Source organism: Pinus tabuliformis, chromosome 4_1 (assembly GCF_031772625.1).
Source record: "Pinus tabuliformis cultivar Carrire ecotype Pingquan chromosome 4_1, CPIR1, whole genome shotgun sequence".
In the NCBI taxonomy this organism is placed as follows: Eukaryota; Viridiplantae; Streptophyta; class Pinopsida; order Pinales; family Pinaceae; genus Pinus; species Pinus tabuliformis.
In genome coordinates this window covers 835,839,040-835,911,128 of record NC_142303.1, presented here as the reverse complement: position 1 = coordinate 835,911,128, position 72,089 = coordinate 835,839,040, and positions in this window count along the sequence as shown.

The following is a 72,089-nucleotide window of genomic DNA, read 5'->3' as shown; positions in this document are numbered from 1 at the left end:
TAGTTCGGAATGAAGCATCTTAAAAAATTTGCTTTGCCCTGCAAGCTCTGCAATTGCTGCAAAGAAGCAAGGGGAGTAAGATTCAGAATAGCCTCGACTTTAAGGGGATCCAAACGGATGCCCTCTCGAGAGACAATAAACCCGAGCAGTCTTCCTGACTCAACGCAGAAGACACACTTATGAGGATTAAGCCTAATGCGGTAGTGTCGACAGCAGAGAAAGATTTCGCGAAGATGAGCGGGATGGTCCTGACGTTTTGCTGAATGAGCTGGTAGATCATCCAGGTACGGTTGTACAATGTGACGAATGTCATGGAATGCATAGGACATTGCATGTTGGAAGGTAGCACCGGCGTTCTTCAAACCGAAAGGGAGCTTTTTGTAGGCGAAAGTGCCCCACGGATAGATAAAGGCAGTCTTGTGCTGATCTGCGGGCGCAATATTGATCTGGTTATACCCAGAAAAACCGTCCATAAATGAATACATTTCACTCCCAGCACACTCATCAATGAGCTGATCAATGAAGGGTGTGGGGAAGTTATCTTTGGGACAGGCCTGGTTGATATCATGGTAATCAACACAGACTTGAATGGTACCCTATTTTTATTCACAGGGACAATATTGGAGACCCAATCTGTCAGTGGGATGGGGTAAATAAAACCAGCCTTAAGAAGCTTTTCAACTTCCGCTTTAATGGCCGCAACCTTTCAGGGGTGCATGGGGCGTAGACGCTGGCGAACAAGCTTAGCACCCATATACGTAGGTATCTCATGCACCACTATGTTAGGATCAATGTCGGGCATTTCTTCGTAGGACCAAGCAAAGACATCACGAAATTCGCAAAAAAGATCAGTATAGACCTGAATTTCCTCTGGAGTACAAGTGACTCCGACATGGATATGCTCGACAATCCCTGGTTTTTCATAGATGTCGATGGGCTAGGTCTGCGTGATGTTTCCCATATTTCCTTCAGAAGACACCTGATAAACTTGGATGGGTGTCTGAAGGGGTTGGGATGGGAGACAAGGAGCAAACCGCTCGAGACAGGTTAGCATTTCTCAGTGGGCAGGGAGAAACAAGGAACGATGGTGATGATCAGACCAAGGAGGTTCCTCAAGAGACATGGTCTCGATAATGGCTTCATCAGAAGGAAATATTTCCTTTAAAGGATCCGAAGAATCGTCATCTCCAAGCCAAGGGGAATGAGCGTACGAGTCGGGAGCCCTGCTCGAAGGAGTAGGTTCAGAAGGTGGAGCCGATGCAGAAACAATTTCGACGTAGTTGAGCTCGGCAGGACTCAATGGCATCTCATCGCCCCAAGATTCTACCTAATCAGTAGGGGGAAGAACCAACGGATCAGAGCGAATGGAAATCATATTAATAGGAGCGACGTTAGGAGGTAGGAGTGAAAACGCACCCATCAGGGCAGGATCTTTAAAAATTCCAGCTCCCACACTCTCATATGGGGTGGAGGTATGCTCCACAAAAGGCACGTTTCCTTCGGAGGAGGAGGCGAAGAAGGACAACTGGTCTACGATGACAATATTCCCCTGATGAGGGAAATGAATAACACAAAATAGAGATGAAACCACAGCTCGCATGGTGTATGTCGAGCTACTTCCCAAAAGGAGGTTGTAGGTAAGATTAGCATCAATAACTTCAACTTCCACTTCAACCGTCTTTCCTTCCAAAGTAATGGGCAAACGTTGGAGTATACCATAAGGGCGAGACTCTCTCCCATCAAAGGCTTCCAAGGTCATAGGAGACTGGCTTAGAGTCGAAGAACCAATAGCCTTCCAACAGGCAACAGACATGACGCAAGTTGAAGCGCCTTCATCAATGATTGTACGATGAATCATTTTGGAATTGATGATGACCTGTATGAGGAAGGAAATTTGGTGAGGCAGTCTCAGTATATGGCTTTCCAGGTCAAAAGTAATCAGATCCAAGTCAACCGGGTCTATGCCACTGATGGCCGATAGCAAGGACTTCCTCTGAGAGGGGCAGCTCTGGAGTACTTCTAAAGCGTACATAGATGATGGAGCCTGGGCTAGGTCCTCAACGATGTTGTAGTGCTGAGTAGCACGAGCATTAGGGTTGTAAGAAGATTTCCGGAGTACACCTTTCGGAGGGGGTCAGACGGGCATCTTAGTGCTAGGTCTCTCAATATGGAGCAGACCAGAACTGGACGGAGGAGCGCTTGAGGGGACCTCAGGCTCTTTCCCGATAGGCGACGGATATTCTTTTGCCCAAGTACTGATGTGGACGGGAATCGTCCCAGCCATAATACTTGAGAACCAAAGGAAGAAGAGGGTTGAGATGGATCAGCCACCATTTGCGTTTTCTGTGAGGGAAAAGGTTCTTTGAGCACAGCAGGAGTCCCAGGAGCACCTTTCAACAAACGACTAACTTCGGACCACCTTGGGCAGTCTTTGGTATAGTGATCCTCGTCATAGATAATACAAGGGTACTTGGGTTTGCATTTGGCGCCTTCCTCGAGTGGAGGTTTAGGGGAATCCTACTTGGGTTGATCCACTTTATTCTTTCCTTTTCCCTTCTTATTTCCTTTAAAGGCTTTGTCTGCCGTGGTGGATTGGACGGCGTTAACCTCCGAAGTATTACCAGAATTGGATACAGCCTAAGAAGTATTTTTGTTCGGAGCATTCGACTTTTGCTTCCTAGGGTTTGCGGAAGTTTTCTTTGAAGGCGGATTAACGGAACCAATGATACCATCAATAGATGGTGTTGGCGGGGCTTTGGAAGTTCTTGGTCTCGGGGCATCAGGAAAATAATCAAATAGTGTACCAGACTGGGAGTACACCAAGTCAAGGTACTAAGCTCGTGCAATAGCTTGCTCTTCAGTTACACATGCCCCCATAGCAATGTCCTGTGCTATCGGACCAACGAATGAAGTCGTGAACCAGTCGATGAGAAGCTGATCGAGAATCCAAAACTTAATCAAGCGACGACGTTGTCTCCATTCATCGATATGATCAGAGATATGTGTATCCGTTGTCTATTTTAAGGATGTCAAGAGGTGTGTGCCAGTTTCATATCGAATCGGCAACTGAAAATGAGTTAAAAATGCCATAGCCAACGAGTTAAAATCCTGAAAAGATCCGAGAGATAACTCAATATACCATTTAGCAGCAGAGCCAGTGAGAGTCCTTTGGAAAAGGTGGAGCCGGATTGAATCATCAAGCCACGAATTCGATGAACACCATAGATGATAAGTCATGACGTGAGCTTGGGGATCTTCTCCAGCTTTACCATCGAATTTGGGACAACCACCGGGAATCTTAGTTGGAACCGGTGGCCAATACAGATTATGAAGAATGGGATCATTGGTCAGTTTAGACACAACCGTAATTCCAACGTCGTTAAAAATGGTAATTGAGGGTTAAAGGACATCTGGGGCTGTGGATAGGAAGGGGTACCAGAGTTCCAGCCAGCTGGCGGTTGCCCCCATCAATTTTGTCCGGACGGATTTGGCCCCGGAGGGTTTTGTCCGTAGGGATTTTTTCCATAGGGGTTATAGGATGGCTGACCTTGGATTTGCCCCCCAGCATTCCATTGATTACCAAATTGGCCTGTAGGAGCAACATAAGGTTGTTGGTAATTCTGATAAGGACTCACCTGCAGTTGTTGATAATTTTGATACGGGGCAAACTGAGTTTGCCCTTGGGATTGCTGGAAACCATAAGGCAGCTGGGCTCCAAAATGAGCCTGAGAGGCAGGTTGCGTTTGATAGGTCGGTTGGGGTTGAGATCCAACCTACATTTGAAGACTAGATTGGGTCTGGGGCCCAACCTGGGGCTGAAAATCGGGTTGAGCTTGAGAAGCAACAATCATTTGAGTGCCCAGTTCAGCAGGCCCAGAAGGATGTCCTTGAGAGAACTGAGGTTGAGCCATCTGGCCAGAAGGTTGACCCAGTTGGGATTGAGATTGACCCATTTGCCCAGAAGATTGAGCTTGCTGGGTGTTGGGTTGTCCTTGAAAAACTGAGGGTTTTCCTAATAGACCAAATGGCTGAGTAGACTGGACAGTTGGTTGACATGATTAGATTTGAGGTTGAACGACGTTTCCAGACATTTGACCATACTGGACAGTGGGTTGGCCTTGCTGAACATAAGGTTGACCAACTTGTCCAAAAGGGTAGCCTTGCTGGACACCAGGTTGACCTTGTTGCATGTAAGGTTGTCCCGGATTACCAAAAGGTTGCGCAAAATAGGTAAAAGACAGACCACCAGAGGCCGAAGGTTGTCCCTGAAAGGGTTGTCCTTGTGGACCCCCAGGTTGCCCTGGATAAGACTGCTCGTAATACTGCTACCCCTGAGAGGTTTGCATGTAAGACGGTTGGCCTTAATTAGGTGGTCCTTGAAGATGTGTAGGCGATACTTGGCCACCGCCATAAAGAGTGGGGGTCCAAGCAACGGATAATGGGACCGTGACCTCAACCGCAGGCTGACGTGGCAGGGGTCCGCGGTAATATGTATGAGCTCTTCCAGAATCATAGTAATGAAATGGATTTTGAGGGTCCGCATTCTGAAGAGCATGCAAATATTCATCATATGCCCCCCTGCTGGGATAGAACCAGAAGAAGGTGGGGCACCTAGTGTAACGTCAACAACTTCGGGTATGGATACCGATGGGCCACTATAAGCTGACCCTGAAGAAGGTCCAATGTCAGTGGTCACAACTGAGGATGCAGTAATGGAACCGACAACGGGGGTTGAAGAAGCCACACAAACAGTTGGAATAGTTGGGACGGAAGTGACAGGCACATTGTGAATTTGAGGAATAAAGGATTCCGAGGTCGGAGTGATGGTGTGTGACCACATAGAACTCGTAGGGGGAGTCCTAGAAGACATAACATCCCTTAACACCTTATAGCGTAAAGGCAGCGTAACACCAAGAGGGGTGATACGAAAAGGTGTAGTTTCCGTTGAGGTGGGAATTTCACCGCTCGTCGCAACAGATTCTTCACTTGTGACAGGGGATGTGTCCTCCATATCAGAAGAAGACATTGGGACCGAAACACCAAGAGGAGTAGGAGGGATATCTTCTTCAGAAGGTTCCCAAACAGGGTTCCAGTGAAGCTCATAAGTCTCGTCCTCTGGAGCGCGAGAGTTAATCGGTTGGATACTCGGAATAACAGGGAGAGTATCACTCACAATCGGTACCTCGGGAGCAACAGAAGAAGGAGACCCTTGGTCACTCGGAATGGGAGACGGGATCGGTGATTCCACCAGGATGATGACTTCAAAAGATCCTAGGCAAACTAATGAGAAAGGACCCTACTCAAGCTAACGCAAACAAGATCTAACCGAGTAAATGTGAATCATGGCCAAATAAATTTTAAGACATAGGAACAAAACTTGACCTTTTCATTTTTAAAGAGTCGAGAAAAGGACAAAATATGACTCTAGTCACCTTCGAATATTTAATGAGCCTGAAGTGACAAGTGCTCAAATGGACCTTTTCTTTTAGGGAGTCCGAAAAGGAACAAAAGTGACTACTCTGGAGAACTAGGCAAAAGGTTTACCAGACAAATCCGTAAAACTGCATGTACACCTTGGCAGTCATATGAAAACCAAGGACTTTACGTACGTCAGTTAATCTTCTCGAATGTTGTGTTCGGTGCATTACGGCTTGTAAGGTGGTAGACACGGCTTCCTATGGATAAAGGATGATAACCTAGTGGGGTCTCCCCATATACTCAACGGTACGTGGGAGCACAATTCTGTACTAGACCACTATTGAGTCACAGAAGGAGGAATCACCCAACCTTGAGTGGAAACAAAAGTGACTAGGTTTAATGACGCCGGAGCACATTTCTAGCCTAGACCTCTAAATGTGTGCGTTATGTTCCAATGCATTGTTAGATTTATTCAGTTCATTTTAAAGTTGATCTTGGATTATGTTTCAGTTTTTAGGCCTTACCGTATGTATATAACAAAACCTAGGATGCAGCTAGAATGAATGAAATATCCTTTTTCTTTTCGATGAACACCTACCTATGGGAGGGTAGAGAGATCATTCCCAAACCAAGAAAACCAAGGCAACAAATAGTCACTCAATGCAAACAGACATCAAACACTAAAGTGCACGGATACTACTAATGAGAGATTTAATCATTCTCTTTTCAATATGCAACTTGAAAAGCAAATTCACTTTCACTTTCGCATGCTAAATGAAATGAAATATTTTTGATTTTGATGCCTCTAATCTAAAGAAACCAATAAGCAACAAACAAATGTGGAAAAACGGTTGATCCAAACAATTGTAATCTATGTCCGGGTAGTGAAGAGAAATCAAATCAATGCCGAGATTGGTCCAATAACAATCACTAAACAATCAACCAAAAGTAAGCAAAGGGGAAGGCTCAATCAAACCAACAACAAGCAGCAAATGAATCTTTGCAAACAGGCAACCAAGAAAAATTGATCCAAAAGGCTTGAAACAATGAAACTAGGTCACAAAGCAAGAAAAACAAGATTCATTCACCAAAGCTCACAAGAGAGCACCTCAACCTCTAGACAGTGGAAAACAAGTCATCAAACAAGTGAGAACAACAAGGGACTAGCAAGACTGATGGATTTAGGAGGCAGAATTGAAAAATTCAATTCTACAGTAATCAGCGTGGGCAATACACTGGCAATAAAGCACTGATAAAGAACAATACGCAGCAACAAAGCGATGTCAGCGCAGAAGTACACGACTTTTCCGCGATGGTCCGCTTTACATGACCGTCGTGACTGTTAAGTGTAATTACACGATGAACAGGATACTACAAAAGGTGTAACACGATGACAGCGCGACTGTTAAATTAAAAGCCGCGATGATGTTCAAAACAGTAACAGTTGAACCAAAAACTCCCAAACCAAAGACAATCAATCTTTAATCAAGTAAGGGCATTTCCCAGATCAGACCAAGAAACTCAAAAGATAGATAACTAATCCCCAAAACTTCAAAAGAGACCAAAAGAGAAATCAAGGCAAGAGTAAACAAGAAAAGAACAAAGGCCAGCTCCCCAATGGGGTCTCCAATTTGTGATGCAGGAAAGTGTTCCCTCTGCGGACAGAGGCAACCCCTCTAGCCCTAGAGTGGGTCTAGTCACAAACAAGGACAGATCAACAATAGCTTTCCTTAAATAGTTCAAGTTGGAGGCCTACCTCAACCAATGGTCGATGGAGTTCCGTTGCGCTGCTCCAGCCTCCACTTCCTTCTCCTAATGAGTAATCAACCTGAAACAATGCAAAAGAAATACAACAAAGCACGTAACCGGAACTACAATGATCTATTTACTCATAAAGTCAAGAAGTCATGAGCTATCTAGTACATTACATACAAGGCATAGGAAAACATCATTGGTTGCATTAATTATGAAATAAGAGTAAGCTTACAACCAAGGTCTTGACATCACAAGCCTTCTCAGAGGGATCCAACCAGCATGTTCTTTAAGCATTCACTCTATGAAGATGGATCTCCCAACATACAAGTCTCTCTCACTCACAAGTTTTACACAAGATCAAAGGCACTTCACAACCTTCCTCAAGCTCCCAACAATCCCACACTTGTCACACTCACACCAGCTATCTAACAAGCTCACAAGTACTAACAGCAACACTCCAAAGACTAAGAATTCCAAACTAGCCGCACATAGCAATGGTGAGAGCTTAAATAGGAGAAGGAGTCTCCATGAAAGGTGGGAGGATGAGCTTATCTCCAAGGAAGGTAGCACAAATGACGGAATAGCCATGCCAGAGAAAGGAGGGCAACATAAACAAGGCCAACAACCAGGTCTGGAGTCATCTGGAAGGTCAACTGTTGGAACAAATTCGCCCAAACTGGATCATCGCGGGAACATAACTGGTCTACCGCGCTGACATCGCTATTGAATAACAGAGATAGTCAGGTCATCACGGGAAACTACAAGCGACAATGGCGTTGGCACATGAAATTCGACCATCGCGAGAATCACGTGTAATTCCGCGATGGCAGCGCTTCTAGACTGTTTTGGGGCGCCATTTAGCGCGTTTATTTGGCCAACAGACGCGATGAGGCAGAAAACTTTGGAAAAGTGGGTCATTTGGCAACATCAAAGAGCATGAGCATGAATGATTTTGGACTCATGACACAGTAGGAAGACTAGGATGAAGGCAGTGACAAATTACTGTGTAACATTATGTTTCATATATCTCTCTGAAAACACCTGGATATGGTTGTTTCTGCCTTGGTACAAAAGCCATAAGTGTGACCATTCTAAAGAAAAATATTATTGCAACTTGTTGGACCAGACTCTGCTGAGCAATAAGCCATATCCTTCTAAGATGTCCACGATCATAATGTTAATGCACTGGTGAACTCGTCCGTCAACTGATAATTGGATGATCACGTCTCGGAGTTCACCAATGGTCGGTACACATGTTCGGTTAAGTTGGATGATTTGTGTATTTGTGCCATATGCTTCTAAGATGTCCACGATCATAATGTTAATGCACTGGTGAACTCGTCCGTCAACTGATAATTGGATGATCACGTCTCGGAGTTCACCAATGGTCAGTACACATGTTCGATTAAGTTGGATGATTTGTGTATTTGTGCTACTCCATTGCACATTGGTCTATTTAGCGATGGAGAGTGGCAAGACATTGACTAATGCGTCGGAATCAACCAAGTTGAATATCTCGAATGATAACAAAAATGGTGTGCAGAGTGATTTTTCTTCTTCCATGTGAAGCACGTTGAGTACATATATGAGTGATCTAGGAGACTTGATTGGTCCCTTGTTGGAAGAGGAAACATTGTCAATGGAGGTTTGTCCCAATGCCTGCAAAAGAATATCCCGTTGACCCGTGGGCTTGGTTATCTTCTATAGAGAAATTTTTGCACAAGACTTCTTCATATCTTCAACAATATTGTAATCCAAAGTGGGAAGACTCACCGAGTTGTCTGGGAGAAGACTTGTGTTTCTACTGTCTGGTGGAGTGTTTTGGAGTTTGTTTCTCATGGATGTATCCTTCGATGGAGTTGTCTTTCCTCACTTGCTTTGTGTTTTATGTGTCGAGGAGGCATGTGGATCAACTGTTCTAAGCAGATGTTTAAATTTTTATTTCGGTATCTCAATCACAGCGGGATCCCCTTGACTTCTCAAGTTGTATCAATTGTTCTGCTTTGGGGGATCCTTCTCGATGGTTGTTTTCTTCTGGGCAGCATTAAGACATTGATACATGTTAATTACATGCCCAAAACTTGGAGCTTCATCAGATGCAGCATCCTCTTCTTCATCTTCATCCTCCGACTGAACCTGCTCACTGGCTTTAAAATGATCATTCCACCTTGAAGCCATAATTCTCATAACCCGGTTCCATACTAGACAATACTTCTTTGAATGTCGTTCTTCGCGGATCACGCATAAGTTATCCTTTGCAATTTGGTCCACTTGGAACACAACATTGGAGCTTTGACATATTTAGTCGAGTGGCTACTACTGCTCCCTGATGTCACATTCTTCTTCTGCACAAATCTTGGAGGTTTGCTTCTCACTGTTGTTTCAGTCGTTCGTTGCTTGAATTCCGCTACTTCGGTTGTCAAGGACTTGAGAAGATGAGTAAGGGTCTCAATTTCACTTACTTCCTTTTCCTTTACCTTACTCATAGAATTCTAAAACCTCATGCTCGTGCCTTTGAAGTCCTTAGCTGGTTCATCATCTACAATGACTCCAATTGCACACAAGTCTTTCTCCACATCAATTGCTTCTTGGCAATTTCTAAAAGTGTTGGTTTCACAGCTCACTTGACGAACTACACAATGTTGGTCGGCAGTGCAAAAGTGTAGTAGCAAACTGTGATGGAGTCATGAGGTTTAGTGTCTGGAGTGTTATAGACATTTTTGTGCCTTACAACTTTGAGCATGAAATGTCCATAATCCAAGGGATCCAAAGTCCCTAAAGATGTTGTTACAGCTCCTAAAGGAACAAGGTCAACCAATGACAGCTTCTCCCAAAAGTTCTCCACCAAAAACCACTCAGAACTAGTCAAATCAGGATCAATTCGGAAGCTCCACTAGCTGCCTGCATTGCAAAGCACCCAAATACACTGGCTAGGTGCATTGCAACGCACTTGAATGCACTACCCAGGTGCGTTGAGCGAGAAATGACAAGTGGCAGAGTCATTCAACGAGGTGGAAAGACCATGGAAGCTTCCAGAATCTTCTCCAATGACACTTGCCTCACTGAATTCGACCAAGTGATGAGTAAGAGGCTATCAGTCTCCAAGTGGAAGCAAGAACTGACAAAGAGAAGCCACAAGTCAAAACATAAGCTGATTCATCCTCTCTGCTTACATCTATATATGGATCCCTCATCCCAGAGATCCAGAGGCTGGAATTTTGTACTTTGCAGAGAATTGTTGTTGGTTTGAGATTGAGATTAGTACATTGGGTGATTTATGCTTTGTTGGAGGAGAGGAAGGGATTCCTTTGCTGGGAGGTAGATGCTGGATCGGAACTCACTTGGTTGTACCTCCTCTTGGACTTTCTTATCATATCAATAAAATTATTTGAGTTTCTCCTACATGCTGTGTATCAATGATGTTTTGTTATATTTGTATGTTTAGCTTAATCTGATCCTGAGCTTTTTATGAATGTATATCTATATCTTCGTGTAGTTTCTCTCTCTTGTGATCTTGCAGGAATTCGGTGAAGCTGGGCCGGTAAGGGAGCAGGGAGCTGGGAGCTATTGAAGAGAGGAGCGATTGGATCAACAAACTAGCGAAAGACACAGGTTAGTTACATCCTTTCTCCTCATTTACATTTCATAAAGAAGAATACTCAAGTAGTTTTCCTTGTTTGTTGCTAAGGCACTATCACACCTTAGAGTGGGATAGGGGCGTTCTGAATAGATACTTTTCCCAACAACAAATTGGCGACTCCACTGGGGAACGTATCTAGTTAGTTTTTTTTCCACTGGAAAAATCAGTAATTTCCATTAAGATTTGAAAATTACATATGGTAGATGCCATTGGCATTGTTGTATTGTTCATACAAAAATCACCTCACAGGGTGTTGTATCAGAGAGTATTCAAAATTGAGCTGTGTATATGCCTATGTATGGTTGTTCAGCCTATTCGAGTTCACAAATATCCATTTACAAACAACATAATAATCATAGTTAAGTACAGTTCCATCATGTCAAAATGTATTATCCATAACTGTCAGCGATCGGGACTGTTGTCCCTCTGTTCTCTCTGGTCTATGTATGGCCTGTGGTAGAATCTGTGTTCTTCAGCTCCATTCTGCTCCATAATTAACCATTCGCCTCTCGGAAGTAACGTGGCCTCTTTGGATAATTTGTCAGCCTCGCTGTTATGTTCTCTGTAAATGTGTAAACAAGAGAAATGATTAAATGCTGCTTTGAGAGTGAGAGTATCATGTAATAGATTGCTGAGTGTGTGTGAATGACATGTAGTGACATTATTGATCCAGTTAACGACCATCATTGAGTCCCCAAATATGTTGAGATTTGAGTGCTGATGTTTCAGTGCAAAATGCAAAAGGTTCCGGATGGTAGAAAGCTCAGCAAATTTATTAGATCCTCTGCCAAATCCCATTTTAACGAGGTATCTGTGATGTTGATTAATGTGCAGCACGAAACCACCTCCACATCCCGTTTGGCTTGCAGCCCCGTCGAAGAAGGCCCACGGGGTCGATATGTCAATATTGGGCATGGCCTGTATCGACCTGGCTCGAGGTGGAGGAGGGTCGGGCAATTCTTGGTACGCGGCGATAATGGTAGCTTCTACCCGGGTCCAAGATACAGTATGATCCTCGAAGATAGCACGATTCCGCGCAAGCCAGGTATACCATGTTGCCACGAGGGGGAGATATAAAAGTTTGGAGCCCGGGTGACTGTGGGTCCATGCAGTCCAAGCACCCGTAAGATCATCCCCACTCCAATTCCCTGATATGCCCAAATGTGTGCGAATGTTGGTCCATAGGATGTGAACAGCAGGACAGTTAAGAAATATGTGATCCGAGGTTTCTGAAGCAGCCTTGCAAAAGATACACCAGGATGGTCCATATATGGATCTGTACAGGAATCCCGGCTAGCCTTTCAGGTATTTCCCTACAATATTCTCCCTCTGGATAGAGGCCTCAAATACCTGGGATTCAATCTGAAGCCTACTTGTCAAAGGATTGCAGATTGGGTCTGGTTGGTTGCCAAATTGGAAAAAAGACTCACAGGCTGGAGCTTCAGATATCTCTCTAGGGCAGGCAGATTGGTGCTCATTAAATCTGTGTTAGAAGCTACCCCAGTATTCTGGCTGGCACTTGCATGGATACCGAGGAATATTCTAGGGCGACTACAGTAGCTGTGCAATCGATACCTCTGGAAAGGGAGTCAAGACAAAAGAATCTTTGCTTGGATTAGCTGGAAGAAAATATCTTTACCCAAAAAATGGGGAGGATGGGGCCTCAAAGATCTAACTGACTTCGCTAAGGCACTTGCTGCCAATATGGGTTGGACCTTATTAACCAGCCAAAACCTATGGGCACATGTATCCTATCATAAATATATATGGCCCCAGAACATTATGGATTGGGCTAGATTACCAACTTGGTCATCAAAGGGATGCTCTTCAACCTGGAAGGCCTTGATCCACTCCCTCCCCCTCATTCGTGACCACCTAGTATGGAGAATTAATGATGGCTTGTCCGGCAGGATTGGCCTGGATCCGTGGATCAACAGTGGGGGCAGACACATCCTCAACCAAGAGCTCATTACACATCTACATAACCGCGGCATTCGGAATTTTGCTCATATTGCCGACCAGCTTCGCACAGACATTTTTTCCCAAGCATGGAAATCGGCCCAGCAAATGGATCTCCCCCTGCATTGGCATCAGGAATGGAATAACTATATCTCTACATTATCTAAATCTCATATTCGCATAAAACAAGGTCCCGACGAACTCATTTGGAGTATAGCGGATCATGGTCTATACGCTCCAAAATTTGGATACAGAGCACTCATATCTCATAGAATTCCTGATCCAATTCATTCGTGGTGGCATCTCATTTGGAAGCTAAAGGCTCCACGGTGCCCTCAAAGGTATCATCCCCACGGGCGAATATCTTATCTAGTTAGTTTATTTGTGTTTCTATTGTTGTTCTTCTCATAAACTTAGGAGTGGCGAATTGAACTACATTTTCCATTTACAAATGCAAAGTAGAGATCAGCCACTCTATTCCACTCACTGGGCCTATTTATGATGTGAACAAGCTGATCCACAAATGCTCTAACTGCCCTTTGTGATAGCTCTTAGTCCTCCTTTAAATCATCTTTCTAATTGTACCTTATTGATAGCTTTTATCCGGCCAAAAACCTTAGATTAAACTGCAAACCATGACCCAGAACCCAGAGACAATTCTCGTTTCTGTTTCAGCGCAGGCTCTGTGAAGAGACTCTGCATTTCAACGCAGGTCCCGAGAGGGCTACCTGCACTGCAATTTAGTTTCTCTGTGCAACAGGTGCACTGATCAACCTTTGCCCTGTGCAGCTATGGTTCTTTGCATCATTGTGTTCAGTTTTATCTCTGTTTTTTGCAGCCTGTTATCAGTGTGTGTACCTATCTGAAAACCCCTTTTCTCTACCTTAATTCCGCCTCAGTTGTATAAAAGAAACTGTATTTGTTTTTGTGTATTTGTTACATCATTTTCAGTTTCCCATTACAAAAGTAAACTAGTCATACTGTCGCCCTTAGATCCAGACCTGTCATAAGTGTCGTTTTGATCTTAGGAGTAAATTTGTTTGCTGTTGATAGTTGATTGCGCTTTTACTTTTGTATTTTGGTTTGAATTTGTGAATTTCTAGTGTTAAACAAGTGTTTACTTCAGAATCATAAAGTGTCGTAATCATCTTTTTGATTTCAAAAAGAAGCTTGTTTGTGTTTTTCACTTGAAATCGAATTCAAATTTGTACAACAACTTTCTTTTTAGGCATCAATATTAAGAAAGTGAAAACAAATACATGCATTTGTGCATCTGCATATTGATAGTTTGTATGGTTTGATTTAGGAAAAGTGCATTTACAGTGTGCTCTATGCTCTTTGAGAAAAGATGGTGTCTTTCTTTTCCCCTTGTAGCTAGGATTTTCATTGTTGAAAAGAGATAAAAGCTTGCTTATCATCTTTAGACTGCATTTAGGAATTGTATCTACATCTCGTGGTGATCCAAAAAGGCAAACTTCTAAGAAAGATCAACCTAAAATAAATTGAATGAACTTAACAACGCTTTGTAACTTAACGCACAACATAGAGGTTTAGGCTAGAGACGTGTTCCGGCGTCGTAAAACCTGGTGACTGTCGGCCTCACTGATGGTTGGGTGATTCCTCCTGAGAGACGATAAGTGCCAGTACGGATTGTGCTCCCACATACCGTCGAGTATATATTGGGAGACCCCTATAGGCATAAAACCTTTATCCATAGGAAGCCGTGTCGGCCACCCTACTGACCGCAATGCACTGAACACAGCATTCGGGAAGATTGACCGCCCGTACCTTAAAAAGTATTCTGCGGTTTTGCGATTGGTTTGGCACACCCTCTACCTAGAACTCCAGAGCAGTCCCTTTCGTTCCTTTTCAGACTCCTTAACGGAAAAGGTCCATCTAGGCACTTGTCACTTCAGGCTCATTAAAAATCGAAGGAGACTAGAGTCATCTTTTGCTTTTTCTCGACTCTTTAAAATTGAAAAAAGAAAGTTGTGTCCAAAGCGTCTAAAATTCATTTAATGCGGAAACATATTTCCCCTTTTGTATTTTAGTTGATCGAGTAATCTGCAATCGTGGAAGAAAGTCAATTGAAACCCCGTCGTTCGCGGAGGCTTACGAGTCAACCGTCTTTGTCTCCGGAATCGAAAACAGTACGGACAAAGCGAACTCGTTTAACGGTTCGAAATCTCCTATTAAAGTTAGAACAAGTGTTCCAACAACATCCGAGATTCCGGTTACTCCAAACATTTCTGGAAACCCTGCCTCTACAGAAGAAGTTCAACAGCCACAAAGGGACAGTGATACTGATCCTAGTATGAGAGCAAACACTTGTGTTACTGAACCAGTTCCATCTGCAACCGGTTCGGAGAGTCTTGCTCCTCAAACATCTGTCGCTGTCGATTCAACCCCTTCTTCGGCACCAGAAATATTTTACGGACCTAACGGTCTTCCCCTTCCACCTGGTTTGATTGCGATAGAGGAAATTGTAGAAGATCCGCAAGCAAGTACTCCAACACATTTTGGAGTCGGGGTCACTCTATTTCCTTCGACATCAGAAGTTAGTCTACCACCAGTGGAAGTTCCTGTAGAATCGCTAGGTAATCTTTTGGATAGACTCAAAATGTCTGAACAACCGTCAACGTCTAGGACTGTGTCGACATACACAGCGACAGCAGAACTCCCTGCCGTCACTCCGACAATGTTTGCCAGCGTACCATCTGTCTTGACTAGCTCACAACTGCTAGAAGGAGTCCATCCAGGGGTTATTTTGACAGTATGGTTCGTTCCTGTTTGTTCCTCCGGAATAATATCTGGCAACTCTTATGTTGAGACTCAACAAATTGATCCATTTGGAGGTCAATTTGGGCAATCCAGTCCCCAAGGGCAGACAATCCCCTTGAGTTCCGGGTTACCACCGTATGGGGGGCAGTATGCCCTTTCATTATCCCCTCCGGGAGGATATCCATACGGGAGTTCACAACAGTATTCAGGATATACTGGAATTACATCAAGTGGTTGGGTACCTATACTACCCCAACAACCAAGAGTTGTGTATTCTATGCAACAATGTGTACCTATGTCGAACATCCCGACTACACCAGCTATTGTGACAGTGTCACAAGTTCAAACGCTGCCTGTTGTATGTCAACCTCAGATTTCTCAGGTTGTAATGCAACAGCCCCCTGACCCTGTGACTCAACCACAATCGCCGACTGGTGGGGTGACACAGGTCCAAATGGGTACAATTACCCCACACCTTGGTCCAACAGTTAGTATAGCGCAACAGAACATGGCTTCACAACTGTGGCTGGTGCAATACCAACAACCACAATTCCAATAAGTATACCAAGGTTCTGAGTAGCAGATCTTTGCCAACAGTGGACAGCCGTACATTCAAAACGGTAAAAATCAACCACTTTACAATGGTCATGTCCACCAATCGTATCAGTCGTACCAGCATCAACTACATTATGCCGGTATGCAAAGGCCAACTGCTCAGGCAATTCCATCATATCCTGGGTATGCTTCACCTAACCTGAATCAATAGTTACCATTCGTGGCAACTTTAGAGTTACATGATTTACACCGGTTAACAAACGATCCAATTGCTTACGCCCCTTGGTGGCCAGCGATCCCTCATAAACTTCCATCAGATATTCATAAATTTAATGGAAATCCAGGTGAAGATCCATCGAATCACGTGATGACATTTCATCTATGGTGTTCGTCAAACACCCTAAACGATGATTCGATAAGGCTTCGCCTTTTCAGAGGACGTTAACGGGTCCAACGGCAAAATGGTATATTGAATTGCCTAGAGCTTCGTTCGACAACTTCAGTACCTTAGCCACGACTTTTTTAACACATTTTCAATTACCGATAAGGTATGAAACGGGAACGGAAATCCTAACCAACTTCAAACAGACAACGGCCACTCACATATCTGATCATATACATGAGTGGCGATGTCGTCGTAGGATGGTAAAAACGTACGTTCCCGATCAGCTATTAGCTGAATGGTTTATCAAGTCATTACTTCCTGCCATCACGGAAGATGTGGCAAAGGGGGGAGTCGTAACGGAAGAGCAAGTTATCGCTTGTGCGCAATATCTAGACTTGGTATATACTCAGTCTGGCACACTCTACGACAAAATACCTGACGCCCCTAGACCGGAATTCTCAGTTCCTCCTCCTCCTAAATCAAACAATGACTCTCATGCCATCGATGGCGTGATTGGCGCGACAGACACGAAATCGACAAAGGCTACATCTAAAAAGGCCTATAAGATTTATAGTCAAAATGCAAATGGGGAACTTCTTGCCTCGGAAGTAAATGCCGTGTCGACTGACAAGGGCAAACAACTGACACAACCAGGGGGCAATAAGAAAAAGAAAGGGAGAAAAAGGAAGCACGATGAGTCATCTCCTGAAAAGCCTTCTACAAACCCTTCTGGGCAAAGGAAACCCCCTGCGGGGTGTCATATATGCGACGAGGATCATCGGATGAGAGATTGCCCACATAAAGCTGAAGTTAAGAAACTCTTTAAGAGTTCAAAAACCTCAGCAATATTGACTGATCCATTTCCAAGCCCGGGAACCAAACTGGTTGCTAATAAAAATGCTTCCTGATCCCAAGTGCTTATGTTGTCTATCTCAAAGCAACAAAATGATGCTTTGGCAAGGAATAAAGATTACGGGAATCCACAGGTGTCGAATAACAAGGCTAATGAACAACCTAGTAGTTCGACAACAACTTTGACCAAAGTTGTGCAACCCATCATTCCTGAACAAATGATAAAGTCGCCAAAGGGAGTAGTGCACAAATTGACATTTAATCCTCGTGCAAAAATAGCACAGAATTATAATATAATAGAGGACCTGGCCCAATCACCATCCGCTATGTCGACTCTTGAGGTGCTACAAAATTGCCCATCCCAAAGGCAGGCTTTGTTATCAGCCATTGGTGGGGTTGATCCTAAGGATTCCAATCTTGTATCCTTCGACCACAAAGGATACGATCCTCAGTTACCAGCTCAACTAGCTTTCCTTATTCAAGTGAAAGCCCTCAACAAAACTGTTCATCGAACAATTATTGATGAGGGGGCATCTACATGTATTATGTTGATGAGTTGCTGGAAAACTTTAGGATCTCCAACCTTGTCGCGATCTTCGACGACATTAAAAGCATTCGACGGAAGGTCATATACCCCATATGGTATCCTAAATAACTTGAAGGTTGAACTAGGGGGAAAAACAGTAGAAATAGATGTTGAAGTCATCGATGGAAATCTTGATTACAACATCCTACTAGGAATACTGTGGATATATGCCATGGCAGCTGTTGTGTCGACCTATTTTAGAAAGATTGCATTCCCCTTCCAAGGAGGGATTACAATCGTCGATCAACAAAACTTCCTCCCTAATAGCTCACAAGTTACAGGAAGTGTTGCCATGATCCATGGAAGCCCCGATTCGCTTCAGAATATCGGAGTAGGCCTACTGAAAGATCCTATACTAATGGGAACTTTCGCTCTTCCACCTCCAATCAATCTGGCGGAAGTAGCATTGATAGGAAACTGCAATATGATATCTTCCACAAAGATCTCAGAAAACGATATCAACATGGATCATGCAATGGTTTTGCCCCCAAGCCCAATAGAAGTATTATAGCAATCAATGTTTCTAGCATGGGAGGCAAACCCGAATCAATGCTCGTCAAGCGTTTGGGTAGATAAGTCTAGAGAATATGGTACCCCTTCAGATCCTTGGTCGTGAGTGCATGGAACCGACGAAGGAATCGTACAATCAATGTTGATTGAAGGGGAACCATGGAATGATTGCCACCATCGTTCCCTTCTTCCGGATTATGAAGAAGATACTCAAGACGACCTTTATCATCCTTCAGTTTTTTAATTCCTTTCAAATACTGTAAATACGGTGGATTCCGAGCGAAACTTATCTAACATTGAAGAGACTATAGCCATAAATATCTCGACTAAAATAGATGTTGTAGAGAATATTTATGTTGGCAAATGTTTTTCTCCTTAAGAACTGAAAATATATAACGCTCTTTTTCGCGAATTCAGAGATGTCTTTGCTTGGTCATACAGTGAAATGCCAGGCATCGACTCCAGTATCATTGAACACGAAATTAAGATGTATCCAGATGTCAAACCGGTAAGACAACGGCTCAGGCAGGTGCACCCCAAGAAAGCCGCTGCCATTAAGGCAAAAGTTGAAAAACTTCTCCATGCTAGTTTCATCTACCCGGTTCCTCTAACCGATTGGGTATCAAATATTGTCCCTGTTATGAAGAAACAAGGGACAATTAGAGTGTGTGTCGATTATAGGGATGTAAATCAAGCTTGTCCAAAAGACAACTACCCTACACCCTTCATCGACCAGATAATTGATGAATGCGCTAGATGCGAAATCTTTTCATTCATGGATGGATTTTCCGGGTATAATCAAATAAATATCCGCCCACAGGACCAGTCAAAGACTGCATTCATTTGTCCGTGGGGCACATTCGCATATCGAAAATTACCCTTTGGTTTAAAGAACGCAGGGGCGACGTTTCAGAGGGCAATGAATTATGCCTTCCATGACATCAAGAACATCGTTCAACCATACCTTGACGACCTTCTGGCTCATTCTCGAAAGCGGACTGATCATCCGCAGCATTTAACAGCGATTTTTCTACGTTGCCGACACTACAAGATACGACTCAATCCACACAAATGTGTATTTTGCATCAGTTCTGGTCGTTTACTTGGCTTTGTAGTCTCCAAGGATGGGATTCATCTCGACCCGTGCAAGGTACAGGCAATCATAAATTTTCCTCCACCTTCAAATTTGCTTCAGATTCAGAAACTCCAAAGGAAAGCAAACTTTCTGAGGAGGTTCATTCCAAATTACGCCGAACTTGCTAAAGGTTATACACGTCTTTTGAAAAAGGAGGTACCCTTCGTCTGGGATCAGGTTGCACAAGCTTCCTTTGATGCTTTAAAAGATTCCTTAATGAAAGCATCATTAATGTACGCCCCCGATTATCAAAGAGATTTTAACCTGTATCTGGCTGCAGCAGATACAACCATCACACTGGTATTAGTTCAAGAATTCAATGGAATTGAACACCCTATATATTATTTAAGTAAAAACTTAAATGATACAGAAAGTAAATATTCTTATGTTGAAAAACTAGCGCTTGCAGTTGTTCAAGTGATACAAAGATTTCGACACTATGTCCTCTTTCGGAAAACTACCATTCTGTCTGATTGCAACCCCATGACTTATATATTGTCGCGACAGTTGCTGGGGGGAAAATATTCAAAATGGATAGCAATCCTTCAAGAGTTTGATCTGGAATTTGTAAAATCCAAATCAAAGAAAGCTCTAGTTTTTGCAGAATTATTATGCGATCTCCCATCATCGTCCAACGATGAAACATCCGAAGAATCAATCGTGGACGAGAATTTGTTTCTGATATCCACAAGCAATAAGTGGTATGGAGATATAATAATTTATCTCCAAACCCAAAAGTTTAGGCCTAACACCTCTCACTCTGAAAGGAAACGTATACGATACCAAGCAAAAGACTACATGATCGTCGGTGATACACTTTACCGTCGTGGTATCGATACAGTTCTGAGAAGGTGCCTCACCCATGAGGAGGCCGAAAAAGCCCTGAATGAGTGTCATTCAGGAGCTTGTGGGGGGCATCAATCTGGTTATGCTACAGCACAAAAAATCTTACGAGCAGGATACTTCTGGCCAACAATGTTCAAAGATTGCATAACCGCAGTCAGAAGTTGCCATGCTTGTCAAATTTTTGATAGCAAAACCAGAAGACCACCCGCTCCTCTACAGCCAATAGTTGATGTTGGGTCGTTCGCCAAATGGGGCATCAATTTCATGACATGTAACCCCACCTCGACCGGGGGGCATGGGTATATCATAGTCGCAGCTGACTATTTTACCAAATGGGCCGAGGCGATGCCTACATTAGATAACACTGGTGAAATAGCTGCCCTTTTCTTTTTCAATCATGTAGTCGCCAGATTCGGCATACCACAGGCTATAGTCACAGATCATGGATCGCATTTTCGCAATCACATGATGCTTGAATTAGCTGCCAAGCTAGGATTGTCTCACGACAGCTCTACTCCGTATTATCCGCAAGCCAACGGACAAGTTGAAGCGATTGTTGGTCGCTCTAATTGCTTTCACAATTCGAGCTCCACATAAATTGTCAACCCGAGAAGGTCTTTTTATTTCAAAGGTAATGGCGCACTGGATATGCTCAATTTCAAAAGCGGGATCAATGTTGTAGTGAAAGAAAGACACACATCTGTTAGATTCATCAATTTATCAATTCACACTCTACTTAATTAAAGTTGTAGTTAATTAAATTATAGCAGAAACGAATTCTCTGTTACAGCAAAGGAAAATCAATCTACAAGAAGAGAAATCATTCAACCATAGCAGGAACAGGACCCTATTCCTTGGTGAGGAACTTCAGCACCTGCTGCCTGGCACTAATCACACTGTAAGAAAGGTACTTCAAGAGATCAAGACCCTATTCCCAGGAACAGGAACCTTCAGCACTTGTCCTCTTGTTTCTAATCACACTGCAGGCAAAGGAAAGCAATCAATGGGAGCAAGACCCTATCCCTTTATGCAGGGATCTTCAGCACATGCTCTCAACATCATTCACTCGTGCATTCAATACGTGTAGCGCTAAGAAACAGAGTATTGCAAACCATGTAACTAGTGTTTCAACAACAGAATTAAGAGAAGTGCAAACACATAAATAAATAAACAAACTACAGGAACCAAAGGGGTGAATCTTGTGAGGAAGGCGGGCCCTTTCCTTCTCACAAGATTCCCCAAGAGAAAGAATTAAGTTGAAACGCTCAAAAGAAGTTTTTATTCATCTATCAAGAAACTGATACATTACAGAAGGAGACTAGCTCCTGTTCTCACACAATATTGTTCTGTGACTTACAATTCAATCCCCTTCTAATGATGATGTCTCCTCTTTTTAAAGAGGAGACATCATTTACAATTTACATGAGAGCGAATATCTCGATTCTGTTCAAAACAGGACTATTCTGTTCTTTTAAAAGGAGATACTGTTACAACCGAGACAACAGAAGTGCTATCTTCAAGATAATCCAGGTAACCGTATCTTCGGGCTGCTGCTATTATCCTCAAAAAGTTCTTCCAGAATCGCAAATTACGCATAACGGGATTTGCGTGCTTGATGGCTGTTTCAGCAACTGAGTTAGCTGTTTCAGCAACGGGGCCAGCTGTTTCAGCAACGGAGTCAGCTGTTTCAACAACGGAGTCAGCTGTTTCAGCAACGGTCGCTTGTTCCCAACAAGGCATATAACTTATCTGCGATCTTTGACTTGTGTTAGCAATAATGCACTTCAATAAATGATAAAATATAAGAGTATTGTGGAATTAAATGTAAGACAGATTAACCATATAATAAAGAAGAGGTTTCTATATACCTTGGGATAAAGTGAATGAAAAAGACATTGAGGTTCATGGTTTTAAGAGTAAAGTGATGTCAAAATATATAGCAAAAATGGTACATAGTGGAGTCCTAACATCCCCCCCAGCTAAAAATGTTGCATGTCCTCAGGCAACCCCTTCGTCTGAATCAGAGTCTGAGTACTGGGACTGGCAATGCAAATTACTCAAGCAGTAGCTGGAGAAGGTGGTGTCTGTAGGAGCTCAGAATCCGCTGTTGGTCTGCAACTGTTGCCATGCCGAGGCTTCCTCTCGGTCAGTAAACTGATAATGACATTGATATTTTTCTGAAGGCAGCCATAAGATTGGAAAACGGAAATGATACCCAATCCAGTTTACTCCACAATGTTGAATGCAATCAATATACTTAGGAACCCTGGACAATGCAGCTTAAAGATTGAGAGGGTTAAAAGGATGATAATCCTGTCTTTCCTTACATGACTGCTGCCAAAAGGTATCATTGGCCTTCAATGTAGCAGGACCCTTCATTCTAATGTGCTCTTGACACTTAAAAAGGATTGAAGCCTGTAATTGCTGTATGTGCTCGTTCATTCCTGGCTTCTGCAAGAATTCATAATACTGTGCTATAAACATGGCCGGGCCTACAGGCTCTGGTCTAATCCACAGGAGTTTATTCTCCTCATTATGACTGCTAGCAGTGAACGCAGTCTGCCAAGTGAGCTGATTAGACAAAAATGAAGCAAATGCCCTAATTTGTATATCGCCTGCAATTGGAATAAGATTAACTCTCCTCTCTTCAGGAATGGCCTCATTATGAAGGTAGAGTTCGCACAGCAGATGCTGGTCACTTTCAGGGGCCTCTTTAAAGGTCTCAACAAATTTCTCTGAAGTCATTAATTCATGTGGTCTGCCATTTGCTATTGATTTTAACTGAAAATAAACTAGTCGTTCAGTAAGAAAGAGAGAGTAATTTACAGAGGGTTTACGTGTAACCATCAACTTCCGCACCAATGAAAACATCAAGGCTATCCGTTCCTTAGACTGTCTGGCTTCCTTCTTATATTCCTTGTGCTCTTGCAGTATTTGTTCCCAGCTATCCCAGTTAGTATATACATAGCTCTGCCATTGCAACTTATGCTGTCGTAATATTATATCTTGTTCTTCAGCATATTGCTTCTTCCATCTGTTCAGTTGTTCCAATGGGTCCCATGGCAGAGTCTGTGTCTTTTTAGCAGAAGTAGTGGGTTGGGACACTATTTCCTCTGTCTGTATGGCTGCCTCAGAGGTAATGCGTTGGGGCATTGTTTCTTCTGTCGGAATAGCTGCATCAGAAGTAGTGTGCTGGGGCAGTGTTTCTTCTGTCGGAATGGCTACATCAGAAGTAGTGTGCTGGGGCAGTGTTTCTTCTGTCGGGATGGCTGCATCAGTCCACAAAGGATGAGATATCTCTGGTTTGATTTCTTCTTCTTCTTGCATCATAGGGGGTCCTACTGGTTCTTGTGGAGCAGTAGGGCATTCCTCTTGTATTCCATCTGTCATCAATGTTTCAGGGAGTGGAATTTCAACTACTTCATAGCCTGCATTCTGATAAATGGTGCCACACTCCTTGCACATATATTCCCTACATGGCTCCCTGTTTTGCATTGAGGCTACATGTGCTAATGTATGGAGATTGAGTTCTTTTTCAAAAGCCTCTCGAGCCATGGCTAATTCAGCTCTGTAAGCTTCTAATTCAGACTTCAGGAACTCATTTTCCTGCAGTAGAGATGTCATAGTATGTGGACCTTGTATGCTGACTGTTTCTGTTGGAATATTTTGTTGATGCACAGTGGTAGCTGGTTGTTGCGCCACAGTGGGTGGTTCTTGTGTTTCATCCACCGGGCCAGGAATGGATTCTTGTTCTCCAGTGACTAGTTCTGATACCATAGTGGGTAGTCCTTGTGTTTCATCCACCGGGCTAGACATGGATTCTTGTTCTCCAGTGACTAGTTCTGATACCATAGTGGGTAGTCCTTGTGTTTCATCCACCGGGCTAGACATGGATTCTTGTTTTCCAGTGACTAGTTCTGATACCATAGTGGGTAGTCCTTGTGTTTCATCCACTGGGCTAGACATGGATTCTTGTTCTCCAGTGACTGGTTCTTGTGTTTCAGTCGCTGGGCATTTCCCACTATCATCCTGCTTGGTAAATTCCTGTGTTTCAGTGACTGGTTCTTGTGGAGCAGTCACTGGGCATTTCTCACTATCGTCTTGCTTGGTAAATTCCTGTGCCTCAGTGACTGGTTCTTGTGGAGCAGTCACTGGGCATTTCCCACTATTGTCCTGCTTGGTGTATTCTTGTGCTTCAGTGACTGGTTCTTGTGTTTCAGTCACTGGGCAAGTGACTGGTTCTTGTGGAGCAGTCACTACTTGACCCATAAACAATGTCATATTATCCCGAGGCACTGGTTCTTGTGTGACAGTGCCTTCGGACGAGACAGGTTGGGAAGTTTGGGATGGGAATAAAGATTTTAGTAGAATAGTGGCAGGGTTAGGGAAAATGGAAGTGGATTTTGTCTCAACAGTCTTTGTCCTCTTTCTTTTTGATAGGAAGGCAGCAAAATCGCTGCCCTTCCTTTTCTTTAAAAGGGAGGGCTTTTTCCTGGGGACAGGGTTTTCCGGAGGGGTAAGAATTTGGGATGTGGACCTTGTCCGTGGTCTGGAGCCTGTGACTGCTGAGGTTTTCCTCTTTTTCTTAACGGGTGAAGAAGGGGGTGTTAGAGAATCGTCACTAGGGACAGGAATAGTAGAGGCCATTGGCTCTGCTAACCGAGGCGAGCTCGGGGTTGGGTTGACTGGGGAATGCGGGGTTTCCTCCTGTTGTTCTTCATGAGGAATCTCTAGAATGTCATGAGGACTTTCAGATGGTTGGGGCGTTTGGTCCTGCTGAGGAATTTCCGGAATATCCTGGGGATTTTCGGGTGGTTGCAGAGGAATTTCGGCCGGCTGGGGAATTTCCGGTGTTTGCAGAGGGATTTCCGGTGATTGGGGAATTTCTGGTGGGGCTTGCAGAGGGACTTCGGGTAGTTGGGGAATTTCTGGTGGGGCTTGCAGAGGGGCATTTTGCTGCGCAAAACCCCTCTGTATCAACAACTGGCATAAACGGTGATGGGTAAGGGATGACATTGGAGATTTGGCTCGTTTACAATAATAAGACATGTTTTTAATACAACCAAGCAGAAAATAAGGTATATTAATCAGTCGTCCATTCCTCAAGTGATTCAGCAAAACAAAATCATGATTGTACACTACCTGATAACGCCCCTCACAGGTTAAGTAGTGTTTGATGAACTCTGCCACTGATGGCCATGGTTGAGGAAGTGAGTGCAGACTAACCCCGCGGCCTCTGGGTTCCACTTGCTCATCCGGACGCAGAAATTCTTGCTGTGCGTTGAGAACGACCTGCTTCCTGCTAAACCAGCGAATGCCCTCAGCTGGCAACCCTGATACCTGAACTATGTCATCCTCTGTCACTGAAATGCGAACCCCTTGGACCACTGAGAAATTGTCTTCAAGGTTTTGTGCAAACTCTAATACTTGTTCCGGGTTGAATTCCCCCAACCTTTCAAAATATACTGTCCATCCCGCTTGTTGGAAGATCTGATAAACTTCAGGAAACAGCTGAAGAAGACTTATGGAGCCGGGCTCATTTCTAATGGCCGACCCTCCCATGGCTATAGCTTTGAGTTCTCCGCAGAGGCACCAATACAGTAAACTCAGACCCTGATCGCACTAGTTGTTGCAACAGAGGCTGCGTAGTCTAAATGACGGCAGAAATGGATATGACGACGGGCGGCTGCTTGGTTCATGCGAAATAATTACTCAATTTTCGGAATTCCCCCCCCTACGTATGGTGTAATAATGATTGGACGTGTAAAGATATGCAATCATTATGAAATGAAATCCTCTCTTTAATATGATTTAACCGAATTACATTAAAACCTTATACCTTACATTTTACCTTTGATTTAATAATTCGAAGTGTCGGTTGCTTCAAAATAGCTCTAATATACATGGAAGAATTTGTTGATTTTTAGAACCGAGTATAATTGAATCTGGTACATGCTGAATAGTTTTCACCAAAAGGATCTGAAGTAATATCGTGAAGAACCAGAAAGCTTATGTGAGAGCAAAGAGGGATACTGTTTTGATGATAACCAGTTGCTGAGACTGGTGTTTAAGCAACTGAAAAATGAACGATACGTTGCTGAAACAGGTGTTTCAGCAACGGGAGAAATCAATGATACGTTGCTGAAACAGGTGTTTCAGCAACGGGAAAAGTTAATGATACGTTGCTGAAACAGGTGTTTCAGCAACGGGAAAAATCAAAGAAATGGGATAAGTGAGTTAGGTCCGTGAATGATAAGGGATTATTTCAGCAGTAAGGGGTGGGAAATACTGACTGAAGGAGGATATTTCAGGAGTGGTGGGAATGATAGAAGTAATGTGGGTATGGAGGGATATTGCTTTAGGAAAGAGGGTAAAATGATGGGAAGAAGCTTCTTGATTTAAAGCCTCAGATCTTCTCATGATGAATCTGTCCTCCTTATTGCTTTTCCAGAATCTGCAAAATTCAATTGTAATATGCCAATCCTTGACAGGGATTATTAGTGCTAAATCTAATCTAGTACTAAAAATATAGTGCAGAAAATTAAGTGCTGTGAGGAGCAGAAGACTCCCCTAGAAAAAGATAATGAATATCAGTCATGCAAGCAGTCTTGAAATCCTCTTTAGAAACAGGGCGCTTATATAAACGGAGCCTATGGCCATTGACTAGTAGAGGTGTTTTAGCATCATCAATTGTTACAAGCCTTACCGTTCCGTTTGGAAAGACATCATCTACTTCATATGGTCCAAGCCATCGTGTACGTAGCTTTCCCTGAAAATTTTCAAACCGAGAGTCATACAACAAGGCCCAATTACCTTTTTGGAACTGCTTGTGTTTGATAATTTTGTCATGCCACTTCATCCTTTGTTGCTGAATCATGTTTGTTTGATGAATGGCATCTAATCTCTTTTCATCCAACTCCAAAAGCTGCTGCAATCTAGCTGTCTGCACATCATTCAAATCAAGATTAACAGCTAAAGCAGTCTTTAAAGTTTTAATTTCAAATTCCACAGGAAAAATAGCATTTTTACCATAAACCAATTCATAGGGAGAAAAACCTGTAGTGTTTCTCCAAGTAGTCCTGTAAGCCCATAATGCCTCAGGGAGCCTTTGGGACCAATCCTTTCGGTTGTCCTTCACTGTTTTAGTTAGAATGGCCTCTAAAACTTTGTTTGTGCTTTCCACCTGCCCATTGGCCTGGGGGTGGTATGGTGTAGTCATTCTATGTTGAATATGATATTTGTGAAGGGTAGATTTAAAACCATGAGAATTGAATGGAGGTCCTCCATCAGTAACTAGCTCTCTGGGAATTCCAAATCTAGTGAAAATGTCTTCAAACAAGAAGGCTAGTACAGCCTCTTCATTGGCTCTAATAAGTGCTTTGGCCTCCACCCACTTAGTCATATAGTCTGTACAGACTAATATATAGGTTCTTTGATTGGATGGAGGGTTAATGGGTCCTATGAAATCCAAGGCCCATCTTTCAAATGGTTCAGAAACTACCTGGGGGTTTAATGGCATTTGGTCTCTATGATTGGGTTGACCCATTCTCTGGCAGCTGTCACAAGCCCTTACATACTTCTTTGCATCCTTAAATAATGAGGGCCAATAGTAACCCATCCTCAGAATTTTATGTGCTGTTCTTTTATCAGCAAAATGGCCTCCACAGGGGCCATCATGACAAGCTTTCAATATGTCATACACTTCATCTTCTCTAATGCATCTTCGGATCTCCTGATCAAGCCCAGTATAGAAGAGACATCCGCTTATCCAGCTGTACCTGGCACTTTGTTGAACAATTCTTCTCTTTTCTCTATATGACAGGTGTGCTGGTAGTTTTCCTGCAACCAAGTAATTAGCAATATCTGCATACCATGGAGAATGAGCAGAAACTGCAAACAAATATTCGTCAGGAAAACTATCATCTACTGGAATATCATTGTCATTTTTTAACCATGAAAGAAAATCAGCCACCACATTTTCTTTACCAGGCCGATCTACAATTGTAATATCAAATTCCTGCAATAGTAATAGCCATCTGGTAACTCTAGCATTTGTGACAGATTTGTTCATTAAGTATTTAATAGCTGAATGATCAGTGTGCACAAAAGTAGGATAACCAGTAATATAGTGTCGGAATTTATTAATGGCATAGATTACTGCAAGGAACTCTTTCTCGGTAACTGTATAGTTAAGCTCAGCAGAGGTCATATTCTTACTGATAAAGTATATAGCATAAGGAAGATGATTTTCCTCTTGTCCCAAAACTGCTCCAATAGCAATGTCTGAAGCATCAGAAGATATGTGAAACGGAAGATTCCAGTCAGGCCCCCTCAAAATAGGAGCAGTAGACAGCTGATGCTTCAGCTCTTCAAAAGCTTTCTGACAAGAATTAGTCCACTTGAATTCAGCATTTTTCATAAGCAATACAAATAATGGAGAAGCTATTTTAGAGAAATCTTTAATAAATCTCCTATAATAACCAGCATGTCCTAGAAAACTTCTCACATCAGTTTGAGTTTTAGGAACAGTAAGATTCTGAATGACTAATATTTTAGATGGATCTACCTGAATACCTTGAGATGAAATGAAATGTCCAAGCACTATTCCCTCACTCATCATCATATGGCATTTTTCGGTACTTAAGGAGAGGTGAGCTTGAATACATCTTTTAAGTACTTTCTCAAGGTTTTGTAATGCCTCTTCAAAAGACACACCATAGGGGGTAAAATCATCCATAAATATTTCCATACAATCATTCAGCATATCGGAAAATATTCCTATAACAGCTCTTTGAAAAGTTGCTGGTGCATTGCACAATCCAAATGGAAGAACTCTATAGGCGAAAGTTCCCCAGGGGCTGGTGAAAGTGGTCTTGTCTTGATCCTGGGGTGCAATTTTTATCTGATTATACCCACTGAATCCATCTAGAAAAGAAAAGAATTTCTTCCCTGCAAGACTGTCCAATACCTGATCAATGAAAGGTAAGGGAAAGTGATCCTTTTGAGTAGCTTTGTTTAAAGCTCTATAGTCAACACATACCCTCCATTTCCCGTTTTTCTTAGGAACAATTACTAACGGGGAAACCCATTCACTGTCAGATATGGGGTATATAAATCCTGCGTTAAGCAGTTTTTGAAGTTCTTCTTTAACAATTTCTCGTAAATTAGGATTCATTCGTCTTTGGGGTTGACAAACAGGTCGGCATCCCTCTTTAATGTAAATTCTGTGAGTACATAATTCAGAAGAAATACCTTTCATGTTCGTGTAATCCCAGGCAAATGCCTCCTTATATTCGTGTAATAACTTCATTAGCTGCTGTGTTTCAGCATCTGTTAGATCAGGATTTATGTTTAATGTCTTACCGGGTTCAATTTCAACTGTTATGCTTTTAGATGAGGTCGTGCTTAAAGTTTGAGATGAATCTTCAGGTTCAATCTTTTCTTGCACATCAGTTTCAAAAATTGCAGTTAATTGATTGTGTGTTTCAGCAATGACAGAAGAAGGTTCACAAATAAAATTATTGATTATCTCATCCTCTGTATTGTCTTTAAGAGTTAAAGCTTGTCCTATAGTTAGAATCGGCTGAACAGCATTATCATCATAATCCATCCATATAGAATCTTCATTATTGACTACTGGCGTAGCGTGAGGATAAAGAGTTAATTGTTTTGTTTCATAACCATTAGAAATTGTCATTGAACCAGATCTGCAACTAATAAATGCATCAGCTGTGGCCAACCATGGCCTTCCTAGAATTAAGGGATGTCCCCCCAGCTTTGTTTTAGTTTGCAATACAACAAAATCAGCTGGATATTTCCAGGATTCAACTGAAATGAGCAGGTCTTCAACAATCCCTTCTGGCTTAATTGTGGAACGGTCAGCTAACTCTAAGATGGTGGGTGTATCTCTGATTGTGTTATTCAGCTGTAACAATTGTGAAGTTTCCAGAGTCATTATATTAATTGCTGCACCTAAGTCTACCAAAACTCGGGGAATCATTGCTTTACCAATCTGAACTGTGACAGTAGGATGGCCAGGATCACCATATTTTACAGGAGGGGCTTTTCCGGACATTAATGCAGACAAGTCTCCCATCACATGTACTGTAAGGGGATCCTTGGTTTTCCTACCAGGTTTCTTAACACAAATATCCCTTAATGTTTTGGCATAAATTGGTACATCTCTTAATGCTTGTAAAAGTGGAATTTTAATATACAAATTTTGCAATTCCCCCATAAAATTGAAAGCAGGTGTTTCAGCTGTTTTGGTTAGACCCAAACGCTCGGGGAATGGTGGTTCTGTTAATTCAACATTTTTGTTAGGAAGTGGTTGAGCTTCTTTTTGTTTCTCGGTTTCATTTTTATCTGAATCAGTTATGTCATCTATAATAGGCTCTACTACTCTTCTAGATCTCAGATGAATATCATTACATTGTATAGTAGGAAATATAGACTGATTCTGAATATCAATGACTTGCACAGCTTTATTATTGGGGTTAGGATTTGGTTGCGCAGGTAGTTGGGGTCTCATTTGGTTGTTTGGTGGAGCATTTGATGGCAGAGAGAGTGATTGTTGGAATTGAGGCATTTGATTTGGGTACGGGAGTGATTGACTATTCCAACTTGGGTTCCAAGGATTGAAAGGAGGTGGTTGCTGTGGAGGCCAAGGAGTCCACATTGAAGGGTCAACAAAGGGAGGGTTTTGCATTTGCATGGGTGGGAGATTCATTTGATTGAAAAGTGGATATTGCATTTGGTTGAAGGGGGGGTAACTTGTTTGGCCAAAAGCAGAATAATTGTTCCAACGATTAAATGGCATACCAGAGTTCGTACCTTGCCCTTTAGGTTGCCATTGTCTTCTTTGAGTTAGCAGGTAGACTGCTTCAGCTTCTTCCTCCGTTGGCTGCAACGCTGCTTTTATTCCTGGTAGAGATGGACACTGTTCTGTCTCATGATCTTTCTCACAAAGGGTGCAAACTGGTACTTTATCTCTTGGACACTCCCTTAGTGGATGTTTGTCTCTACATTTCGGGCAATAGACAGCCAGAGTTGCTTCTGCTTCAGCCTGCTTCTTCTTAACCTGCAAAGTGTCAATCTGCGAAGCAAAAGAACTTAGCATTTTGGTTTTAAATTCTTCAAGTAAATTACCTATTTCTGCTCTTGTTGCTCCTCCATTGGCTGATTTCTGTACCCTTGAATAGGTGGAATCTCTTACTCTGTTTCTTGCAGCTCCCCTAGAGCACCTTTTAGCAAGTTCACAAATCTCATCATATGATTCTTTAGATATATCTCCCTTAGCAAGCATATTTAACATATTTAAACAATCATCCCTTAAACCTCTAAGTAATATTGTTTTACGAATTTCCTTACTTATATCCGGGTGATCGGATCTCTGTATGTTGTATTGCAGCCTTTCTATGTAATCCTCCAGACTTTCATCCGATTTTTGTGCCATATTGAATAGTTCATCTTTCTTCTCTCTCGTCCGGCAGTAGTCTTGATATTTAAGCAGAAATTTTTGTTTCATTTGCTCCCAAGTTGTGATTACCTGACTTCCAAGGCTCATGAACCACCTTAAAGCATTCCCTTTTAAGGTAGCTGGAAACAGTTTCAACTTTTGAGCATTAGTAACATAATCATAACTTCTGCATAAAATATCAAATTCAAAAAGAAATTCGTCAGGATCCTCAGTGGATAAACCATGAAAGTTAGGTAGGGCAGACAATGGGATATTTTTCATTGTTCCTGCAGGAAGATCACTGATGGGAAATCCCAAGGTAGAAAGGGAATTTTCATCCCTTCTTTCTTCTTCAGGACCTGCACGTCCTCCTCCAAAGAGGAATGCATCATTATTATCTTCCATTGTTGGCCCTCCTACTGCGCTTTCTCGATCGTCAGAATCCTCTATTGGTTCTTCAATATTTTCTACCGGTCGTCCAGCACTTTCTACTATTTCCTCAATGTGTTCTACTGATCTGCTAATACTTCCCTCTGACTCTTCAGCGCTGGCTGCTGGTTCTTCTGTATTTTCAGGACCCACAACTTCCTCTGTTCTGTAATCTGACTGAGGAGAACGCTGAAATTTTGATTTCCGAGAACTTAATCTTTGTGATGATTCAGCCTTCGATACAATCTCGTCAATGAACGTTTTTCGTCCTCCCCAGCCCTTGCCACCTGTGCGGTTATTTTTCTTCTGGTTTCCTCGTCCTCTCATACAATCTGCACATTAAAAGTAAGAAAAATGAATGCTTTTGAAATCTATAATTACCTTCCCCGGCAACGGCGCCAAAATGTTGGTCGCTCTAATTGCTTTCACAATTCGAGCTCCACATAAATTGTCAACCCGAGAAGGTCTTTTTATTTCAAAGGTAATGGCGCACTGGATATGCTCAATTTCAAAAGCGGGATCAATGTTGTAGTGAAAGAAAGACACACATCTGTTAGATTCATCAATTTATCAATTCACACTCTACTTAATTAAAGCTGCAGTTAATTAAATTATAGCAGAAACGAATTCTCTGTTACAGCAAAGGAAAATCAATCTACAAGAAGAGAAATCATTCAACCATAGCAGGAACAGGACCCTATTCCTTGGTGAGGAACTTCAGCACCTGCTGCCTGGCACTAATCACACTGTAAGAAAGGTACTTCAAGAGATCAAGACCCTATTCCCAGGAACAGGAACCTTCAGCACTTGTCCTCTTGTTTCTAATCACACTGCAGGCAAAGGAAAGCAATCAATGGGAGCAAGACCCTATCCCTTTATGCAGGGATCTTCAGCACATGCTCTCAACATCATTCACTCGTGCATTCAATACGTGTAGCGCTAAGAAACAGAGTATTGCAAACCATGTAACTAGTGTTTCAACAACAGAATTAAGAGAAGTGCAAACACATAAATAAATAAACAAACTACAGGAACCAAAGGGGTGAATCTTGTGAGGAAGGCGGGCCCTTTCCTTCTCACAAGATTCCCCAAGAGAAAGAATTAAGTTGAAACGCTCAAAAGAAGTTTTTATTCATCTATCAAGAAACTGATACATTACAGAAGGAGACTAGCTCCTGTTCTCACACAATATTGTTCTGTGACTTACAATTCAATCCCCTTCTAATGATGATGTCTCCTCTTTTTAAAGAGGAGACATCATTTACAATTTACATGAGAGCGAATATCTCGATTCTGTTCAAAACAGGACTATTCTGTTCTTTTAAAAGGAGATACTGTTACAACCGAGACAACAGAAGTGCTATCTTCAAGATAATCCAGGTAACCGTATCTTCGGGCTGCTGCTATTATCCTCAAAAAGTTCTTCCAGAATCGCAAATTACGCATAACGGGATTTGCGTGCTTGATGGCTGTTTCAGCAACTGAGTTAGCTGTTTCAGCAACGGGGCCAGCTGTTTCAGCAACGGAGTCAGCTGTTTCAGCAACGGAGTCAGCTGTTTCAGCAACGGCCGCTTGTTCCCAACAAGGCATATAACTTATCTGCGATCTTTGACTTGTGTTAGCAACAATGCACTTCAATAAATGATAAAATATAAGAGTATTGTGGAATTAAATGTAAGACAGATTAACCATATAATAAAGAAGAGGTTTCTATATACCTTGGGATAAAGTGAATGAAAAAGACATTGAGGTTCATGGTTTTAAGAGTAAAGTGATGTCAAAATATATAGCAAAAATGGTACATAGTGGAGTCCTAACAGCGATCAACAAGGTCCTGAAGCGTATGTTGCAAAGGATGATCGGAGTTCACAAAAGAAGGTGGCACCTAATCCTGTACTCAGTCTTGTGGGCTTACCGAACATCGGTAAGGAATGCAACCGGGTTCACACCCTTCCAACTGGTATATGGCCTGGAAACAGTCTTACTAGTCCAGTGCAAAATCTCATCTCTTAAACTCGCAACCAATCTCCTCCCCGGAACTTCAGAAGAAGAGGCCAGTTTCTTGGAATTAATCCAATTGGATGAAACCCGTCGTGATGCCGCCTTGGCTAATGAAGCCCATAAGAAACGAGTCAAGGCGCAGTTCGACAAAAATGTCAAACCCCGTGTCTTCTCAGAAGATGACTTGGTCTTGCTTTACGACCAAGAATCCGATAAATTGGGAGCAGGTAAATTTAATTCTTTATGGATGGGCCCCTATATTGTTAAACGAGTGTTAGCAAAAGGAGCCTACGAGTTAATGGATTATGACAGAATTCCACTGGCGCAACCTCGTAATGGGTTGTACCTCAAGCGTTACTATGCTTAAATAGTAACCAATATGTTTTTGTTGTATTTTGTTTTCGCTAAAGTGTTCGTTTTGGTTGAGTAATCCACCTTTTTACATTTATTGCAGATGTCAAACCTTTTGGAGACATGTGTTGGATATGCCGACGGAGCGAGTCGTAGTTCGCGGAACCTGTCCTCCGCAGCCTGGGCCATTTTTGATCCAAGCGGCGAGTTAGTAAGTTTCAGAGGTGTATGTATCGATCAATCAATGAATAACATCGCTGAGTATAGTGCGTTGATAGAACTTCTCTCTGATGCCATCACCCATGGTATACGCCGACTAATCGTCAGGCTAGACTCACAACTCGCAATACTACAACTCAATGGTATATATTCCGTCCGAAACCCAGCTATTCATCGCATGTTCCTAAGGGTTAAGATTTTGGAAAGACAATTTGATTTTATTCAATACCAACATATTTCCAGAAACTTAAACACATTAACCGACTCATTAGCAAACTATTTGTTAGATAGACATTTGTGACATTTATAAAAAGAAGCATCATCAATGTTTTACATGTGGATCATATAGCTCAACCAGAATAAAACCCGAAAATCAAAATATATATATAGCTGTTTATGGTTTACATATAATGTTCTGTAACCAAGACAAAATCGGTCACATGACCCAAAAACTCAAAATGCTAGGGGGCACCCTAGTCTAATGATGCTCGTGATAGCAAGTCACAGCCTGTACAATCATGCGTAAGAGACGAGTCCATCGTCTAGGCACACCAGTAGTATGTCGCTGTAACTGCAAAGGTAGCTCATCGATCCTCACATCGGGAATACCGAGAGTAAGGCTCTCAACCTGCTCCTGCACAGCTGTGAGAGTCTCGGCCACATCAAGGTCACGAAGGATAACCCTCCCGGCAGCCTCTCCTGCTGGGGCAGCGGCTGGCCCTCTCAAACGGACTACTGGACGAACAGGACCAACATCTGCATGAACACAAGAGTTTGATTAAAAGTCTTGATAGAATAAAGCACGAGGACATTATAAATAAAAACAGTAAACAGTGATATGGTCAAAGATTTTACCAATAGCGCCCCACTGCTCGCCATCCGGTAGTACTAAATCCAGATCACCCCGGAAATCCATGCCAGCATATGGATACTCAGCATAAGCCATCTCCTGCCGCTCAAACCACCTGAAGAAGGTATCAGAAAACGAAATCTGAGACTGACTAGCATGCCTAGACATATGGTCAACCCATCTCTGCATACGTGGTTCAGTAGGAGGAGGTATGTCGAGTGCAATGTACTGCGGCTGCATCAGTGGTATCTTCTCCAAGGCAAAGGCAGTCAAAATAGAACCGAACCCAAAGTTCTTCAACCTCCCGTCCTTTATCTTGGTCAACTGACTCTTCATCACAAGAATTACTGCATCACACTAGTTGAATATTTTCGGTTGGAGGCATTCCAAGGCATGCTGCATATAGGACCTGTTGGCTACATGAAGAGATGCACTCCCGGCCATCCTACCAAAAGTAAACAGGATAGACCTGAGGGACCTGTCAGTGACGTCTCGGATGATGATCTTGCCGTCTTTACTTGGCTGAGATCCTTCCCTGAAATACTGGCGGACATAATCTCTCACAGAGTCACTCCCTCGGGCCTAACCTGACAAAGAAATGGGGGCCCCCCGCCGCGACAAGCCAGTCAAGAAGTAAATGTCTACTACAGTCAAGGGGATAGATTTGCCCCTAATCTGGAAAACTTGATTGATAAGGTCCCAAGCATCGAGCAAATACTGCAGTAGGTTGATCTGCTGTCTCATGCTAGAGATGCGGAAGAACTTCAACAAACCACAGTTCCGCAGCGCGTTCACTATCACAAGATCATGTAGGGCAATCATGTCCTCTTCTTCATGTTCTCGTTCTCGCCATGTAAGGGTCATTTTGCTCCAATATCTCTGCAAAAACAAACAAGAGAGGAGATTAAATCCTAATTTTGATGAGAAACAGGGAAAAATTCCATTTAAAACTGTGCAACAACTTTCTTTTCTGCGCCCAACGCACCTGCACATGTGTTATGGGTGCGTTGAATGTCAAGTCACCTTCATGATGACCCACAATCAGCGCAGGTTTCGACATGCCTAGGGTGCGTTGATGGCCGAACGCACCCATCAAACCCCAGGGGCTCAGAAAAGCAGGGACTGAAGCACAAAATGCAGAAAAGAAACCATGAAATGAAAGAGCTCAGGTTTAGCTCCTACCTGGTCCAGATGGCGCCGAGAATCGTCCACAGAATCTCCCGAAATCAGCTAATGAAAATCAAGGGGGAAGAGGCACCTCCAAATCTCCAACAAACCAAGTTCAAACAAAATGGTAAAATGAGAGGTAAAAACACTTTTTAATTGCTTTTTACGTAGTTCAAAGTAAAATATTAGCGTTTTAATCTCAGTTTCAAGCAAATGTTGGTCATTTCTAACTAGTTTGATGAAGCAATTGAAAGAACAGTACTATCTTTGAAAAGGCAATGCTATTTATGGTAAAAAATCAAAACTAGACCATGTTATCGAGCAGTTTTAGCACATAGTTCATGCTCGTTAAAAAATAAACATAAGATCGAGAAGTTTTAGCACATAGTTCATGCTCGTTAAAAAATAAACATAAGATTGAGCAAGTGTTTCAACCCGCGTTTAAGCTCGTTAAAAAATGAACTATCTTCCGGTAAATAACCACCGTGAATGTAACATTATCAACCATTAAAGCCTTGGTCGTGTTTGCACTGTCACCTCCACTTTTCCATTGGCCGATCATTCACCTCCATTTGATTGTTTACCCATTTTAAGGAACAGCTATGAAGAGTGATTTCACTAGCCATCCTTGTGACACTGCCGTGCTTGGAAAATTCCAGCCCTTACCTAGAATCGGCTGCTACCCATTTTATCACTCGTTCCTCAAAAGACGAGTCTTCTTTAAGCTCTTTTCATCTGACTCGTAAAATATGAAAAGATTGCCGAGTTTTGGCCTTCCAGCTCGTTAAAGTGACTGGAAGAGCTATCCCTCCTCTAGATTTTAATCTTTTTGGACCTGAGGGATTATTGCACAAAAAGATCGAGCGCTTGTTTTGTTCGGCTCGTTAAAACTATCAAAAATTCATCCCTTCTGTATTGTTTTATACTTTTTCGGGCTTAAGGGATTAGATGACGAAAAAGGACTTCCGGAGTTAACTTTACGTACCTTTTTAGACTCCCTAAAAATGAAAAGGACCGAGTTATCTTTGTCGTTAGACTCGTTAAAAAACATTAATAGCGACAAACTTGTCTTTAGACGAGAACGAGTTTCACTATCGCTAGGCTCGTTAAAACACAGCGATGGGTTTGCCCGAAGGGCAAATTATAGAACAAGCATATGTTATCCTCCTCAAGCTTGACAAAAATAAAGAGGTACTGGTCAACAATGACTGGGGAAAAATTGGGAAGAAACTCAAAGAACCTTTATTGGTAGCAAGTCGCTCTTGAACATGACACTTCCACTCCATGCCTGAGTCGGGTTGGGTTGTTTCATTCACCGGTCACATCACCATGGTCTTGCCATACCATCCACCTTTGGGGTAAATGCTACCAATCCATCACATAAGTGTCACCGATATGTTCAAGAGAAGTCATCCAGAGAAGTCAACCGTGTCCCATCCACTACCATACATTATACTTCATTCTTTCATGACCGCCACCCTGAACCATATATCATCAGATCGTTTTCACCTCCATCAAAATCATTTGCTCCGTTCCGTGTCATTGATGTGGGATACATTAAGGCCCTCCTTTGACGGATCGCTTCTTGTCGACATCAGCTCATTATCCAAGAAGTTGATCTAGGAACACCCCCTTCAGTACTTTGAAGCTTGCATGCCTCAATGGCAAGTTTCTCACTTCCGGCGACAGGTATACATCAATGACCTTCGACCGAAAGATTTTGCGTGGTGTTCAACGCCAAGTCCTTTATTCACACCACGTGAATTGTACTGCAGTACCTTGAGGGTCATTATCATTATCGGTGATTCATCTCGCACTTGTTAACAGTTTACATCATTGACTGGTAATCAAGCGATGTCTTTCCATGTTTGACTTCAAAACATTTCTCACATGGATCGACTTGTACTTAGAGTGAAGATCGGACGAGATTGAAGACCCCGGATCTAGTTTCATCCATCTGGGCTGCGATATATATTCAGGAAAAATAAAGACATTGACATGTACAACATTGCAGAACAGATGATCATCCTACCAAAAGGATGATGATTTCATCAGAATCATCAGTCTACCATCAGACGATTGTCTGTCCTATGTACATAAAAATGAATTTATAAAGTTGAGCATGGGAATGCCCGCCTCAGCTAGATCGTGAAAACAGTATGAAAAATAATGTATTGTATTGTATCTTATTACAGTTCTCCTCCCAGCATTGAATGAACTTCGGATCCTCCTAATAAAGCATTTCACCCGATAAACGGCCTCATACTTTAGGGGGCAACTGTTATAGACATTTTTGTGCCTTACAACTTTGAGCATGAAATGTCCATAATCCAAGGGATCCAAAGTCCCTAAAGATGTTGTTACAGCTCCTAAAGGAACGAGGTCAACCAATGACAGCTTCTCCCAGACGTTCTCCACCAAAAACCACTCAGAACTAGTCAAATCAGGATCAATTCAGAAGCTCCACTAGCTGCCTGCGTTGCAAAGCACCCAAATACACTGGCTAGGTGTGTTGCAACGCACTTGAATGCACTACCCAGGTGCGTTGAGCGGGAAATGACAAGTGGCAGAGTCATTCAACGAGGTGGAAAGACCATGGAAGCTTCCAGAATCTTCTCCAATGACACTTGCCTCACTGAATTCGACCAAGTGATGAGTAAGAGGCTATCAGTCTCCAAGTGGAAGCAAGAACTGACAAAGAGAAGCCACAAGTCAAAACATAAGCTGACTCATCCTCTCTACTTACATCTATATATGGATCCCTCATCCCAGAGATCCAGAGGCTGGAATTTTGTACTTTGTAGAGAATTGTTGTTGGTTTGAGATTGAGATTAGTACATTGGGTGATTTATGCTTTGTTGGAGGAGAGGAAGGGATTCCTTTGCTGGGAGGTAGATGCTGGATCGGAAGTCACTTGGTTGTATCTCCTCTTGGACTTTATTATCATATCAATAAAATTATTTGAGTTTCTCCTACATGCTGTGTATCAATGATGTTTTGTTATATTTGCATGTTTAGCTTAATCTGATCCTGAGCTTTTTATGAATGTATATCTATATCTTCGTGTAGTTTCTCTCTCTTGTGATCTTGCAGGAATTCGGTGAAGCTGGGACGGTAAGGGAGCAGGGAGCTGGGAGCTATTGAAGAGAGGAGCGATTGGATCAACAAACTAGCGAAAGGCACAGGTTAGTTACATCCTTTCTCCTCATTTACATTTCATAAAGAAGAATACTCAAGTAGTTTTACTTGTTTGTTGCTAAGGCACTATCACACCTTAGAGTGGGATAGGGGCGTTCTGAATAGATACTTTTCCCAACAACATGGAGTGAAATTGTTTAAGATATGGTTAAACCTCTTTTTAAAATCTTTCACTTTTTCTTTCTACTTCATCTTGGGACTACCCAACTCTTTTAACAACATTGCGGGGGTTTTGTCCACAGCAAATTTCTTAAGGAAAATTCTCTTGAACATCCCCCAGTTCTGAATGGAGTTGGTAGGAAGGCTATGGTAGCATACAACTACTCTGTCATCCAAGGTACATGGAAACAGTCTACATGCAACATCATCATAACATAAATCAAGTGTCTTCTGATGTAGGTAGAACGTGTCTAGATGGTCTTCTGCCTTCACTGTTATGTCAGGATAATACTTTGTTAACAACTTCTCTGCATGTCTTGGCATCTTATGGAAGACACCCTAGAGTGCCAATGGGCCCTGTGTCATCCATTGCATATTTTGATCAGCCATATTATCCTTGTTCTGCATTTAAATAGGAATGCAACAAATTACAGAGATAACGATAAACACAGAGATGCAGTAGAAATAATACCTCATTTCATTAATGTAAAATACTGAAATATGCTTATGAACAGAAATGGAAATAAACCAGCTAGGGCGATGGTAGCTTATTTATGAGAAGAGATGTGGCAGCTACATGCCTCTGAACTGTGCTATAATGAGGCTCAAAGACCTATTTATTGTTGAGAAACAATGGAAAACCCTTAAAATTCCAAAACCTAACCCTAGAAGATGAAACGCCAAATTGTCGGCCCCGTTTTGGGTAAGTTGGTACATCAACTTCCTGAGGTTGTAACTTTGGCACTCGATCTTCGTTTGACGCATACAATAGCTTGTTAGAAAGATCTACAACTTTGGGAAGAGCAACATCAGTCCATTGTCCCAAGTTCCTCCCAGATTTCCCAAAAAACGTCATTTAGGGCCTCAGAATGGCTCTGAAAGTTCAGGACCCGAAAAAATGCTAAAAATAGTAAATTGTGCTACAATTACGGAAACTAAAAGACTAAAAGAGACAGTTTTGGGGGTCCAAATGGGATAGCTGGGTGGCCACCCACATCCACCTGGATCATTCCTCCCCCATTAGGAAGAAATGGTCCCCATTGTGTTGAGTTTCTCCATCTACTGAACTTGATCCCTGGTGAGTTGTTCTGCAATCTCTGATGTGTCCAGTAATGGTGGAAAGCATAGTTGAGGGTGGTACACATTGAACAATTGGTGCAGATGAAGGAATGGAGGAATGTTGTGCTCCAAAGAATTATTTCCCATAGCCTTTGTAATGTTGTAAGGACCATGTCAGAGTGGTCTAAGCTTTCGATGGGCTCTTGTAAGGCATTCTTTCTGCATATGTAACCAAACTTTGTTTCCCACCTGAAGCTTTTTTGGTACCCTTGTGGGTGAGGAGAAGTTGTTCCTGTGTTCTTTCATGACCATATCCCTCTATTGTTGCTGCTACTGCATGGAGGAACCCTTCGCGGGGGTTATGGATGTGGCGACGATCTTCCCCTTACTTTGGGAGCGAACCAGATAGAAAATGAAGTTCCTAGTCTGGGAGATGAGCTTGCTGCCTTTCTTAGCAGTGATCAAAGAGATGGCAGTAGGTGGGGCGACCTTTGGTATCTTGTATAATGAATCACTCAAAGAAATAATGACAGTGTGAGGCCTTGACTCATACACAGCATGTCACCTCCACAAGTATGGCTGGCCTAATAATACATCACAAACATCAAGCGGTGTAACATTACACAATACCTCATCTGTGAAGGGCTTGATGCTGTAGGGAAGGCGGCACCACTGGCAGACTCGAAGATCTCGTCCTTGGTGAAGCCACCTGATACTGTACAGCTACGGCTGTGGTGTAGTTGATAGGCCCAACTACTTCACAACCTTAGCTCAAATGAGGTTCTTTTGGCTGCCACTATCGACAATGAATCGTAGCAGCAAACCCTTCACCCACATCTATGAGTGGAAAATACGCTCCCCCTCCTCTAGATTTCCGAGCTCATTCTTCTGGATCTTGGCGGTGGCAACAATGACGTTGGGCTTCGCATCAATGATTTGCTTCCCTTTTCCATTCCCTTTGTCAAGTTCTGACTCAGGATCGGAACATGCATCTGATTCTGAAGCCTTCAACTCGACCAACAGTGACTACTTGGTTCGACACTCACTTGTGTTGTGAGTGGGGCTCTTGTGGAACTCACACCACTTTCCTATGTCCTTCTTTGACTTCGTGGTGTTGTTATTTTCTTGCAGCTTTGATGGGTTGTCTTGGGTTACCCCACCTTGGCTTTGTCCTTTGGTCTTCGGATTCACAGATCCAAAGTCTCGCTTCTTCTGTTTAAACTTCTGCTCGATTTTGACAACGTATTGGTACGTCGTGCCAAGCAAGGAAATGTTCAGGAACTCCATCTCTTCCTAGATGTATATGTGTAGGTAGCCATGGTATTTTAGTACCAAATGTAGCTCAGAATCCTTGATACCCAACTACGTGTGAAGGATATAAAAAAAATTGTGAACTCCAGCACATCTTGGTCCCTTCCCTATCGCAGCGTGGTCCACTTTATGTATTTGTCCTCATAGCTTTTAATAGGGTAATACTACTCCTTAATGGCATCCTAGAATGAATTCCAAGTGGGTGAAGCTGAAAATAGTGAGCCTGTACTTTCATCCTTCTGCTCGAAGTAGGTTTCCCACCAGTCCTTGACATGGGGGGCTACTTTGAGAAGAGCGAAAATAATCTTTTCCCGACTGGAAAAATCATGAACAGAAAAATACCCTTCTAGAAGATTTAACCATTTCTCTATGGCATCCGCGTCTATTTGACCCTCGAAGATGATGATTTCAAAATTAACTAGTACCTTAAACAGTGTGGCGTTTCCAGAGTAGTTGCTAGAAGCCGATGCATCACCCCTAGGTAGCCGTTGAAGGATCTGGGAAAAGTTGTCCATCATTGCATTCCTTTGTCGCTCGAGGGCTTCTTTGAACAAGATTTTGATAGGGTCTCCTGTCCCCTCATCTTTCTTTTATCCGCCATGGGAGGTCGTCAGGATTTGTGAGTCTGGTCTTGCAAAGGTTCGACTAGTTCAAGCCCTAACTCCTTATATCCCGGCCTTGTTGGGGACATGCAAAGAAAAACAGAGAAAAAGCAAACCACTCAGATACCACTGATCCATATTTAAACATGAATGCAACAAATTATAGAGATAACCATAAACACAAAGATGCAGTGGAAATAATACTTCATTTAATTAATGTAAAATACTTAAATATGCTTACGAATAGAAATGGAAATAAACCAGCTAGGGCGATGATAGCTTATCTCTGAGAAGAGATGTGGTGACTACATGCCTCTGAACTATGTTACAATGAGGCTCGAAGGCCTATTTATTGTTGAGAAACAATGGGAAACCCTTAACATTCCAAAACCTAACCCTAGAAGATGAAACGCAAAATTGTGGGCCCTGTTTTAGGTAAGTTGGTACATCAACTTCCCGGGGTCGTAACTTTGGCACCCAATCTTCGTTTGATGCATAAAATAGCTCGTTAGAAAGATCTATCCAAGCACTACAACTTTGGGAAGAGCAACATCACTCAATTGACCCATGTTGCTCCTAGGTTTCCCAAAAAATGTCGTTTAGGGCCTCAAAACGGCTCCAGAAGTTTGGGACCTAGAAAACTGCTAAAAATAGTAAATTGTGCTACAATTATGCAAACTAAAAAACTAAAAGAGACAGTTGTGGGGGTCTAGATGGGATAGGTGGGTGGCCACCAACATCCACCTAGATCAATCCTCTTCTTTGTCCTCCTCTTTTTATGAATCTGACGGTTCAACCTTTGAATATGTTGGTTCGTCTTTGCCTCCACCTCCTCCATTGCCTCTACCAGAATCTGAGCCCAAGAGTACATTGTTAACTTCTTCTCCTTCTAGGAAAACAAGAGGTTCCTCTTCATTCTCAATATCTTCTTCCAGATCTTCAAGAGTGGCAAGGATTACTTCTTCAACAGATGAGACTACCACTCATGTGGGTGTCATCTTTTGCTTCCTCTGCAAAGAGGGAAGAGTTTCTACTTGTGAAATCAGTCCAACAACTTTAGCAAATTGATGGGTGATGTGAAGAACAACAGATATGTGATGATATAAAATTTATTGTTTGTGGCTAGGAGGTGAGGAGTAACCAACTTCAGAGTTGCGCATGGGAGTGAGAGAGTTTGTGTTTTTGCCTTGACCAGATGATGGATAAGTGGGGTTGAGAGGACATCAGCCATAAACTATTGGTTACCCTCCTTCTAGCACTAGAAATGTTGACGATGTTGGACCCACCAACATTCACGGGATCTCCCCAGTATGTATCCCAACTAGACCTCACATCATTTGGTGTAGGAGTCCCATCTAGTACGATGGCTCAGTTGCCATTATGTTAGAGATTTTCCTTAGCTCTTGTTGTTCATCACATGAGAGTGTTATTCTTGTAACTTCAAGAAATCAAGGTGAGTATTCCTGGTGAGTGTGTAATGTAACTTTGTGTTTGGGTTCTCTTATTGTAAGGGAGAGGGTAAAAGTGAGCCTCTAGATGAGAGGTAGTAGTGTCACCTAGGGAGAGACACATGTGAAAATAACAAGGATCTGTCTAGCATCCAGTGGAATAGTCCACAGTGAATGTGGCAGTCATGAAAACCAAAGTACAAGGGAAAACATGTACATCATCCTACGGAGTAGTCCACACGAGGGTGACGATAGTTATATCCAAGAAAACACAAGAATGGTTTGTCTAATGTCTGAATGAGTATTCCACACAGACGATACAATAGTGACAAAGAATACAACACATCTTCAACAATGTAAGTACTAAAACAACCGAAGTAGTTCAACTATATTAGTACAGGTTAAGAAAACATGCATTACAAACACTTAAAGAATAGTCTTACAAATGGATACAAAACATGCTGAAAATGTGTTGGCCTAAGACAGGCTTCTGAATTAAGCAATAGTTCCAAGACACATTTGTACACCATACATCACTAGCCCCAGTAGTGGGACATTGGAACCACTCATTGCCACTCAAATAAGAGACTACAGACTCTCAAGGCTATGTGGGAGGAACCAAGATGAAAATTGTTTTGCTCATACAATGAGGTGGTATATATATCCAAGGGGGATAATTGCCCCTTGTGTCTCTTTAACTTCCTTCATGACTGTTTGACGTCCTATGACTTTTCAACTGATGTGACTTTTCAACTTCATATGTGTGTCGCTTGGACTTTCACATTACATCACATTTTATTACAACAAGTATCGCCCATAGTAGTGATGTGGTTGAGACAAGTCATGAAACAACTTGACATGACACTACTGACATGTACTGGCTAGCCATGGTGTCTATGTCGAGTTGCTATGTTGTTGAGTGATGGGTGTTCTCTCGATGTATCATGTCTTCATTTCCACATGGAAAAGTGTGCGGGGTCTTTGATGGTCTTGATATTTTCTTAATGGTGCCCGTGTATATGTCCCTTTCGCTTGTTTCTCAATGTGCTTCATACATTTTTTCAATTGTGAGGAAGTCTTCTATCATTCACTCCTTATTCATCTCGTTCATCTTCGTGCCATGTTTCATCAATGTACTTGTTCCTACAATCACTCATGATGAGATGACATCAAATCCAAAAATGTCCTAGTCTAGCATGATGCATTGTTTTCCATTTCAGGTGCAGGTGACCAGGAGAGAGGACAAGGAACTAAAACTACGCAGAGCACAGCTCAGGCTGGGATGAGAGACTCTAGAGCACTGTTGGGAAAAACTGTGCAGATGTCACACCGAGGCAGATTTGCGCAATCCAAGACAATGGTGATAGTTGCAAGGTAGAACTGCACAGTTCTTGGTGTTATCACTCAGGTTGTCCTTAAGCTCTAAAAAAGGATACGGCCGAGGTAACCACAGACCAACTTTGGACTGCAGGTTCTAGCCAACCTGCAATCAGAGAGGGCTCTCTCTTTAAGGATTTAGCTTTGTTGAAAAGGATTTTAGGCTAGGTCTTGAGTTCAGAGGGTTTTTGTTTTGTTTTTGGTGGGAAAATTGATGTTTTCAGACAGAGAGGCAAGGCACAGTCTGGAAGTTTCAGACCATTGGGCGTGGAGTCGAGGAGTTTGACTGTTGGTGCTTTCACTTGGTCATAACAGAGGGAAAATGGAGCAAGACAGCTACGCAAGAAACAATGCTTCAGGTCTAAGTGATGGAAAGAAATGCTAAGTGATGAGAGGCAGTTAAGAATCTCTCACTCAACTTAGCAGTGGGAAGTAACAGAGTGCTACCTAGGGGCAGTTAAGAATCCCTAGATAATTGGCAAACACAGGTGAATCGGGGTAAACATGAGCCAGAAGGAATTCATATTCATAACCAATTCATTCAGAGGAAAACATAAAGAAACAGCAGAAATTGAGCATAGAGAGTATTTAAACTAATTCTAAGCTATTCTTTCTTTCTGCCATTTAGATAGTGATAACAATAAAACAGAGGTAAGATGCACTTATTGTTTCAGGCTGCAGCACAAGAATTCCATCTTCAGTCTCCAAAACATTCATTTACAACAAACAGTTTTCTCTCCAAGCTTTCTGCAATCTTTGATTATAGAAACAGTCAGGTATACAGTGCGGGTCTCTAATGAAAATTCTCAATTGACCAACCCTTAAAACTATACAGAGGGTGGTATATATAGGGCAAAACTTTCTACAGAGTTCTTTATTACATCTTGACCTAATTGACCTACTCCTATCTGAAATAAATGCATGAAAATATCTCAGGCTGTGCTGGGGGCGGCCGTATCAAAAACTGAATAACTTATGTAGTCCTTGGTGGCTTGGTGCAGGTGCTTCTGAAATAAATGCGTATGGGTTTTTGCTTCTTTGCTGTCCTGTGGCTTTGAATGCCTTAATTGTGATTTGAGGGCAAGGATGGGCTTACGCCTCTTGATTTGACTTTCTGGGGGGCTCATCAATGTTCAGGTGCTTTGAGCCCCTAAAAAATCTTCGGCTGATACTCTTTGGCTTTTCTTATTCCTCTGATACTCTTTAGCACTAAACCGATGCTGTTATGACGTGTTGGGGGTCTAAATCATCATTTAATGGTCGTTGTTCGGCCTCTGTATCCTTTGAAATTGTTTTTTGCTCCTTACTGTATGCTCTGTGAAGAAAACAGATCATTTTTGGGCCTTTCAGGCTTGCTGGGGACTGTTTAACAAAAGATTCCCTGAAGATTCTCCATTTTGGCCTTGCCTCAGAATCGGATTTCGGGGCTCCGAAGTGCGATTTTTGCGCCTTTGCGCCCAAAAAGTGCTGATGACATCAGCATGATGTGACATTGTACAGCGGGTGACGTCAGCAGGACGAGGTGGCGGGATGACGTCAGCGTGACGTCATCATGTACGGATGGTGATGTGGCAGGTATGGTGGCAGGGATACGTGGCAGTGACGTGGCAGGAGGCCATGCAGGCAGGTGACTCGACATGGTGACTGGGCAGGGGGGTGACGTGGGATGTGACGTCACGGGCGGTAAGCAGTTTTGTGGCGCACTGCTTATGGACAAAGGTGGTTTCGGGGGAGAGGGCTCCGCCACAGCCAAATGCTTGATGCGTGGCGGGAGGTACGGTGGTAATACTGCCCATCTCCCAGACGCTAAACGTCGGGAAGGTCGGGGATGGGACGGCCCGCCCACCGTTGATCTGTGGGGCGGGTGATCCAACGGTTGGCAGGGAGTACGATATGACGGAGGGATAAGGGGCGGCATATGCGCAGGACTATTCCCTTTTTAATTATTTGCAGTGGCGGGTTTAGACTTAGGGAATGGGGCTTTTATGTGTTAAAAAGGCGCGAGTTAATATATTTACATTCAGATTTAGGGACATGGGTGGAAAATGGGTTTTTTGACAAGCAGGGTTAATATTTTATGTACAGAATGTAGGAAACAGGTGCAAAAATGGGTTTTTTAAGGTTTTTGAGGGGTTTTTGGGCTAGGGGAGAGGTTACTAGCTGACCAGATGTCAAACTAGCTCCTTAATAACTCGGATGGGCTAAAGACAGCCCCAGATGGACTGTAATTTCCCGAACTCAGTAGAATTATGGCTATAATGCCCGAGAGGGAGTATTTACATAAGGGAGTTTTATATACATGATTTTAATAGGGGAAGGAAAAACTGATAGGGAGTTATATAATAAAGTTAGTAGTTAATATGGAGATGAACAGAGGGCGCTAAGGTATGAGACCTTAGGCTTTGTTGGGAAAAGAAGGCTCACAGAAGATGAGTGAGCAATCCTTGGGTGAAGCAGATCCTCACCAAGGCGAATGTCATGGAAATGATGAAACTGAGAGGCTCAAGCAAATCTTGACCTCTTGGGGGATGTTAGTAAGTGACTTGGGGGAAATGAGAAGAAGGGGAGGTTAGTGAATTCCAGCTTGAGTACCTCCTTTGAAATAAAACTACCTGATAACTGTGATCTGAAAAGATAAGACATTGCGAGACACAAAATGTATCATCAATCATCATTCTGTCACCAAACAGCTACCTACCTAGCCTATTGTCCTAACATTTTTTCTTCTTTTCTGATTAGGGTGCACTTAGACTTGCAGACCTAGAATTACAATTTTTCTTTTGAATGTTTCCTATCTAAATCTGCACTTATTTCTGCCAGGGCCCAGATTAAATAGTTGGGTCCCTTTGATTCTCTACCTATCTACAAATCTGCCAAGGTTAAACTGTTTGGACAGATGCATTCTCTATATTCTACAACAAGAAATTGAAACCTAGGGAGACCAAGATTAGACTGTTTGGACCCCCCTTAAATGAAAACTCTCCAAAACTGGGACAACTCATCAAAATGGAATCTCAGCAGTGGCATTTGGACTAGCACACTCTCATGGTATCTTCTAGAAATATGGAACACTGCAGCTTGCCAAGTATGACATATTTGGCATGTAAAAAAGTCAATCATGAAAAATGAATACCTGCTGCAGCAGGAGGCTAACAGTGGCTCCACTTGGGGATGGCTTTTCCTTGTGAAAAGTCAAGAACAGCAGGTCAGACTGCCTTGATCTTCTATTTGTTGTTGTGGACTGGGAAATTCTTCTTTGTTTTGGTTGTTGAAAAAACGTAAAACTTTGAACTATAGACAACCTCCTCCCCAACTGAGTTACTGTGAATTGTACAACATCGCCTTCTTTCTTCTGCGTGCTTGATCTCTTATGTATAATGCTGCTGGGACATGCCCTTTAAACAGTTTAGGGACACGGATCAAACTGTTGTGTTTGCCTTGCTTTGCTTAGAGCAAGGTGCTGGTATGAACTGAAAATTTTGCTCTGTTGTGATACTCTTGAGACTGGAAAATTTGCATTGGCTGTGTCCTCACCGAATTTACTGTTATTCCTCAAACAATCGGCCGGTTTATACAAAATAAAAACTGAGTGCTGGTATTTACAAATGATATTGTACAAAGATATTTACAGAATTTGCATTGTTTCAACAACAAGGATCATGATAATGTTTCAACATCCTGCCATTCACAGGGCCTTCTTCAGCAGTGATGTCCTCCATAGATCTGAGAAAATAAGTGTTGCTTCCCTGAACATTAGCAATTACAAATGGACCTTTCCATAGAAAATCAAACTTGGCATGTTTGCCCTTGTCTTCTCTTCTTGAGTCCCACTTCAGAACTTTGTCACCAATACTGAAATCTTCAGCTTTAGCCCTCTTATCAAACATCTTCTTGAGCTTTTCTTGCAAAATTTGAGCTCTATCATAAACTTGTTCTCTGGTTTGCTGAAGGTGAATTGTCTGATTAATCCTTCTTTGAATGTCATTTGGTTCAGCCTGCGTCTCTTGTAACATCTTGATAGTAGGAATGCCCAGGGATGAAGGAAATCTAGCCTCCATGCCATATACTAGCTCATAAGGGCTCATCCCAATTGATCTTTTGCTTGAAAGTCTATCTGCCCATAGGGCATTTACCAGCTTTTTGTGCCAGTTCTTCTTGTTTTCTTCTAGCACCTTCTTTATGATGTTAATGAGGCTCTTGTTTGAAGATTCTGCCAATCCATTACCTTGAGGGTAATAAGCTGTGGAGTGGCCCAAGGTAATATGAAATCTGTGGCAAAAATTGATCATCTTTTTAGATTTAAAGGCAGCAGCATTATCAATGATGATTTTCTCAGGGCAGCCAAATCAGGAAAGGATATTGCACTCAAGGAATTGGATAATGATGGTGTCATTGGCTTGTCTATAGGGAATGGCTTCAACCCACTCAGTGAAATAGTCGGTGGCTGTTAGGATCCATTTGGGCTGGCCTGAGGAAGAGGGATGGATTTCTCCAATGAAGTCAAGACCCCATTGTTGAAAAGGTTTTTCGGTGGAGATTGGTTTAAGGGGCAGGGGCAACAATTTTCTCTTGCCTTCAAAAATTTGGCATTTGTGACATGATATGGAAAACTTTTTTACATCTGCGAAAAGAGTGGGCCAATAGAAACCAGCCCTTAGAATTTTGTCAGTCGTGGACTTCCAATAGAGATGTCCTCCACAGTCACCTGCATGGAATTCTTTCATGACATTGTTAGTTTCATTCATGGTTAAACAATTAAGCAATATACCTTCATGATTTCTCCAAAATAAAGCACCATCTATAACACAAAACTTTAAAGCCTTCATTTTCAAAATTCTTTTTTTGGTTCTGGACAATCCTGGGGGAGCACACAGGTTTGACAATACAAAGCATATATCAGCGTACCATGGGGATTGTAAAAATATTTCACTGATCTGTGGAGTCGCCAGCTCCGGTTCATTGTCCCGCTAGTTTATGTCTAAGGCGTGAAAGTTTGTTTCGGACATCAGTTTAGCTAAACCTTGTCCCTTTATCAGCTTGGTTGGTTTTATTTCTATGTCATATTCAAGGATGTTTGCAATCCACTTACCTCTTTTGCCTTCTAGTCCGTCTTGGGTCAATATGTCTTTTACAGCAGCATGTGGGACATAGGCAATCACGTGTGAGTATAAAATGTACACTCTGAAATCCTTGATGGCCTTAACAAGTGCGTAGGCTTTTTTTTCCATGATTGGGTATTTCAACGGGGCGTCTATTAAAGCTCTGCTGAAAAAAGCGATTGGTTTTTCAGCTCCCTGTTCATCCTTTTGCAAAAGGACAGCGGCTATTGTATGCTCTGATGCAAACGAAAATATGATAAAATCTTTGTCAAATTGTGGACTAGTTAGGACAGGGGTTTGGGTTAAGGCGGATTTGATACTCTCAAATGCTTGCTTGGCTTCCAGGGACCATCTTACCTTGGCATCCTTCTTTAACATGTTGCTTAACAGTCTTATTAATTCAGCCAGATTTGGAATGAATCTTCTCAAAAAGTTGATTTTCCCAAGGAATGCTTGTAACTCTTTTATGTTTCTGGGGTATGGAATTTGGAGGATGGCCTGTATTCTCTCAGGATCAATTCTGATCCCATCCTTTGATATAATGTGGCCAAGTAATTTTCCTTCTTCAAGGCCAAATAAGGACTTCTTGGGGTTCAAGGAAATGCCATATTTCCTGCATGTTATGAAAATTTGCCTGAGGTTCTTGAGGTGTTCTTCATCAGATTTGGAAAATGGGGTTAAGTCATCCAGGTAGACAACTAGGAAGTCATGTATTTCTTTAGCGAAAGCAATATCCATTGCTCGTTGAACGGTAGCACCAACGTTTTTAAGTCCGAATGGCATCTTTACATACTTAAATGTTCCCCAGGGTGTGGTAAAAGCTGTTTTGTCTTGGTCATCTGGGTGAACAAGTATTTGGTTGAAACCTAAAAAACCATCTAGTAGAGAGATTCTAGATGATCCCACCACTCTCTGCAATATGTGGTCCATTTTGGGCACATGATAGTGGTCTTTTAAGGAGACTTGGTTTAAGTTTCTGAGGTCTACACAAAGTCTAATCTCGCCTGTCTTTTTTCTCGTAGGGACAAGATTGGATACCCATTCGGAGAATCTGATGGGTGCTATAATGCCTGCTTCAAACATCCTCTTTACTTCTTTCTCAATCGGGGGAAGAAGCATGGGGTTAATTCTTCTAAGTTTCTGCTTGAAGGGTTTCTGGTTTGGTTTTAAAGGAATGGTGTGCTGGATCACCGAGGTGTCATAGGATTTCAGATCCTCATAGCTCCAAGCAAATACATCTTGGAATTCCTTGAATAAATCAATGTACTTGGGTTTTTGATCAGGCGGTAGATTTTTGGACAGTTTGATCATTTTCGGATTTTTTGGTGTCCTGATGTTGTGTTCTTCTATCTCAGTGTTTATGGGCTGCAATTTTGGTTTTCTGGTAACGTCATTAGAGTCAAACATGTCTTCTAGCGGGGTTAGACTAGCAGGTAAAAAATTGTCTTTTAGCTCAATGATTTCTGCCTCTGTTTTGTCTATTTCTTCTACTTGTGTTTGTTTTAGTTGTTCTATTTTTTCATTGTCAAAAATAGTTGGTTTCAAGATCTGTTTGGCTGTTGAAATTGTTATAGCCTGCTGATTTTCATTTGTTTGCTGTTCTGGATCTGTCATGGCATCCATGTCAATGTCGATACTTGAAAACGCATGCTCAAGGGTGAGGAAATTATTAATCTGGGCATCATTTTCGAATACTTGCCAGTCTTTAACGTTATTTGGGACTGCAGGCATATGTTTTATTTCAGCTATGAAGTGATGGTTTGGGTCAAAGGGAAGCTTGCATGTACTAGCAAAGGTGGCTAGGCTGTGTGCATGAATGTTGTGATTTCTGGAAATCTTGTCAAGCTTGAATTCAGTGAATTTCTGGAGTATGTTAGTAGCAGCATTCCTATAGGCTCTCATTCTATTGTCATTGGTAACAAAATTACCTTTCATCTGTTGTATAACTAGGTCAGAGTCACCTAAGATAGACACTTTTACAGCTCCTAGAGTTTTTAGCAGTTTAAGGCCTAAAAGCAGAGCCTCATACTCTGCCATGTTATTTGTGCATTTGAAGTTCAGTCTGTAGGCATGTCCTTCTGCATGGTTGTTATATGTGTTGTGAATCCAAACACCTGCCCCTGCTCCTAACTTGTTGACAGAGCCATCAAACTCTAGGTACCATGTGATTTCTTGTTTATGGTCAGTATCAAGAATTTGAGTTGTTTCAGGATTGGGCAGATTTAAAATTTCTGTTTGGGGAACTTCTTTTGGTAGGCTGGTTGCATCAGCTGCTGTGACAGTTTCGTGGGTATGTGCAACTGACTCTTCGTTGATGTGTGCTTGTTGCTCTAGAGTGAAGGACTCATTATCAATTGAAACATTTGTATCATCATTAGACAAAATAAATGAATCCATATCAGAGTGGATTGAATAAATGGGAAAATTTTCATGCTTACTTTCACTACTCACTACATACTTCATGAGCGTTTCTCTGTACAGTCTCTTTGGTTGCCCAAAGACTGAAATAGTAGCGTAGGAAAGGTCTAATTGAAGGGATCCTTGGAGCTTTGCTCCCCATGATCTTGACAGGAGCATACCGTACTTTGGTGGAATGTCAACAACCACTACATCCATGAGGATGGTCTTGTTGGGATATTGGACTAAGGAGACACACAAGTCTTTGACGAGGCCTAAACATTTCACTTGACTTGAGTCAAATGAGTACAGATCTTTGTAAGGTCTTGTAACATCAAGATTCAGTTTTTCCATAACTGCTTTGGGCATAAGATTATGCGATGCCCCTCAGTCAAACATAGCATTGTGTAAAACTTTATCATGTATATGCAAGCTGACATAAAAGGGTGGGACAGGTCCATGGGTTGATTTTCTATTAACTTCTGGGCCAAATAGCAGCTCTGGGGTGTCGTCTAAAACATTTACATCATCCTTATTTTCTGGGATTTGAAGTGACCTTTGAATTTGTTGCCTATATACATCGTGTTTTGCAAGTTCAGATAAAGGGATGGCTATCTTGAGTTTTCCTATTTCTGCCTCTAAGTTAAAGGGCTTTTCTAGTGGAGTTTTTCTGTTGATAATGGCAGCTTTTCCTTTTTCATTTGCATTCTCGGCAATCTGGTCTCGCTTATCAGTGTTACGGGAAATTTCTGCTTGCGGTTTTACATTTTCAGGAGTGCTTTTTGGGACGTTGTTTGAATTTTCTTTTGAAGAGGGAGGTGGAAGAGGCTGCTCAACAGAAGGCTGAGTGTCTGTTATATCTTCTACAGTCACTTGATGTGGGTTTGGGACAGTTATATCAGCTGGTTTTGTTACAACAGCTTTGTTTTTAATCTTGTTGGGTTGTTTGCCTTCATTTCTCTTGCTAGGCTCAGAGATGTCAATGGTCCTAGTTCTGAGCTTATACTGTTTGTGTACTTCATACACAGCAGTATCATAACCCTGTTTGAAATCAAAAGACTCACCAGATTTAGTCTGAAATTGGTTACAGTCATGTTCATTTTGGTCCTCTTGTGTCAGGAAAGTTTGATGCTCACCCTTTAGATCCATTAAGTTCATGTGAGAATCATCTATAGGTTCATTTGAAGTGGAACCTTCAACATAGTTGTCTTGAAACGGGGGTCTTATATCATGGTCTTGGTTAGGCCTACTAGCATTTGTGTTCTGTGTCTTCCTGAAATTTGGGTTTTTTATAGTGTTGGACTGTTGTCCTTCCCATGATGCTTTTCTCTCAACATTTTCTACTCTTTCTCCTAGTCTTTGCAGGCCATTGATAATAGCATCAAGCTTCTGGTCAAAGGCTGAGGGTTCTTCTTTAAAGGTGGTTCTTCTTTCCATTCTCGCTCTGTTTCTCTTGGCAATTAAGTTAGCCTCTACGGTAACAGCAACCTTGTGCGCGTCTTCAAGAGTTGCAGGGGCTCTTTCTTTCAACTGATATGCCATATCAGGGTCAAAACCATCCAGAAATTTATACAAAGCAAGGTCAGGTGGAGGTCTTAAGTTCTGTGGTATTGCGTTATATACGTTATTGAATCTTGCACAGTACTCCAAAACATTCTCTTGAGGGCCTCTTTTGATTGTATTGTATTCGGCCAGTACGTGCAAGGGGTCTTTCTTTTTCTCCCATCTGTTGGTAAAAGATTGATAAAGCTCATCTGGGGTGGTTATGGAATTTGCGGCAAGTGATCGGAACCAAGTTCTAACATCACCTGTCAGACTCTGAACAAAAATTCTCATTCTTACACTATCATCATCTATTTCATAGTTTTCGAAATAATCTTGCATCTTTTTGGTATGCTGAATGGCTATGAAAGGACCGGTGCTGTCGAAATATGTGATTTTAGATTGGTACTCTTGAGGTAAAGCCCCAACATTGGCAGGTAATTGCAGGGGTGCATATCTATTAGCCATATTGGCAGGTATAAGTGGAACAACGGGGATAAGTGGAACAACTGGAGTAACAGGGATAACAGGAGTAACTGGAACGCTGGAAACAACAATAGTGTTAGCATGTGCAGTGGATGAAGGTGTGGAAGGGGTACTACGGGATGCAGATGATGAACTGATGGAAATAGGGTATGAACGGAACAAAACCTTGACAGGAGTCGGAAAACAGCTAGGGCACATTGTTTCAGGGCTCAAATCAGCAGAATTTTCCTGTTTTTCTTGCTTCCTAACGATTTTGGGGATTATGTTAGGGTTTTCAAAAACAGCTGGAGGGTTGGGATCTGGATTTGACCTTGTATATCGTGGATTTTTCTTGGGAGCCAGCTTCCGAATTGTTTTTTGGGTATTTTTCCTGGGAATGTTTTTGTAATCGACAAGGGACTAATTAAAATATGGGACAGCTTGTTTGTAACTTAAAACTAGCATGAAGATTGACTAAAGCAGCATTTATTTACTCCTGTTAATGCAAAGCAAGAAACTGTCTCAAAGGCTTCCTGGCTGACATTCAGGCTTCATCTGTAGTTTTAAGAGATAAACAGCAGTTGGAAAGTTTGATTTATGGTCTTGGTAGAGCTTTCTTACCTTCTTTGTGAAACTATCTGAGGAAGTTCCCCAGTGGAGTCGCCATTATGTTATCACTCAGGTTGTCCTTAAGCTCTAGAAAAGGATACGGCCGAGGTAACCACAGACCAACTTTGGACTGCAGGTTCTAGCCAACCTGCAATCAGAGAGGGCTCTCTCTTTAAGGATTTAGCTTTGTTGAAAAGGATTTTAGGCTAGGTCTCGAGTTCAGAGGGTTTTTGTTTTGTTTTTGGAGGGAAAATTGATGTTTTCAGACAGAGAGGCAAGGCACAGTCTGGAAATTTCAGACCATTGGGCGTGGAGTCGAGGAGTTTGACTGCTGGTGCTTTCACTTGGTCACAACAAAGGGAAAATGGAGCAAGACAGCTGCGCAGGAAACAATGCTTCAGGTCTAAGTGATGGAAAGAAATGCTAAGCGATGAGAGGCAGTTAAGAATCTCTCAGTCAACTTAGCAGTGAGAAGTAACAGAGCGCTACCTAGGGGCAGTTAAGAATCCCTAGATAATTAGCAAACACAGGTGAATCGGGGTAAACATGAGCCGGAAGGAATTCATATTCATAACCAATTCATTCAGAGGAAAACATAAAGAAACAGCAGAAATTGAGCATAGAGAGTATTTAAACTAATTCTAAGCTATTCTTTCTTTCTGCCATTTAGATAGTGATAACAATAAAATAGAGGTAAGATGCACTTATTGTTTCAGGCTGCAGCACAAGAATTCCATCTTCAGTCTCCAAAACATTCATTTACAACAAATAGTTTTCTCTCCAAGCTTTCTGCAATCTTTGATTATAGAAACAGTCAGGTATACAGTGCGGGTCTCTAATGAAAATTCTCAATTGACCAACCCTTAAAACTATACAAAGGGTGGTATATATAGGGAAAAACTTTCTACAGAGTTCTTTAATACATCTGGACCTAATTGACCTACTCCTATCTGAAATAAATGCATGAAAATATCTCAGGCTACGCTGGGGGCGGCCGTATCAAAAACTAAATAACTTATGTAGTCCTTGGTGGCTTGGTGCAGGTGCTTCTGAAATAAATGCGTATGGGTTTTTGCTTCTTTGCTGTCCTGTGGCTTTGAATGCCTTAATTGTGATTTGAGGGCAAGGATGGGCTTACGCCTCTTGATTTGACTTTCTGGGGGGCTCATCAATGTTCAGGTGCTTTGAGCCCCTAAAAAATCTTTGGCTGATACTCTTTGGCTTTTCTTATTCCTCTGATACTCTTTGGCACTAAACCGATGCTGTTATGACGTGCTGGGGGTCTAAATCATCATTTAATGGCCGCTGTTCGGCCTCTGTATCCTTTGAAATTGTTTTCTGCTCCTTACGGTATGCTCTGTGAAGAAAACGGATCATTTTTGGGCCTTTCGGGCTTCCTGGGGACAGCGTAACGAAAGATTCCCTGAAGATTCTCCATTTCGGCCTTGCCTCAGAATCGGATTCCGGGGCTCCGAAGTGCGATTTTTGCGCCTTTGTGCCCAAAAAGTGCTGATGACGTCAGCATGATGTGACATTGTACAGCGGGTGACGTCAGCAGGACGAGGTGGCGGGATGACGTCAGCGTGATGTCATCATGTACGGATGGTGACATGGCAGGTATGGTGGCAGGGATACGTGGCAGTGACGTGGCAGGAGGCCACGCAGGCAGGTGACTCGACATGGTGACTGGGCAGGGGGGTGACGTGGGATGTGACGTCACAGGCGGTAAGCAGTTTTGTGGCGCACCGCTTATGGACAAAGGTGGTTTCGGGGGAGAGGGCTCCGCCACAGCCCAACGCTTGACGCGTGGCGGGAGGTACAGCGGTAATACCGCCCATCTCCCGGACGCTAAACGTCGGGCATGTCGGGGATGGGACGGCCCGCCCACCGTTGATCTGTGGGGCGGGTGATCCAACGATTGGCGGGGAGTGCGATATGACGAAGGGATAAGGGGCGGCATATGCGCAGGAATATTCCCTTTTTAATTATTTGTGGCGGCGGGTTTAGACTTAGGGAATGGGGCTTTTATGTGTTAAAATGGCGCGAGTTAATATATTTACATTCGGATTTAGGGACAAGGGTGGAAAATGGGTTTTTTGACAAGCGGGTTAATATTTTATGTACAGAACGTAGGAAACAGGTGCAAAAATGGGTTTTTTAAGGTTTTTGAGGGGTTTTTGGGCTAGGGGAGAGGTTACTAGCTGACCAGATGTCAAACTAGCTCCTTAATGACTCGGATGGGCTAAAGACAGCCCCAGATGGACTATAATTTCCCGGACTCAGTAGAATTATGGCTATAATGCCCGGGAGGGAGTATTTACATAAGGGAGTTTTATATACATGATTTTAATAGGGGAAGGAAAAAATGATAGGGAGTTATATAATAAAGTTAGTAGTTAATATGGAGATGAACAGAGGGCGCTAAGGTATGAGACCTTAGGCTTTGTTGGGAAAAGAAGGCTCACAGAAGATGAGTGAGCAATCCTTGGGTGAAGCAGATCCTCACCAAGGCGAATGTCATGGAAATGATGAAACTGAGAGGCTCAAGCAAATCTTGACCTCTTGGGGGATGTTAATAAGTGACTTGGGGGAAATGAGAAGAAGGGGAGGTTAGTGAATTCTATCTTGAGTACCTCCTTTGAAATAAAACTGTCTGATAATTGTGATCTGAAAAGATAAGACATTGCGAGACACAAAATTTATCATCAATCATCATTCTGCCACCAAACAGCTACCTACCCAGCCTATTGTCCTAACATTTTTTCTTCTTTTCTGATTAGGGTGCACTTAGACTTGCAGACCCAGAATTACAATTTTTCTTTTGAATGTTTCCTATCTAAATCTGCACTTATTTCTGCCAGGGTGTTATAGACATTTTTGTGCCTTACAGCATGAAGCATGAAATGTCAATAATCTAAGGGATCCAAAGTCCCTAAACATGTTGTTCCTACCCCTAGAGGAACAAGGTCAGCAAACCACAGCACTAAATATCAGTTCTCCACCTGAAAACACTCAAAAACAAGCTAATTCTGGATCATGTCAACTGCTCCACTGAGCATCTGCACTGAATGTCAAGTGCTCCACTCTGTACCTGCGCTGAATGTCAACTGCAAAGAAGGCCACCTGCGCTGAGCGTACTTGGACAAGTGGCACAGTCATTCCTCAAGGTGTCAATGCCCAGGAAGCTTCCAAAATGACACTTGGATCAGGGAATTCGACTTGTGATGAGTAAGAGGGTCTAGATCTCCAAGTGGAAGCAAGAACCTCCAAGTGGACTCAAGAACTGAAGAATAACTGAAGTGGGAGAGGACACTAGTCAGCTTCATGCCAGCTACAAGCTGACTCATCCTTTCTCCAAAACTCCTATATATAGAGCTCTCTCATGAGGTCTATGGAGGCTGGAATCTGGTGAATGTAAGGAAGTGTTGTTGGTTTGAGTATAGAACTATTGGGTGATTTGCTTGAAGGAGGTGAAGAGGAGATTTCTTTTTGCTGGGAGGTGATGCTGGATTGGGCCTTTTATGGTTGTATTACTTCCTGAACTTTACTTCTTCCATTAATAAAGCATTTGAGGCTCTTCTATATGCATGTGTCTCAATGGTGTATTGTTATACTTGTGTATTTGATTTATTCTAATCCTTGAATCAATTATGAATGTATGCTTCTTGTAGTTTCCCTCTCTTGCCATTTTGCAGGATCTTGGTGTAGCTGGGCCAGTGAAAGAGCAAGGAGCTGGGAACAAGCAGCAAAGAGAGAAGATTGGATCAATCATTAGCGGAAGACAACGGTTAGTGGATCTCTTTCTCTCCTCTCTTACATCTCATAAAGAAGTAATCTCGAATAGCTTTGCTTTGATTGTTGCTGAGGTACTATCACCCTTAGAGTGGGATAGGGTCATTCCGTATTGGATACTTTTCCCAACAACAAATTGGCAACTCCGCTGGGGATCGTATCTTGTTGGTTGTTTGTGTTTTTGCTATTCATTTCATAAACACAGGGAGTACCGAATCGAACTGCATTTGGATCTGTCAAATGCAAATTACAGGGCAGCTACTCTAGCTCAGTTTCTGGGCAAGTTTATGATTTGAAGAGCTGATCCACAAGGACTCTAAAATAGCTCTTAGTGATAGCTTTTCATCCTCCTTTTCGTCCCTTAGTGTGTACTTGACTGATAGCTTCTGATTTGGCCAAAAACTATGAATTTTTGAGCAATCTGTGACCCGGAAACTGAGAAAAACGAAAGTTTATCTCTTCAGTGCAGGCACTATGAAGGCAGTCTGCATTTCAGCGCAGTTCCCGAAGGGGCTACCTGCGCTGAAGGTCAAACTGCCAGTGTACTACCTGCGCTGAACCAGTTTTGCCTAGTGCTACTGGGGTTCCCTCCTGTTTGTTGCCCTGTTTTCACCCTTGTTTTTGCAGCCTGTTACCAGTCAATGTACCTATCTGAAACCAACTTTCCTTGCCACTATTTCGCCTCGGTTGTATAAAGAAACTGTGTTTTTTCTTTGTTTATTTCTTATATCATTTACAGTTTCCCATAACGAAAGTGAACTAGTCTTGCTGTGACCTCTTAGATCTAGACCTGTGATAAGTGTCGTTTTGATCTTAAGAGTTAGTTTATTTGTTGTTCATAGCTGATTGAGCTTTTGCTTTCGTCATATGGTTTGAATTCACACATTTCTAGTGTCGAAACAAGTAAATCTTAAGGTGTCTTTTGATTTTGGTCAAGCTTGTTTGCTTTCGCTTGAAATTGAATTCGAAATTATACAACAGCTTTCTTTTTGTATTACATCAACATTAAGAAAGAGAAAAGAAATACCTGCAGTTTGCATTTTGCATTTGATAAGTTTGTATGTTGATTTAGGGAAAAAGTGCATTAGTGTATGCTATTTGATCTGTGTGAAAAGATGATGTCTTTCTTTTCCCTCAGTAGTTAAGATTTTCATAAGTCGAAAAGATTGAAAAAGCTTGCTTCTCATCTTAGACTGCATTTAGGAATTTGTATCAAAACATCTCGTGGTGAACCTTGAAAGGCAAACTTTAAAAAGATCAACTTAAAATATATTGAATGAACCTAACAACGCTTTGAAACATAACGCAAACACATAGAGGTCTAAGCTAGAGACGTGTTCTGGCGTCGTTAAACGTAGTGACTGTCGATCTCAACGAAGGTGGGTGATTCCTCCTGAGAGTCAGTGGCACTAATACGGACTTGTGCTCCCACGTACCGTCGCGTATATATTGGGAGACCCCTATAGGCATATATCTTTTATCCATAGGAAGCCGTGTTGGCCGCCCTACTGATCGCAATGCAGTGAACACAGCATTCACGAAGATCGACCACCCGTACCGTAAAACGTATTGTGGTTTTGCGAAAGGTTTGGCACACCCTCTGCCTAGATCTCCAGAGCAGTTTCTTTTGGCCTTTTTCAAACTCTATAACTGAAAAAGTCCATCCGAGCATTTGTCACTTCGGGCTCGTTAAAACATCGAAGGAGACTAGAGTCATCTTTAGCTTTTTCTCGACTCTTAAAAAGTGAGAAAGCAAGTTGTGTCTAAAAGCGTCTAATAAAATTCATTCAATTCGGAAACACAAATTTCCCCTTTTAATATTTTGGTTGATCGAGTAATCCGCAATCGTGGAAGAAAGTCAATTGAAACCCCGTCGTTCGCGGAGGCTTACGAGTCAACCGTCTTTGTCTCCGGAATCGAAAACAGTATGGACAAAGCGAACTCGTTTAACCGGTTCAAAATCTCCTATAAAAGTTAGAACAAGTGTTCCGACTGCATCTGAGGTTCCGGTTACTCCAAACATTTCTGGAAACCCTGCCTCTATAGAAGAAGTTCAACAGCCACAGAAGGACAGTAATACTGATCCTAGTCTTGGGGAAAATACTTGTGTAACTGAACCAGTTCCATCTGTAACCGGTCCAGAGAGTTTTGTTCCTCAAACAACTGTCGCTGTCGAAACAACCACTTCTTCGGCACCAGAAATATTTTACGGACCTGACGGTCTTCCTCTTCCACCGGGTTTGATTGCGATAGAGGAAATTGCAGAGGATCCGCAAGCAAGTACTCCAACTCATTTTGGAGTTGGGGTCACTCTATTTCCTTCATCAGAAGTTAATCCACCACAAGTGGAAGTTCCTGTAGAATCGCTAGGCAATCTATTGGATAGACTTAAAATGTCTGAACAACCTTCATCATCTAGGACTGTGTCAAATGACACAGCGACAGCAGAAGCCCCTGTCGTCACTCCGACAATGTTTGCCGGCATACCAGCTGTCCCAACTAGCTCACAACAGCTAGAAGGAGTCCACCAAGGGACAATTTCGACAGTGTGGTCTGTTCCAGTTTGTTCATCCGGAGTAATACCCGGCAACTCTTATGTTGAAACTCGCCAAATTGATCCATTTGGAGGTCAATCTGGGCAATCAATCCCCTTGAGTTCTGGATTGATACCGTATGGGGGGCAGTATGCCCTTTCATTACCCCCTCCGGGAGGGTACCCATACGTGAGTTCACAACAATGTTCAGGTTATACTGGAATTGCGTCAAGTAGTTGGGTACCTATGCTACCTCAACAACCAAGGGTTGTATATTCTATGCAACAGTGTGTACCTATGACGAACATCCCAACCACACTGGCTATTGTAACTGTGTCACAAGTTCAAGCGATACCTGTTACATGTCAACCTCAGATTTCTCAGGTTGTAATGCAACAGCCTCTTGAACATGGGTCACAACCACAATCGCCAACTGGTGGGGCGACACAGGTACAAACGGGTACAATTACCCCACACCTTGGTCCAACGGTTAGCATAGCACAACAAAACATGGCTTCACAACCATGGCTTGTGCAATACCAACAACCGCAATTCCAGCAGGTGTACCAAGGTTCTGAGCAGCAGATCTTTGCGAACAGTGGACAACCGTATATCCAAAACGGTCAAAACCAACCACTTTACAGTGGTCAAGTCCACCAACCGTATCAGTCATACCAACATTAATTACATTATGCTGGTATGCAAAGGCCCACTGCTCAAGCGATTCCATCGTACCCTGGTTACGCTTTGCCTAACCTGAATCAACAGTTACCATTCGTGGCAACTTTAGAGTTACCCGATTTACACCGGTTAACCAACGATCCGATTGCTTATGCCCCTTGGTGGCCAGCGATTCCTCATAAACTTCCATCTGACATTCCTAAATTCAATGGAAATCCAGGTGAAGACCCATCGAATCACGTGATGACTTTTCATCTGTGGTGTTCGTCGAACACCCTAAACGACAATTCGATAAGGCTTCGCCTTTTTCAGAGTACATTGACGGGTCCAGCGGCTAAATGGTATATTGAATTGCCAAGAGCCTCTTTCGACAATTTTAGTTCCCTAGCCACGACTTTCTTAACTCATTTTCAATTACCGATAAGGTATGAAACGGGAACAGAAATATTAACCAACTTCAAGCAGACAACTGCCACCCATATATCTGATCATATACATGAGTGGCATCGTCGTCGTAGGATGGTGAAAACATACGTTCCCGATCAGCTATTAGCTGAGTGGTTTATAAAGTCGTTACTTCCTGCTATTACGGAAGATGTGGCCAAGGGGGGATTCGTAACAGAGGAGCAAGTCATTGCTCGTGCACAGTATTTGGACTTAGTTTATACTCAGTCCGGCACGCTCTACGACAAAATACCTGACGCCCCTAGACCAGAATTTTCAATTCCTCCTCCTCCTAAATCAAATAGTGACTCTCATGCCGGTGAAGGTGTGATTGGCACAGCAAACGCGAAATCGATAAAGGCTTCGTCAAAGAAAGCCCGTAAGAATTCGGATCAAAATGCAAAAGAAGAAATTCTTGCTTTGGAAGTAAATGTCATATCAGAAGATAAGGGCAAAGAAACCAATCAACCAGGAAGCAAGAAAAAGCAAAACAAAGGGAAGAAGAAGAAACAAGGTGAATCATCTCCTGGGAAAAATTCTTCAAACCCTCCTGGGAAAGGGAAACAAAATTATCCATGTCTAATATGTGATGATAAGGATCATGGCACAAAGAATTGCCCATTCAAAGCTGAGTTAAAGAGGTTCTTTAAAAGTTCCCAAACCTCAGCTGTGTTAACTGATCCATTTCCCAACCTAGGTCAAAATCTGGTTGATAGTGGAAATGCTTCCCCGTCGCAAGGGCTTATATTGTCGGTTTCAAAACAGCAGAATGATGCTTTGATTTCGACAAGGAACAAAGATTATGGGAATCCTCAGCTGTCGAACGAAAAAGGTAAAGATCAACCAAGTAGTTCGACAACAACTTCGTCAGAAGTTGTAACGCCCATCATCCCTGAATTAACAATAAAACCGCCAAAGGGTGTAGTACACAAGTCGACATTTAATCCTCGTGCCAGAGCGGCGCAGCATTATAACATAGTGGAAGATTTGGCACAATCGCCATCCGCTATGTCGACTCTTGAGGTATTACAAAATTGTCCAACCCAAAGGCAGGCGTTGTTATCAGCAATTGGTGGGGTTGATCCTAAGGATTCCAATCTTGTATCCTTTGATCACAGGGGATACGATCCTCAGTTACCAGCTCAATTAGCTTTCCTTATTCAAGTGAAAGCCCTCAACAAAACTGTTCACAGAACAATTATTGATGAGGGGGCATCAACATGTATTATGTCGATGAGTTGCTGGAAAACTTTAGGATCTCCAACCTTGTCACGATCATTGACGACATTAAAAGCTTTCGACGGAAGGACTTATACCCCTTACGGTATCCTTAATAACTTGAAAGTTGAACTAGGAGGAAAGACAGTAGAAATTGATGTTGAGGTCATTGATGAAAATCTTGACTATAACATCCTACTGGGTAGACCATGGATTTATGCCATGGCAGCAGTTGTGTCGACTTATTTTAGGAAGATCGCATTCCCGTTTGAAGGAGGGATTACGATCGTCGACCAACAAAATTTCCTCCCTAATGGTTCACAAGTTACAGGAAGCATTCCCATGATCCATGAGAGTAACCATTCAATTCAAGATATCGGAGTAGGATTATTGAAAGACCCCACATTGATGGGAACTTTCGCGCTACCACCTCCTATTTATATGGGAAATATACCATTTGTAGCAACCTGCAACATGATATCTTCCACGAAGGTCAACATGGATCGTTCAATGGTTTTGCCCCAAGCCCTTTAGAAATATTGTAGCAATCAATGTTTCAAGCATGGGAGGCGAACCCAAATCAACGCTCGTCAAGCGTTTGGGTAGATAGGTCTAGAGAATATGGAACCCCATTAGATCCTTGGTCGAAAGTACATGGGATTGACGAAGGAATCTTACAATCAATGTTGATTGAGGGGGCACCATGGAATGATCACCACCATCGTTCCCTTCTTCCCGAATATGAAGAAGATACTCAAAGTGACCTTTATCACCCTTCAGTCTTTGAATTCCTAACAAATACTGTAAACACGGTGGATTCCGAGCGAAACCTATCCAATATTGAAGAGACTATAGCCATAAATATCTCGACTAAAACAGATGTTGTAGAGAATATTTATGTCGGCAAAGGTTGTTCCCCTTCAGAACTGGAAATATATAACGCTCTTTTTCGCGAATTCAGAGATGTCTTTGCTTGGTCATATGATGAAATGCCAGGCATAGACTCGAGTATCGTTGAACATGAAATTAAAATGTATCCTGATGTCAAACCAGTAAGACAACGGCTTTGGCAAGTGCACCCGAAGAAAGCCGCTGCCATTAAGGCGGAAGTTGAAAAACTTCTCCACGCAGGATTCATCTACCCGGTTCCTCTAACCGATTGGGTATCAAATATTGTCCCTGTTATGAAAAAACAAGGGACGATTAGAGTGTGTGTCGATTATAGGGATGTAAACCAAGCTTGTCCGAAGGACAACTACCCTACACCCTTCATCGACCAGATAATTGATGAATGCGCCGGATGTGAAATCTTTTCATTTATGGATGGATTTTCCGTGTATAATCAAATAAATATCCGCCCACAGGACCAGTCAAAGACTGCATTTATTTGTCCATGGGGCACATTCGCTTATCAAAAATTACCCTTTGGTTTAAAGAACGCAGGGGCGACGTTTCAGAGGGCAATGAATTATGCCTTCCATGACATCAAGAACATTGTTCAACCTTATCTCGACGATCTTCCGGCTCATTCGCGAAAGCGGACTGATCATCCGCAGCATTTAAGAGCGATATTTCTACGTTGTCGACACTACAAGATAAGACTCAATCCACACAAATGTGTATTTTGCGTCGGTTCTGGTCGTTTACTTGGCTTTGTAGTCTCTAAGGATGGGATTCGTCTCGACCCCTGTAAGGTTCAGGCAATCATTAATTTGCCTCCACCTTCAAATTTGCTTCAGATTCAGAAACTCCAAGGGAAAGCAAACTTTCTGAGGAGGTTCATTCCAAATTACACAGAACTTGCTAAGGGTTATATTCATCTTTTGAAAAAGGATGTACCTTTTGTCTGGGACCAGGTGGCGCAAGCTTCCTTTGATGCTCTGAAAGATTGTCTAGTAAAAGCATCATTAATGTACGCCCCAGACTATCAAAGAGATTTTAACCTGTATCTGGCTGCAGCAGATACGACCATTGCGATGGTTTTAGTTCAAGAAGTCGATGGAATTGAACATCCTATATATTATTTAAGTAAAAACTTAAATGATACAGAAATTAAATATTCTTATGTTGAAAAACTAGCGCTTGCAGCTGTTCAAGCGATTCAAAGGTTTCGACATTATGTCCTCTTTCGGAAAACTACCATCTTGTCAGATTGCAACCCCATGACATATATACTGTCGCGACAGTTGCTGGGGGGCAAATATTCAAAATGGATAGTGATCCTTCAAGAGTTTGATCTGGAATTTGTAAAATCCAAATCAAAGAAAGCTCTAGTTTTCGCAGAATTATTGTGTGATCTCCCATCGTCGTCCAACGATGAAACATCGGAAGAGTCAATCGTGGACGAAAGTTTGTTTCTGATATCTGTAAGCGATGAGTGGTATGGAGATATCATAGTTTATCTCCAAACCCAAAAGTTTAGGCCTAACACCTCTCGCTCCGAACAAAAACGTATGCGATACCAAGCAAAAGACTACATGATCGTCGGTGATACACTTTACCGTCCTGGTGTCGATACAGTTCTGAGGAGGTGCCTTACCCATGAGGAGGCCGAAAAAGCCCTGAATGAATGTCATTCAGGCGCGTGTGGGGGGCATCAATCTGGATATGCAACAGCACAAAAAATCTTACGAGCAGGATACTTCTGGCCAACCATGTTCAAAGATTGCATAACCGCAGTCAGAAGTTGCCATGCTTGTCAAATTTTTGATAGCAAAACCAGACGACCACCCGCACCTTTACAGCCGATAGTTGCTGTTGGGCCCTTCACCAAGTGGGGCATCGATTTCATGCAATGTAACCCCACCTCGACCGGGGGGCATGGGTATATTATAGTCGTTGTTGACTATTTTACCAAATGGGCCGAGGCGATGCCTACATTGGATAACACTGGTGAAACAGCTGCCCTTTTCTTTTTCAATCATGTAGTCGCCAGGTTCGGCGTACCATAGGCTATAGTGACAGATCATGGGTCGCATTTTCGCAATCACATGATGGTCGAATTAGCTGCCAAGCTAGGGCTATCTCACGACAGCTCTACCCCATATTATCCGCAAGCCAATGGACAAGTTGAAGCAATCAACAAGGTCTTGAAGCGTATGTTGCAAAGGATGATCGGGGTTCATAAAAGAAGATGGCACCTAATCCTGTACTCAACCTTGTGGGCTTACCGAACGTCGGTAAAGAACGCAACCAGGTTCACACCTTTTCAACTGGTGTATGGCCTGGAAGCAGTCTTGCCAATCCAGTGCGAAATTTCGTCGCTTAAACTCGCAATCGATCTTCTCCCCGGAACTTCAGAGGAAGAGGCTCGTTTCTTGGAATTAATCCAGTTGGATGAAACCCGTCGTGACGCCGCTTTGGCTAACGAAGCCCATAAGAAACGAGTCAAGGCTCAGTTTGACAAAAGTGTCAAACCCCGTGTCTTCTCAGAAGGTGATTTGGTCTTGCTTTATGACCAAGAATCCGATAAATTGGGAGCAGGTAAATTCAAGTCCTTATGGATGGGCCCCTATATTGTTAAAAAAGTGTTAGCAAAAGGAGCCTACGAGTTAATGGATTACGATGGAATTCCACTGGCGCAGCCCCGCAACGGGTTGTATCTCAAGCGTTACTATGCTTAAATAGTAACCTGTATGCTTTTGTTGTATTTTGTTTTCGCTAAAGTATTTGTTCTGGTCGAGTGATCCACCTTTTACATTTTTTGCAGATGTCGAACCTTCTGGAGACATGTGTTGGATATGCCGATGGAGCGAGTCGTAGTTCGCGGAACCTATCCTCCGCAGCTTGGGCCATTTTTGATCCAAGCGGTGAGTTAGTAAGTTTCAGAGGTGTGTGTATTGGGCAATCAACGAATAACATCGCTGAGTATAGCGCGTTGATAGAACTACTCTCTGATGCCATCACACGTGGCATACGCCGACTAATTGTCAGGCTAGACTCACAGCTCGTAATACTACAACTCAATGGTATATATTTTGTTCGCAATCCAGCTATTTATCGCATGTTCCTAAGGGTTAAGATCTTGGAAAGACGATTTGATTCAATTCAATATCAACATATTTCGAGAAACTTAAACACATTAACTGACTCATTAGCAAACTATGTGTTAGATAGACATTTGCGACATTTATAAAAAGGACACATCATCAAAGATTGTACATATGGATCATATAACTCAAATAGAATAAAACTCGAAAATCAAAATATATAAGCTGTTTATAGTTCATACGTAATGTTCTGTAACCAAGACAAAATTGGTCATATGACCTAAAACTCAAAAGATGCTAGGGGGCACCCTAGCCTAGTGGTGCTCATGATAGCACGTCACGGCCTGTGCAATCATGCGCAAGAGACGAGTCCATCGTCTAGGTACACCGGTAGTGTGTCGCTGCAGCTGTAAAGGTAACTCATCAATCCTCACATTGGGAATGCCGAGAGTAGGGCTCTCAACCTGCTCCTGCACAGCTGTAAGGGTCTCAGTATCGTCAAGGTCGCGAATAACAGCTCTCCTAGCAGGCTCCACTGTCGGGGCAGCAACTGGCGGTCTCGGACGAACTGCTGGACGAACAGGACCAATATCTGCATGCACCCAAGAGTGCAATTAAAAGTCTTGATAGAATAAAGCACATCAACATTATAAATAAGAACAGTAAACAGTAATATGGTCAAGGAGTTTACCAATGGCGCCCCACTGTTCGCCATCCGGTAGCACCAAATCCGGATCACCTCGGAAGTCCATACCCACATATGGATACTCGGAAAACGCCATCTCCTGGCGCTCGAACCACCTGAAGAAGGCCTCAGTAAAAGTAATCTGAGGTTGACCAGCATGCCTAGACATGTGGTCGACCCACCTCTGCATGCGTGGCTCGGTCGGAGAAGGCAAGTCGAGTATGATGTACTGAGGCTGCATCAGTGGGATTTTCTCCAAGGCGAAGGCAGTCAGAATAGAACCAAATCCAAAGTTCTTCAGCTTCCCGTCCTTTACCTTGGTCAATTGACTTTTCATCTGAACAAGTACTGCATCACACCAGTTGAATACTTTCGGTTGGAGACACTCCAAGGCGTGCTGCATATAAGATCTGTTGGCAACATGTAGAGCTGCGCTACCCGCCATCCTACCAATGGTATACAGAATGGACCTGAGAGACCTGTCAGTAATCTCACGGATAACAATCTTGTCGTCTCTGCTCGGCTGAGAACCTTCCCTGCAATACTGGCGGACATAATCTCTGGTGGAATCGGTCCCCCAGGCCGTACCTGACAAGGAAATGGGGGCACCTCGTCTTGACAACCCAGTCAAGAAGTACATGTCCTCTATGGTCAAGGGAATGGACTTTCCCCTGATCTGGAATACTTGGTTAACAGGATCCCAAGCATCAAGCATATACTGCAGCAAAGTAATCTGTGCTCTCATGCTAGAGATACGGAAAAACTTCAGCAGGCCACAGTTTCGCAGCGCGTTCACCGTGACCGGGTCATGGAGGGCAATCATGTCCTCCTCTTCATGTTCTCGTTCTCGCCATGTAAGGGACATTTTGAAAGTTCCTTGAAAAACAAACAAGAGAAGGAGTAAGTTCCTGATTTTGATGAAAAACTGGCGAAAAATCATCAAAAAATGACCTGAAAACTCAGTTTTCTGAGCCCAGCGCAGGCAGAGAGTGTCCCTCCTACGCTGAAGGTCAGGCTGCCTTAAGGCAGCTTGACATTCAGCGCAGGTTTCGAAAGGGGAACCTGCGCTGAAGATAGGGCATTTTTGCAAAACCCCTGAGGCCCAGAAAGACTGAAAAACAGGCATAAAACTGGAAAATGAAACCATGAAAAGAAAGAGCTAGGGTTTAGCTCCTACCTGGTCCAGACAGCGCCGAAAATCGTCTGCAGAATCTCCCGGAATCAGCTGGTGAAAATCAAGGAAGAAGAGGCACCTCCAGAGCTCCAACAAACCAAATGCAAATGAAATGGTAAATGAGAGGTAAAAACACCTTTTAATGGCCTTTTACGTAGTTCAAAGTAAAATATTAGGGTTATAATCTCATTTTCATGCAAATATTATTCATTTCTAACAAAGTTTGTTGCAGCAATTGAAAATGCAGTACTATACTTGAAAAGAGAAAAGCTAGTAATGGTAAAAAATCAAAATTTGACCATATTTCGAGCAGTTCTACCGCGGAATTTATGCTCGTTAAAAAATAGAAAAGCGAGATCCGAGCAGTTTTAGCACATAGTTCATGCTCGTTAAAAAATAAACATAAGATTGAGCATTCAAGCTCATTAAAAAATGAACATACCCCGGTAAATAATCTCTGTGATCGTAAATTCATTAGCCATAAAAAACCTTGGTCGTGTTTGCACCTGCCACCTCCATTCCATTTGGCCAATCGTTCACCTCCATATGATTGTTTACCCATTTTGAGGAACAGCTGCGAAGAGTGATTTCACCTAGCCATCCTTGTGACACTGCCATGATTGGAAAATTCCAACCTGTACCTGGAATCTGCTGCTATCCCTGTTTATCACTCGTTCCTCAAAAGATGAGTCTTCTTTGAGCTCTTTTCATCTGACTCGTAAAATATGAAAAGTTTGCCGAGTTTTGGCCTTCCAGCTCGTTAAAAGGACTGGAAGAGCTATCCCTCCTCTAGATTTTAATCTTTTTGGACCTGAGGGATTATTACACAAAAAGGTCGAGCGCTTGTTTTATTCGGCTCGTTAAAGTTATCGAAAACTCATCCCTTCTGTATTTTTTATACTTTTTCGGACTTAAGGGATTAGATGACGAAAAAGGAATTTTGGAGTTAACTTTCTGTACCTTTTCAGACTCTCTAAAAATGAAAAGGACCGAGTTTTCCTTGTCGTTAGACTCGTTAAAATGTTTAAATAGCGACAAACTTGTCTTTAGATGAGAACGAGTTTCCCTATCGCTAGGCTCGTTAAAACATAGCGATGGGCTTGCCCGAAGGGCGGGTTATAGAACAAGCATATGTTATCCTCCTCAAGCTTGACAAAAATAAAGAGGTACTGGTCAGAAATGACTGGGGAAAAATTGGGAGAACCTCAAAGCTTTAATGGTAGCAAGTCGCTCTTGAACATGACACTTTTCCTCCGTATCACATCGGGTTGGGTTGTTTCATTCACCGGTCTCATCACCATGGTCTTCGCCAAACCATCCACATTTGGGGTAATGCTACCGATCCATCGCATCAGTGTCGTTATATGTTCAAGAGATGTTGTTCAGAAAGAGTCAACCATGTCCCATCC